Source organism: Bidens hawaiensis, unplaced genomic scaffold (assembly GCF_021521415.1).
Source record: "Bidens hawaiensis isolate Kalapana, Puna unplaced genomic scaffold, B.hawaiensis_p1.1 tig00016044_1, whole genome shotgun sequence".
NCBI lineage: Eukaryota > Viridiplantae > Streptophyta > Magnoliopsida > Asterales > Asteraceae > Bidens > Bidens hawaiensis.
Genome location: NW_027492456.1, coordinates 356545 through 428633, shown reverse-complemented (window position 1 = coordinate 428633; position 72089 = coordinate 356545). Strand labels below are relative to the sequence as shown.

The window sequence follows — 72089 nt, the reverse complement described above, 5'->3', positions numbered from 1 at the left end:
GTTTGATTGACATGTTTGGTGCCACTCGAGCTGTTCTCCAAGGAATAATTCAGGACTTATCTCATACTACTTTTTCTCAACGTGGAGATGTTGATACAGCGTGCGATTACTTGGAATCATTCAACTTTGTGTTTATTCTTCACTTGATGAAGGAAGTATTGGATGAAACTGAAACACGTTCTCAAGCATTATAAAAGAAATCCTAAGATATTCTTAATACCACGGAGTTAGTTTCTTCAACAAAGGCTAATCTAAATGAATTTAGAAACAATAGATGGGAGTCTTTTCTTACAAAAGTTACTTTTTTGTGACAGTTATCTCATCCAAATGCCAGATATGAAAGGTTCGTATACTTCTACTCGATATCGTACTTGTAAAACACTCTTCATGTTATATTTGAACAATATTACCGAGTAGATCTCTTTACATCCACATTGGACAAACAACTAGAAGATTTGAATAGTAGATTTGATGATAACGCGATGGAGTTGTTAACTCTTAGTTCTAGTTTAGTTTCAAAAGAGATTGGTGTTGATAAGATTTGTCTTCTTGTTAAGAAGTATTTTCCTAAAGAGTTCACGGAGCAGGAAATTACTCTTATACATTATCAATTGCAGAATTTTAATTTTGAAACGCCAAAGAATACCAATCTAATTAGTGGTGTTTCAAGTATTTATGATTTATGCAAAAGTCTTGTGGAAACTCAGAAACATGAGACGTATTATTTGGTTGATAGAGTGGTTCGGCTAATCTTGACACTTCTAGTTTCTACTGCAATAACAGAGAAGGGGTTTTCAGCAATGAAAATATTCAAGAATCGCCTTTGCAATAAGATGTCAGACGAGTATCTCATGAATAGCTTGGTGGTTTATATAGAAAAAGAAATAGCTTAAACATTTGATTTGGAATCCATAATTAAGGAATTCAAAAATCTTAAAGGTCGTCGAGCTGCTTTGTAATTCTTCTGTTGAATCAATTTCAACATATGATACCAATTCTACAAGTCCTAAATTAATCTACCACAAATAATGGGTTGTAATACATACTTGATGGAGATGATTCATTCCTTTGAGTGTTTGATGAAGATGATGCCATGATGATGATCAAGATTAAGAGTCTAATTGCCCTTCAATTAATATGGATGAATTATGGTGTTATAGAACTTTTGTTAGAGTGATCGTGAATGAACGATCGTATGATATGACAGTTAATTAGGGCAACGACTCAACAATCCTTTTAACCACCATATTTATATAGTAACCCCTTAAAGTATTAACTCCCATCAAATTAGATACCTTTATTATGGGGCTACACAAATTATTCCATATAAATGTTAAATGGTCAAAAGCCATATAAATATTTCTAACATTCTCCCACTTGGCTACTGTACCATTTTTACTAAACATTTATATATGCGTGTACTATATATACATGTAAAATAATACTAATTAGACAAATAATAAAATTAGGTAATTTCGTTAAACCTTCTTTTGATAACATCAAACCGATACAGTCAGTTGCATTGTCATTAATGCAAAGACCCCTATCAATTATGATAATGATATCATCTTCAAATTTATAGGTTAGGTGATAAAGAATACGTTTGTCTAAAATAAACATTATAGTGCACATATATTAAGAAATATAGACAAACTTTACATTTGAGTGAAATAAGAAGATAGTATCCTAAACGTGTTTACATTGTTTACATGACATTCATAAAAGGTCTCGCCTAAAGCCCATATTAAGTACATGATCATTAAATATTTTGGGTGGTAGACCATTAGTAAGTGGATCTGCTAACATGTCATGTGTGCTAATATATTCAACAATAACACTTTGATCTTCCACTCGCTCTCGCACAAACAAATACTTTGTGTCGAGATATAGTCCAGCACCACTTGAGCTATTACTGTTTGAAAAACTCACGGCTGCACTATTATCTCAATACATTCTTATAGGCCTCTGTATGGAAGTAACAATTTTGAGTCCCTTAATAAGATTTCTCAGAATCATCGCTTGGCACGTGGCATTATAACACGTAACATATTCTGCCATCATTGTCGATGTAGTGGGTTTATGACTCTTCCATGAAATGGGCCCACCTGATAGCATAAAAATGTATCCCGAAGTAGAATTTTTGTAATCCTTGCACTTCGCAAAATCAGAGTCAGTATAGCCTATGAGTTCAAGATCATCTGACCTTCTATAAGTTAACTTATACTCTTTTGTCCCTTGTAAATATCGCAACACCTTTTTAGTAGCTTTCCAGTGATCTCGGCCAGGATTTGTTTGATACCTGCCTAGCATGCCAGTTATATATGCGATATCGGGACACATACAAACTTGAGCATACATTAAGCTTCCTACAACTGAAGCATATGGTAGGAGTCTCATTTATTCGAGTTCTGCCTCTGATTTAGGGCACTGATAAGACCCAAAACTATCACCCTTAACTGCTGAACTGCAGGCACTACAGTGGGAGTGCAATGTTCCATATTAAATCTTTTAAGTATCCACTCAATGTATGCCTTTTGAGAAAGTCCTAATGTCCCAATACATCGATTTCGATGGATTTCTATACCAATCACATAGGAGGCTTCACCGAGATCTTTCATGTCAAAATTAGCAGATAATAATCTTTTGGATTCATGCAACATGTCTAAGTTATTACTTGCTAATAATATATGTCATCAACATACAACAAAAGTATTATGAATCTACTCCCACTCATCTTAATATAAACACACTGATCTACTTAGTTTTTAATGAAATGATGTCTTTTCATTACTTCATCAAATTTGATGTATCATTGTCGAGACGCTTGTTTTAACCCATAAATTGACTTATTTAATTTGCATACCAAATGTTCTTTGCCTTTAGGCTTAAAAACTTCAGGTTGTTTCATAAACACATCATCATGCAAATCTTCATTTAAGAATGCTGTTTTAACATCCATTTGATGTAATTCTAAGTCAAAATGTTCTACCAAGGCCATAACTATTCTTAGAGAGTCCTTTCGTGACACAGGAGAAAAAGTCTCCTGATAGTCAATTCCCTCTCTTTGAGTATATCCTTTTGCAACCAAACGTGCTTTATAACGTTCAATGTTTCCATTAGCGTCTAATTTAATTTTATAGACCCACTTACAACCTACAGGCTTAGCACCTTTTGGTAATTCAGTAAGTGTCCAAACATTATTTATTTTCATTGAATTCAACTCATCTTCCATGGCACTCAACCATTTAGCTAATTGGTCGCAATTCATGGCTTCTTTGAAAGTAGCTGGATCATTTATTTTACCCAACTCAAAGTCAGTCTCATGAAGGTAAGTCACAAAGTCATCATAAACTATGGGTCGCCTAGGTTGAGAAGACCTTCTTAATGGCAGTTCTTGAGTCTCTTGTTCATTTACCTCTTGAGATGTTAATGGATTTGATGTAGATGGATTCTCAGTATTAGTAACATTATTATTATGAGAAACCGGCAAATCATTAGGTGGTTCAAGTGGCTGAATAATGGGCACCGGTATATCATTGAATGGTGCCTCTTCAGTTTCCACTTAAAGATTTATTTGCCTACCACCTTCACTCCCACTCAAGTTTGTAAATCAAAAAATTCAGCATGTCTTGTCTCAACAATTCTGGTAGAATGAGAAGGACAATAAAATCGGTATCCTTTCGAACGTTCAGGATATCCAATAAAAGAGCAACTAACAGTTTTCATATCTAACTTATTGGAATGTGGATTATACAGTTTAGCTTCAGCTGGACATCCCCACACCTTAAAATAATTTAAATTATGTTTCCTTCCCGTCCAAAGTTCAAATGGAGTCTTGGGGACAGACTTAGAAGGAACCCGATTAAGTATGTGGACGGCTGTTTTTAATGCTTCAGTCCAAAGAAATAAAGGGAGATCACAATTAGCTAACATACTACGTACCATATCCATAAGAGTACGATTACACCTTTCAGCTACACCATTTTGTTTAGCAGTCCCGGGCATGGTATAGTGATTTATTATACCGTGATTTTTACAAAATTCATAAAAAGGCCCCGGGCTTTTTCCAACATCGGTGTGTCGGCCGTAGTATTCCCCACCCCTATCTGATCTTACAACCTTTATTTTCCTGTCTAGTTGATTCTCAACTTCAGCCTTAAAGGTTTTAAAAGTTTCTAAACTTTCAGATTTTTCTTGGATTAAATACAAGTACATATAACGCGAATAGTCATCAATAAAAGTAATAAACGACTTATGCCCTCCAATATCCGTAAGAAAAGGACCACAAATGTCGATATGGATATAATCAAGTAATCCTGTGCTTCTAGTGGAACCTTTCTTATTTTTCTTGGTCATTTTTCCTTTACTACATTTAACACATTTTTCTTCAAAATCAAAAAAGTCTAGTTTTGGTAGTACTTCATTTTTCGCAAGTCGATTCATTCTTTCTCGTGAAATATGGCCTAATCTTTGGTACCATAATTTAGATGAAGTCTCTGTAATTCTTTTCCTCTTTTTACATACGAAGTTTTCTTCTACATTATAAGACAATAGGGATTCTGAAAAATTATGATCTAAACGTAATTTATAAAGATCACCATCTTCTAATAGACCATAACCAACATTGTGAGAATTGAAAACTAATAATACATTTACTATTTCCTAATGTAAATACATATTCGTCACGATCTAGTTTAGGTACAGAAATTAAGTTTCTAGTAATAGTTGGTACATATAAAGTTTCAGGTAAATTTAAAATGAAGCCTCCTTCCAGAACTAAAGAAAGAGTCCCCACGCCTTCCACTTCAGAAACCAAGCCATTTCCCACTTTAACCGTCCGCTTGTTTCTTCCCAGCTTCCTTATTGTACGGAATCCTTGTAAAGAATTAGAAATGTGTACAGTGGAACCATAGTCAAACCACCATGTATTACAGGGAACATTAATATTAAATGATTCATGAATCATAAGATTTAGGGCAATATCTTTTTTTGCTAGCCATTCCATAAACTTTGGACAATCCCTTTGATAATGTCCTTTCTTGTGACAGAAACGACATTTAGGAGTGCCTTTAGCTATGCTAGTACTTGCTCTAGGGGTAGAGAATTTTTTAGGTTTTGACTTATTTCCCATTTCACCCTTGCCTTTGAATGTGCTCTTTTTCTTCTTGGAGTCAAAAGTGGTTAGGTGAGCAACATCATGTTTTTCTAGCTTTAAGCGTTCTTCTTCCTGAACGCACATGGAGAAGTCATAATGTTAAAAAGATCAAACTGAGTATTATAGTTAATCTTAAAAAGATCAAACTGAGGCGGGAGAGATGTCATAATGAAGTGAACTAAGAAACCTTTACTAATTTCCATGTCTAGAGTTTTCAATTGGTTAGCCATGTCATTCATCATCAATGATATGCTCACGCACACCACTAGTCCTGTTATACTTGGTAGTTAACATTCTAAGAATTAAGATATCAGCATTAGTTTTTGAGGTACATTTGAATTGATCCTCAACCAAGTCTAAGTATTCCTTAGCATTTTCCGAATCAGTGATGGCTCCTCTAATGGTAGGAGAGATTGAATTCTTTATTACCATAAGAGACATTCTGTTAGAACGCTCCAACCAATCATGAATTTTCTTTTGTTCTGCCGTCGAATTATCGGCAAGAGGAGGAGGAGCATCATGCCTTAAAGAATAATCAAGGTCCATAAATCCCAAGGCCAACTTAACTTGTTCTATCCAAGTACCAAAGTTATTTCTGTTCAAAGATTCTATTCCGTGCAAATAACCGGAACCTAATCGTAAAGTAGATGCTGATGCATGAAAAGAATAAATATTATGCTCAGTTATGACTATACGAAACATAATTAGGATACAAAATAAAACATATCAGATATAGAATAGTGACCTATTACTAACACCAAATAATAGGATAAAAAATCATGTTCAACTATTAACATCTCGTTGGTTCAGTTAACAATTGAACTTAAAATGTTATATTAAATCATATCTTAAACATATTTATTTCAAAACACCGTTGGGTAAGATGAAACAAAATGTTTATTTCCATCATTTAAATTGTTAAACCAATTCACGTTGGGTTCATGGAGTGATAATTTAAACAATGTATGTTAAGTGGCTTAATATTAGTGTCTATATTGACTTGAGTAATCTCTCGTTGGTTTGATTACTCAAATCAATTAAAGTGCATGTCATTTTAAATGAAAACAATATGTGTGAATAAAATCAATCATCATGAATCGTAATACAGTAGGCATGCATAAGATTTCGTTTCTATATTCCTTTTATGAATAGAGAAAGGACAATATTTCGTTAATTTGTATTCCATTTACTCATTAAATAATTTTAATGTACATTGGAAAACAAAAGGATTTGAAAATTTGTGAAAGTATAATCACAATACAGGTAACTTCTAAAACATTAAATACTCAATGCTTATTTATGACTAATTTGTCAACCTATATAATTCAGCAACAAATTTTAATGTCCATCAATATAATTAAAGTGGGCATAAGTTTCTAGAAACATATATCTGTGATATTTTTTTAAGCGGTATTAATTTCAACGTAAAGTGGTAATTTATTTACATTCAATTCTTATTTGTTTCTAGAAACAGAAACTGGGCATTAATTCAATGTAATGCAATCCAATTCTTATTTTACTTATTTATTTTTTTATTTTAGTTTTTTTAAGAATCTCAAAAGTATGGGTAGTTATTAATTTGTTTTGTTTGCATAAAACAAAACCATCGATTTGTTTATTTCCAGAAACCAAAATCATCTTTAACGTCGTATGATATAAAACCCAAATCATAAATTGATTTCCAGAAACTATTCGTATGATTGAGTAATTTAATTTGAAAATTAACACATGGCTCTGATACCACATTGAATCAATTTCAATATATGATACCAATTCTACAAGTCCCAAATTAATCTACCACAAATAATGAGTTGTAATACTTACTTGATAGAGATGATTCATTCCTTTGAGTGTTTGATGAAGATAATGCCATGATGATCAAGATTAAGAGTCTAATTGCCCTTCAATTAAGATGGATGAATTATGGTGTTACAGAACTTTTGTCAGAGTGATCGTGAATGAACGATCGTATGATATGACAGTTAATTAGGGCAACGACTCAACAATCCTTTTAACCACCATATTTACATAGTAACCCCTTAAAGTATTAACTCCCATCCCATCAAATTAGATACCTTTTATTATGGGGCTATACACATTTAGTCCCTATAAATGTTAAATGGTCAAAAACCATATAAATATTTCTAACATCTTATTCTAAGGTACTCACCTCTCCTCTCGGCTCTCGTATTATTATGATTATTTTAAGTCTAGTTTTTTTTAATTGTAAGAACAATCGTTTCTTAATGAATGAAAAAAAAAATTAGATATATAGATGTCATATTGTTTGATCCGACCCAAACCGAACCACCACCAAGACCCAAACCACCGACACGAATCGGATCGTCGACCCGAAAATTTTTGGGTCCGTGCCACTGCACGTTATTCCGACTACGTAACAGAATTTTCCATGCCTGTGAGGTTTTACCGACCATACGAGCTTCGAGTTTCATGAGTTTTGACGGCAACGATTAATCGGACTTGTTAGAGGAGTTTGATGTGAAGTGCATAAGCGCGTCTTCTGACATCTGTGGTTAATTTGAGATTAAAATTGACTTAATTCGAGTTCATACAATTTGATCCGGTGTTCATTTTGTTTCCATTTCGTGTTTCGGTGTTGCTTTTAGCTCATACGATTCATACTTTAGTTCATATTAGTGTCCGTGTTAGTTTCGTGTTTCGTTTCAAATTTGTGTTTGAACGTTCAGTGTTAATTTCTGGTTCAAAAGCATAGATTTGTTTCAACTATGTTAATACACATCAGAGTGTTTGTTTAAGTGTTCAAAGTTAGGTTTCACACTATTGAAATCTGAGTTTGGTTTCATACAGGAAGTTTAACACAAAGGGGCAATTTGGACATTTAAGAAAAATAAATATTAAATGAGTGAAAATTAAAGTTTGGCTCAGATTCGGATTAAACGCGCGGTTTTTGCGTTCAAACTTGTTGAAACAGGCCAAAACAAGCTGAACTTACTGAGTTTTATTGCTGAATTGCTGTCAAGACGCACTGTTTAAGTGCTGAATTGCTGCAAAACTGGTTAAAACACGCTGGAACGAGCAGTTTTAAGTGCTGAATCGTGTTTAAAAGTGCTAAAATACACTATATTTGTGCTGAAATTTGCTGTTTTTGCTGATAAACAAGCTGAAACAAACCAAAACTTGCTTAATTGCTGTAAAACTGGTTAAAACTATCAGTTTCATGCTGAAACGTGTTTAAAAGTGTTGTTTTACTGCTGAACCGGGCTGTTTTTTGTGCTGAAACGAACTGAAAAATGTTTAACTGCGATAATGAGATTGGTTCTCATGCGAAGACTCCGAAGTTTAATAGTCTCAACGATTTGCAAAGATGGAGTTTAAGATTTAGATCTCACTAATGTAGCCATATTCTTGTTCTAAGAATTTCTGCAAAATGTGAAAGAAGTGAATGATACAAATGTGGCTACAGATGTTAAAAGGATTGTTGAGGAGTCCAAAGCTGGACTTAGTTTTGTTAAGAATCTTTCTCCACCTTGTGTTAAACAAGTAAAAGATTTGGGCAGGGAGGATAAATTGCTTAAACCTAAGAAGAGTTTTACACCTGAAAAGCATGTGGTTTTTGAAGAGAGTGTAATTGTTGAAAAGAATGTTAAAAATCATGAAATGAAAAAGGACAACCACATACCAGCAGCGAATCACATTGTGAGTGAACTTGCTGATCCAAAAAGTCAAGTCGACAATTGTCTCATGTATAAGTAGAAAGCGTCTAATGTGTGGTATTCTGACAAAGAATATCCCATTGCACCTATTATACCTAATTCGATTACCGAAGCTTGTTATGTGGTTGATTCTTTGAGAAATGACAAAAGTGTTAAATTTGTGCAAAGTTTTAAAATCAAGAAAAAGAAAAAACGGGTTAAAGATAGGGAGTGATGAAATTAAGAGGTTTGAGAACCATTCAAATATTGACTTCGTTCTTCAAAAATGTTTTGAACCTTGTTCATGAACATGGTTCAACATCTCAAACCTCCGCGTCTAAGCTTGTAACAGAATCATCTTCGATGCGTGTTGTAATAAGAAAGTGTTTTTATTGTAATTCAAATGACATTTGATTGTTGATTGTCCGTATAGGAGACGACTCAAATTGCCTGATGCTTTTAACAATGTTTCATTAACTTTTGGGCAATTTGAAACGCTTTACCAAAAGGATAAACAAAAAAGAGCTTATGTTAATTTTTTTGTTAAAATCTCATTAAAGTCTCAAAGTTCTTATGATGCTAAATTTTTGAGAATGCAAGCTGATAAACCTTTACCAGCTTGGAAGCCAACGATATCATCCGCATGTACAGAGAAATTGACCCGACCTTATGGGAAGTGATGGTACATTGACTTAACGTATCTAGCACATGGATAAATTAGACTAAAAAATTGTCGTAAACTCAACTGCATGATGTGTATGATAGGCTAAGTGCTGAAAGGTATAAACATAAATGTTTGTCAAATCTAGTGGTACAACATCTTGATGCATAGTTATTATTTGTTTTTAAGTATCAAAAGTTTAATGATTGATGTATGTACATGCGTTCATTTTGCAAAGAAATTCAGCTTAATTTTTCTTTTATTTTGCAAAGAAATTCAGCCTAATTTTTCTTTAATTTTGCTTAAGTCTTGGATCCTCTCTGCGTGTAGAAATGCTGATATGAGGGTTAAGATGTAAGTATTCTGCTTTATTTTCTTGGTGTTTCGTATAAAGCCTTGCACTTTCGCCGTGCGATAATACGGGATTATCCGAATTGATTTTAAGGCCTTATACAACTTCAACTTGTTTTATCCTTTTGTTTTGTTAAAATGGAACCTTATCAGCATGTAGTAATACCGATCTTGTTGGAAAATTTTAACCTTTTACTTTATTTTTCTTTTGTTAATTTCGCATGGGTTACGGCTAATCATATTAAGAATGACAAAAATAATACATGTGAAATTCACTGTATGAGATATAAAAATTGTGTCAGATAGATAGATAGGTGGGGTTCACATAAGATTTGTGCTTAATTGAACCTTAAACATATTGTAAGGCTACCGAAAGATTTGTAAAGTTTAAAGTGGATAATTATATCTGCAATCATAATTGAATTATGTGCATAATAATGTCGAAATATAAGTGTAGCTTAAGACGTTACTAGTCAATATGATCTCATGTTGCGATCTTTCTCACCATAAATATAAATTATTTTATTACTTACATTTAATGCTTTAATTTTCTTTTTGTTATTTTGAGAAAAATTCAAAAATATTTTAGGTGTGTTTTGATATAGATTTTGAAAATCAAAAATATTTTGGGGTGTATTTTAGCATAAAGTTTGTAAAACCTAAAAAGACTTTCTTTCCAATTTATTTTGATCTTCTGACAAGTAATATACACTTTCAAATTGTTGTTCCTTATTACAAAAAGTGTTTTTCACCATTATACGTTTCTGTTCATATTATTTTGTGCTCAAATGCAAAATCAAGATAACTTTACGTTTATTGATGGAATGTGTTGATATGTAAGGCCCCGAGCCCGGGTGCCCTACTTTGGAATTGGATTTACTCATAAACACAGTTCTAAATATCAGAGTGAACTAAAATTTTTCGCGGAATATTAAAACTTCAAACAATATATTACGAAACATTAATTCTTGTCTTAAACATCCAAATTGTTTTAACATAAACATCATAAATAAAACATCATAGCAATCCCTCTTTATATGCCAGTTTCTTCAATTCATGTCATGTGTCTCCCTCAAGCCGGCTGCTTTAACCTATTTGTCTGCATGCATACTAAAAGTCAGCTACGCTGAGTGAATTTTAGTTAATCAGGCAACATACATTACATTCACATACTTACATATGCGTATTCGAAGATACGCATTGTATACTTAACCTGTTTACCTTCCTTTCATACATAAATACATACCTTCTTACTTTCATACATTTATTCTTTCATTCTTTCATACTTACTTGTTTTAGCTTACTTAATACATACATAATTATCTCTACGTTTTAAAGAGCCTTTCGCTTTATATCCTCTCAAATATTATAAGGGTTTGGTCCCTATCATCTCAGATATTTTAAGGGTATGGTCCCTATCATCTCAGATATTATAAGGTCTGGTCCCCTACCATCTCAGATATTATTATGGTTTTTTCCCTATCATCTCATATATTATTAAGGTTTGATCCCTACCATCTCAAATATTATCAGGGTCTGGTCCCTCCTTTTCATACACCATACAACCATACATACATTGCCATGCAACCCTACAACCATACATCCGTATATATATTTCTTATATAAATACATTATACAAATAATTAAATATTCATATACATATTCTTAACATTTCCATTTTCTTACGTCATTCACATAACATACACTTACTAACAAAAGTAAGTGTATTAACTTACCACATTGAGTATGCAAGCAGCCCCGAAAACATATCAGAGAAGAGGGGCTAGAACTCACTTGGATCCTGTTTCTCTCGGAGTTAACGGTCACACCTATTTTCAGCTGGGCACGGCTGACTGTTTAACAAATTACAAGCATCACATAACTACTCCTAAGCAAATATTATTTCTAGGTTAGCAAATCACCTAACGAACAAAGGTCCGGGGGCAGCGCCCCTGGTAGCGAGGTCCTAAAGGGGGCAAACCCTAGCAAGTCCAAAAGGTAGAGCCCATAGCTGGGATTAAGCTACCAGGTCAATTGGGAAAATTTTATTCTCCTTAATAAGTCTTTATTAAAAACTCATTAGAAAAATATAGAATCGAATCCCAAAAGAATCGAATCAAATCCCAACGAATCGAATTTCAAAACGAATCGAATCTCAAACGAATCAAATTGAATCGAATCGAATTTCCAAAACAAATCGAATAAAATCCCAAAAGAATCAAATCGAATTTCAAAACGAATCAAATCAAATTCCAAAATGAATCAAATCGAATCCCAAGCGAATCGAATTGAATCCCAAACTAATCGAATCGAATTCTCATGAATTCGATTCAAACTGGTTTTCGTGCCTTTCAGCTATAATCATTTTCTTTCATTCCTCCTAGGCCCGTTTTACCCATTTTACGAGTTGCGGCCTTAAAAACTTTCTCTACTCATTTTTACATGGTCCAAACGCCTCTGCTAATCCTTATTCATTCCAAACAACTTGTTATAATCAAGTTTATGTTTTTCCTACACCCTAATGTTTGATTCACTATCCTACCAAGTTTCATAGCAATCTGACCTCAAATACTCAACCTTTTATTCGAAAACGTACCTCTTGGGTTTAGCTATGTTCAGATCTGATTCAACCCGAATCAGGATGCGTTTTCTTGTTGGTTGATGAAGATTCGACATGAAATCTACCCTTTCTTCAGCTCGGATCTGGGTCGAAAATGATACGAGTGTTTTTGTGTGTTTTTAAGTGTGTATGGAGGCAAGGATTATGGAACTGAGGATTTTAGGGGGGGTTTAAGGGTGTTTAAATGCTCCCAAGCTCATGGACCTTAAAGCCCATCACCATCCCTTAATCCATCTTTTATTTTCCAAGCCCACACTCAACTTATTATTATTCAACATAATTAAATAATAACACGCAATTAATTAAATAATAGTCTTTTATTATATATTCATAAAAGTAGGATGTTACACTGCAAGTTATGACAAGAGCGATAATTATTCAATCCTTGTATCTTCTCAAGATGGTGAACTGAAGTTATGGCAGAGCGTTCGAGTTAAAGGGAAGTGAAGATGTTAATTGTGTGTACAAGTCTGATGCTGATAAATATTGGAACATACAGCTAATGACAAGGGGGGTTTGTTAAAGCATTTCTACATGTCTTTATCTGTATAAAGACACATGTGACGATCAAGTGAAAGACCAACTAAAAAGCGACAAAGACTAAAGATTAACGAACTCCGGCAATTGTTAAAGGAGAGTTTGTTAGTACATTAAATGTGGCAAGTGATGAGAGTTTAACCAGCTCAATATTTAGTCTTTGTATTAGGTCTTGTTATAATGTTTAGAGTCTAGAATGAACCTCATACGCTTAATTTGTTGGCGTATGAAGGTTCATATGGTTAATATAAGACTAGAGGTGTCCATACGCCTATTATACATGTCCATTCGCTATGATGTGAGTTTCATTCGCTAGATCAAATAAATGGGAGCATGGAACTTAGCGAATGGGAAACAGCTTATGGGAAGATGACGAATGGGCATGTACGAGTATAAATAGAAACTCATTTTAGTCATTTTAAGCCAAACATTTTACGAGACACCGCTTGTAACGTTACTCTGCCGAAATTTCTAATAGAGCTTCAACGAGTTATTATTTACATATCATCTTTATACTCGGTTGTTTTTCATTCATCGATTAGTACTGAAACGCACCGAACAAACACCGTGTGTTTTCGGTTTCGTAGATCAATATTGAGTTTATCTCGGTCCTTATCGGGAAAAACAAAACCAATAATCATTTTTGCTCGTTTAATGAACCGAACCTTTTTAAAATTTAAAATAAATTTCATTTAATATATATATATATATATGTGTGTGTGTGTGTGTATAGAGAGAGAGAGCAATGTTAGAATAAGAAGTCATTTTTTTCTAAGTTTAAGTAGTGATCTGTACCATTGGATTTAATAAAACATATAGGGGTAAAATTGTCCGGATGTTTTTTGTTATTTTTAGAAATTAAAATTAGTAGTTATTATAATTCCTATTTTCCCTCCCCATATCCTAATTTATCTCAATTTTATACATATATAACAAATTAAAAGAAAAACCTTCGGCCTAATCAAAATCAATGTCAGCAAATTTTCATCTCCCCATCTCTAATTGATTATGACCAATTAAGGGTTTTTCTCGCTCCAGGTTTCATCTCCCTGTCTCAACTGGTTCTTCTTTCTTCATCCACCATGGTGTCCATGTTTTTAATGTTGATATGCGAAAACTAGCTTCTCAAATAGATTCTCATTCTCTTCAATAGTTAATTTAATTAGTACATTGGATCGCCCGAGAACGGAGAGCATGTTGAAGAGGCTAAAATAGATGGGTCAAAGGAATTGACTGTGGCGGACGCTACGAAAATACTTAAGGTTTTGCAAATTGAAAACATGGAATTTGAAGTTAAATTGAATTTGTATGAGTATTCATTGTTTTATTTTTATATTTCATATTTTAATGTTTTGCTTTTTATATTTCATCTTTAAAATAAAAAAAAACATTCATAAAATACCACAAGTATTTGTTTTATTTTTATATAGGGTTTGTTTGTTATATGAAAATTGAATATGTGACTGAATATTCTTCACTAATAAGAAAGTTACGTTTGGAGGTATTTATTTATTTATTTATTTATTTATTTATTTATTTGTTGTCTCATTTTATTCATATTTGCAACACTTATAAAATGTTTGTGATGAAAAATAGATCTTGGATAAGGGTTAAAAGGGCAAAACTTTGGGATAAAGGGGAGTTTCCAACACCAAAACTAATAATAGTGTGGTTTTCTAGTAATTCAACCGGTGTGTTTTGTTAATGAAAGTGTGTTTCTGTTCTTGGTGTTCTTGGTGTTTGTGTTTTGAATTTGAATTAATATTTGGTGTTTTAAATTTTAATTATTATTTGATTTAAAACACACTGTAATATATATCTTGTTATTTTGTTGATATTGTGTTTTAAATTTGGATTAAAAAATGATTTATAGATTGATATGTTTCCATATATAATATAGCACACATGACGATTATGCCCATAGAGTGTTATATAACAAGTATAAAAATAAAATGCACCCTGAAAAAAACACTACAACGAATAAACCATTAGATCACACAATCTAACGCACCAGATCACTTCCTACACTTCTTAGACACACTTTACTTCTTATTATATATATATATATATATATAGGGAGAGGATCAAGAGAAAACTCACCTTTAGAGAGAAAACTAAAAAACTCCTAAATAATTATTTTTAATTTAAAATAAAAAAATATTTTCAAAATTTTGTTTTAGCCATTATTCTTATATTTTCTTATATTTCACTCGAAAAATATAAAAAAAATAAAAAAAACCGCTGTAATGCACATACGTATTACTGTGCGATACCGTTGTATTACACATGTGTATTACTATGTATTTTTGAGTTTAATAGTGTTTTATTGCATATATTAAATATTTGTGTATTGTATATGTGTAGTAGTGTTGTATTATATGAAAAAATAATAATAATAAAATAAAAGTCGATGTGGTGCACATGTACGTTAATGTTGTATTACACATACGTACTAATGTGTATTTGATGTGTGTATTAGTCTTATATTGCATATATACAATAGTGTGTATCAAATATGTGCAATAGTGTTGTATTCTATGCAATACAAACACTTTTGCATATATGCAATGCACACTATTACACATGCGCACTATACCGACGAGGTTACCGACAAGTTTTTTTTTTTTTTTTGGAACCAATAACAACATATAAAAATAATGGAAAAAAAAAACTTCAAAAAAAAAAAATTTTAAAGTTAAAAATAGTTTTTTAGAAGTTTTTAGGAGTTTTAAGTTTTCTCTTTAAGAAGAGTTTTCACTAAAACCCACCCCTATATATATAGAGAGAGAATGTATAGATTGAAGACTTAATTTAGTTGAAAAAACTTTGGAAACCCTATGAGTGGCCACAAATCATCCACCTCAACCTCCTACATATGATATAAATTGAATGATAAAGGGTATTTAAGTCTTTTTTGTTTTTACTATCTCTCTATATCTACTAAAATGTTAACTCTCTCTCTCTCTCTCTAACTTCTATCTAATTATGAAACATTTGCAGTATTAGTTATGTTAGACTATATACTAATATCCATATGGTTCTCATAATTTATCTATTCAATTAAATTAATCATTTAAAAATGCATGTATTAACCATATTAATCTTGCAATTTCGAGGAATATAAAATAACAACTTTATTTCTAACCAAGTAAACGTTAAAAAATTGCACATTATTAAAAAATTGGTAAACATTTAAAAACATGAATTTTACTTTTGAAAATATGTATATTTACTTAAAAATATTTTGTAACTATAAAGAAATATGAAAAGTTATTTAAAAATATGTTAAGCTATTTCTAAATATGTAAACTTAAATTAAAAAATTTGGTAAAATTAAAAACATAAAAACATTTTTTGAAAATATGTAAACTTACTTAAAAAAATTTCGTAACTATTAAAAGACATGTTTTGAAAATATGTAAACTTACTTAAAAAAAATTTCGTAACTATTAAAAGAAAAATAAAAACTTATTTAAAAACATGTAAAATTATTAAAAGATCATATTTTGTATTTTTACATATATTAAAAGATTGTTCATATATTTGAAAAGAGAGTTTGCATACGATATCTGTATATTTGAATAGTGTTTCTTTATATGATTATTTGAGAATTTAAAATAAAAGAAAAATGTAACCATATATAAAAGAAAGTCAGAAAGTACGAGGAAGTGTAGCAAGAGTTAGGGATGGCAAAAAAAACCAAACCCGATGGGGAAAACCGAAACCCGCCCCGAACGGGGCGGGTTCGGGGACACTTAATCGGGGACGGGTCCGGGTTCGGGGTTTCCCCGTTTAAGTTAATCGGGTTCGGGGCGGGTATGGTATAGCCTGTACCCGCCCGGTATACCCGGCCCGTATACCCGTTTAAAACCCGTTTAATTAAATATAATTTTTATATTTATATATAATATATTATTTATTATTTATTTTCCCAATAAGGCTGCCTAACCCATTTTCCCGTATACCCGTTTAAAACCAGTTTCCTACTTTCCCATTTGGCCATTTACCCTAACCCTAGAACAACCTCTCGCCCGCACGCCGCCGCGCATCTCTGATCTCACAGCCCGACTCGCCATTCTGCAGTCGCCGTTCCCCATTCTGCAGTCGCCGGACTCGCCATTCGGCGTGACAAGTGTTTGAATGGTTGAATGGGTGCGGTATGGACGTGTAAGAAGGATCAATCATGAAGTTAATTTCCGTTGTGATGGGAGAAATAAACATTTTTATGTATTAATAATGTCTTTTGTATGTGTAATGTGTTTGGATATTGAACTTTTTGTGTATTAATATTGTATTGTAATTTTGTATCATTTTCTTACAATCGGGTTTTAAACGGTGAACCCGACGGTTAAATGGGGATCCCCACGGGGAATTTAGCCCGTTTAAAAACCATTTATGCTAGACGGGTTCCCCGAATACCCGCGGTTTTCCCCGAATCCCCGATGGGGATTCCCCGTTTAGTCCCCGCGGGTTTTTAGACGGTTTTGGTAATGGGTTTTATAAACCGGGGCGGGTATGGGATTGGCATTCCCCGCCCCGAAACCGCCCCGTTGCCATCCCTAGCAAGAGTAAAGAGACACAAATTGTTAAATTACTTTATCCTTTTTGTCCTTTAAATGTATATAATAATACTTAAAAGTGGTTACTTTTGAATATCTAATCTTAGCCTTGGATTTAGTTGGATCAATGGTTGAGCTAGGGTTTCTTGGGTTTTCTTAACTAAAAAGGGTTTTTAATATAACCTAACTCTATATATATACATATATATATATAAGGGAAGTATATAATGAAAACCCACAAGAAAATGTTATATTTATATTTTTATGTTATATTTGAAAAAAAATTTGTTTTGCTATTTTTTAACATTTTTTTTACTAATTTTTATATATGTTTTCAGAATAGAGAAAATGTTATATTTATATTTATATTTATATTTATATTTTTTATTAACTTTAATTGTGGACCACAAGATTCAAACTTTAATTAAAAACATGTGGTTGAAAATGAGTTTCTAGAGTTTTCACAACTCAAGTGGGTTTTTATTTTAACCTAACCCTACATATTACACACATATATATATATAAACAAAACCTTTAAAAGCTCAGTGGTTGTTCCCCATCTCCTCTTAAGCCGCTATATTGTTTTATTTATAAATGGAGGCTTCTTATACATTTGACCCGAATTTATGGGTATGGGTCTCACCAAACCCAGTTAGCCCTTAAACGGGCTATAACATCTCATTAAATTAAAAATTAATCTCACCAAGTGTTTGATATGAAAATCCTATAAAATATGGATATACTAAAAATTAATATCCGATTTTTTTAAAAAATAGATATTATTTATAATTAATAAACAATTTTATACTAAAAAAATATATACTATATAATAAATAAAGGTTTCTTAATACACATGACATCACAAAAGATAGATTCTTACAAAAATTTCCCACATCTCTCTCTCTCTCTCTCTTATCAAACGCATTTATCTTTCTTATTAATAGTTTTATATTTAACTTTTTTTAATCTATATTTTCTCTTTTTAATAAGTATTTTTTAATTTAAAAAATTTAATACCAACATAAAAATATTGTTTAGGTTTATATAACTATATTGAATATTGAATTAGTTATTAATATTAAGCTTTTATAAGTAACAATTTTTCACGCTGATTTAGATAAAATAATTAATTTCAAATTTTAAAGAAAAAATTTTCACTCTATATTTGTTCTACAATAAAGATTAACAAAAGTTAAGGTCAATCACTATAGATGGTTGATTTGTTTTTGAGACAAAATGTTTTAACGCATAGTAAGTTATGTGTTTCATTATCTAAAGTTAAAATAAAAACAAAGTGAAACAAATAATTTTGATATGGAGGTTAAAATTATAAATATTGTATACAAAAAAATATTTAGAGATTTACGAATTTTCAATAACCTTATTTTCATATTGTGTTATGTGTGATTTATTTTACCATACTTTACATCTTTTGAACATATTTTTTGCATTTCACATTGTATTATTATTTAAATAAATTTATTTATTCTAACCTAGAACATGGGTTTCTTATTGCCGTATCTCATCTTCACACGAGTCATCCTAACAAAATTTTCTCACCTCTCTCATATTAAATATATATTTATTTTTCTTATTAATAGTTTTATATTTTATTCTTCCTTCTTTATAATCTATTATTTTTTCTTTTAATAGTTATATCCTAGTTTAAAATTTTAATAGCAGCATAAATATTTTATTTTGTTTTATATAAATTTATTGTATTAGTTATTAATATTAAACTTTTATAAGTAACGATATTTCACATTGATTTAGATAAAATAATTAATTTCAAATTTCAAAAAAAGAAATTTTTGCTTTATGTTTGTTTTTCAATGAAGATTAATAAAAGTTAAGGCCAATCGTTTTAGATGGTTTGTTTGTTTTTGAGACAATATTTTTTAACGCATGGTTAGTTATGTGTTCCATTACCTAGAGTTGAAACAAAAAAGATTGTGAAACTACTACTTTTAAGATGGAGGATAAAGTTACAAATAAAATTACAAATATTTTATACAAAGAAATATTTAGAGATTTATGAATTTAAAATTTTTTATTTCCATATTGTATATTGTGTATTATGTAATTTATTCTACCATATATTATATCTTTATATATGTTGAACATATGTTTTTTATATTTTACATTGTGTTATTATTTAAATAAATTTATTTATTCTAACCCGTGTAGAACACAAGTACCTAACCTAGTAAGTAATAAAAGAAAACCTCTAATGCCACATGACATCTCCTAATTAACACCTCTCTATCATATGTGGCACTACATAAGGCTTTCTAATCCCTCATTTTTCCACATGTGAACTTTATAAATACAAATAAATAATAAATACTTATAATAAATACAAACTAATAATTAATAAATACTAATAATAAATATGGAATAAAATAATATTGTTGCTACTAATATTATTTATATTATCATTATTACTATTATAAATAGCCTTTTAGTAATCAACAAAGACGTGTGAAAAGACAACAAAGTAGCTAAGAAAATAAGGATCAATCATCGGAATTTTATAAGTTTATGAGTGCAAAGGAGTATTTTGTTATAGTCATTTTTTTTACAATAGATTAGTTAAACTAAATCAAGGGTTTTGGACAATTTAGAGAAAAAATTGATTCCTGGTTATAATCTCAAGTATGGGGCAGTTTGGAACAATGTCTTTTTACTACAAAATATTGTTAATCGATTCATAATTTGATACAAGTCGAGGTGGTTTTTTAAAAGCATTTTTATTTAAAAAGAGTTAACGGGCCAAAGCGTGTTTCAACTATCAGGTCATGACTTTGGTGACAAATCTTTTGGGTCATGACTCTGGTAACAGATCAAAAGACAGATTTGGAAATTTAAAATTTGGTTTTAGTTTAGATTCGAAGTCAATATTTTTTGTCATGATATTTTTGATTTGATAGAGGTCAAATTTTTAAAAATAACATTTTCTGCATCTTGGTTTCTTTTAAACTACTAACGGGTCAAAGAAGAATCAATTCATGCAAAAGTTTGAAGAGGTACATATGTTAGTCTATTTAGGTTATGTGTTACCCCACAATAATATCTCATTGTATGTATAATTCATCTGAGTTGTTAAAATTTGTGACACACAAGAAAAAAAAAATGTAATAATGTCGTCGATTTAGAAAAGTTTGAAATGATTTATGGTTCAAATGTAATTTGGGGATATCCATGTTTATTGAACATTTCATATCTCTTGAGTTTTCTTATTACATAAATAATTTAAATTGTTAAACCCGTGGGTAGCTAAGCTAGTAAACTAATATAACAAGTTTGTTCTGCCAGAAGTATAGTCATTTTATATCACACATACAGGATACAGAATTATCACTATGCTCTAATTAGATCCAACAATACAGCACAAAGAACAATCTCATGATGTTTAAAAATTTTTAATATTAAATTCAAGAATACGAACAACACTAACATCAAGACCAAAATTCACGGTTCTTGATTGCGTACCCCCCTGTTTCCTGCTTTTGACTGTTCTGGTAATCAAGAGTCCACTTTTCATATGTACACTCTACAAAGTCATAGTAGCCACCATGGAGAGAAAGCAGACCTTTTGCCACCCGTTCTTCGACCCATGGGTATGTAAGCAAGTTTAACAGTGAATTATTTATTGACTCCTGCAAAATTGCAAGCCAAATGTCGAACTTAACTACATTCAAGTTCGAATGTTGATAAGTTCTTTTAGAAAACTTAAATCCAACCATACCTCTAATTGTAGCATTTAGTATCAAGTTTACTGTGGTGGTTATATTACTCTAAAAAAGGTGTGGAATGTGTATCGATTGACAGTCGGAATTCAGTTTGTTTGACTTCAAAAGTCAAACTTTCCACACGCAAGTTCAAACTTTGATGAGTTCTTTTAGCAAATTTTGATCCCATCATACTTCTAGACGTAATATCAAGTTTGATGAGCTTGCTATATTTTTTAAAAGTAAAAAATGCATGAATGCTATCGACTGGCAGTTGGAATTTAGTTTGTTTGACTTCAAAAGTCAAGCTTTCAACATTTAAGTTCAAATTTTGAGCATATCATACTTCTAGATGTATCGCTTAGTATAAGTTGAATGTTTGATGTGGTTATTAAATTGTTCTGAAAAGCTGCATGGATTGCGTATCGATTGACAGTTGGAATATAGTGTGTCCGACTTCAGAAGTCAAACTTTATATATTAAAGTTCAATTTTGATGAGTTCACTTAACAAAACTTAATCCCATCATGCTTATAACTGTAGCATTTACTGCCAAGTTTAATGTGCTTGTCAAATTCTTCTCAAAAACGCACGGAATGCATATTGATAGACAGTTGAAATTTTAGTTTGTTCGACTTCAAAAGTCAAATAGAGTTGAATATAGCATTGCATATTGTACAGGGAAATATAATCATAATTCATAAGCACCTTTTCGCAGTGTTTGCACTGATGGTCAAAGCTGAGGTTAGAAGCAATGGCCTTTGTGGTTGACTTTGCTGTTTTTCCAACTTTGACCCAATTCTTGATAAAGCTACTGAAAACACAAGATTTATGTTAGATTTAAGGTTTAATAAGCATTGAGAGCAACAAAATTATACAAAAGGCTGAAGAACTAGAAAATTAGAAAATATTATTTTAGTCAAACCTTGACTTTTCTTCATCATCCATGCTCATGAGGGCTCGGATGCCTCCACAACAGCTATGTCCGGTTACAAGTATATTCTGAACCTGAATTGATTTTTTAAGGATAATTAAAATAATAATAACATTTTCAAATTTCAACTACTGGCAAACAAAAATTTAGGTAATGGGCCTAAACGGGAAAAGTGCTGGTCAAAATGGATCATGTTGACCAGCAAACACTTGTTTGTCCATTCTTTTATTTTTTGTGAATTACTAATGTTTTAAATGTGATAACCAAAATCTATGTTATTACAACAATAAACTGAATTATAAAGCCATTTAGGCAAACTTAAACCTTTTGATCCATTTCATTCTTAACTAGGGGTGTAAACCAGCCAAGCCCGAGCTCGACTTGGCTCATTTTGAGCTTTATTTATTAAGCTCAAGCATGCCTTGTGAGTAGATTTTCAAGCTCGAGCTCGATCTCGGCTCGCTTACTTTTTATTATTAATTATACTTTTATAAATATTTTATATACTTTTTAAATTATAAATATTATATATAACATAACATGTATTATTCAATTAGTTTTATCATAATTTTATATGCAATATTTTATTTATTATATTTAACATACTAAATAAAAATTACAGAAATAATAGGGGCCTGTTCAGACTTGTGAGCCAGCTTGAGCCCTGTAAGTGAAGCTCGGGATCAGACTCGGGCTCTTTTATTAAACAAAACTCTTAACTCAGGATCGGGCCCAGGCTCGTTTATTGTATAGAATTAAAGGAATGCCAATATATGATTATTGGAAAAGTATGCTTACTTGAAGATCATTCACAGAGAATTCCAGCGCAGCATTTGTTTCACAAGGTCCATTCTGCATGTAAATTCAGAAAGAACCTTAGAAGGATAATCAAAAGTTAATATGCAATTAAGCTCCAAGCAATTAATTATGACATTTATGAAAAAAAAAATCAAAAAATGGGTTTAGATGTATAAAATACCTCAAAAGGTGGAACCAAATTAGCCACATTGCGAACAACAAACGCTTCACCAGGTTGAAATCCCAGAATATAGGATGGGCAAACTCGTGAATCTGCACACGAAATCACCAGGAACTGTTCTTACAGATGTCAGCAACCAAAACAGTTAAAACAAACCTCAATTACTAATCCGGAATATAAATTTATAAATAGTTAAATACCTTTGGGGCTTGTGCTTCAGCAAGTTCTTTATAGCACTCCAAATTTTCCCTGTTCAAAATTAACGTCTCCCATCAATCTGAAGCGAAAAGCAACTAGCTTTTAGATCAAAGATTAATACCACTTACAAGTATTTATGCTTTTTAAAACTTAGGAATCTGTTTCTCATCTCACTGAACGAATCATCGGGTTTGTTTATTAACTTTGGTGTGGTTTCTTTGGTTTCTTGAACCAGACCGACCCCTTCACGTGAGGCTTTTAATCTTAAAGGCAAATTGGTCCTGTAAATGTGTGAGGTGGATGGATTCTGTTAGAAATATACAATATTATTCGGAGTGATTGAAGGATAACATAAACCAAAATAAAGACATGCTTATCTCTGGGGCTCAATCCCGAAGGTTGTATTGATGTCTGTAATCTTAAAAATATGTCATTCCTATTAAAATCACCAAATAATCAAATTAGAAACTTTGTGATATACGAACCAAGCGTATAGTTTCTGTTTTAAACACAAACATTTTACCAATAATCTTCATTAGAGGTTCATATTTGGTGTAATTAATTATAAACAAATTAGTTTCATCTTAAACATACTTCATTTCAGAAACAATCAATAATGCAATCTGAAAGACATTATGACATATCACAATCAGAATTCAAGAAAAACAAACCATTAATAATATGTAGGGATGTAAACGAGCCAAGCCCGAGCTTGAATAGGCTTGAGCTTGTCTGGTTTAACTTACAGAGAGCTCGAGCATGGCTCGTTTCGAGCTCTATTTCTAAAGCTTTAGCTCGACTCGTGATTAGCTTTTCAAGCTTGAGCTTGGCTTTGACTCGTTCATTATTTATCAATTAGTTAATATAAATTTTAATCATTTTTATGTATATTTTTTAATTATAATTTTATATATAACACAATGTATGCTATTTAGTCATTTCTATTACAAATTTTATACATATTAATTATTATTATTAAATACATAAAGATCAAATATGTTAAAAAGTTATATAACTAAAAAGGCTGGTTTAGGCTCGGAGCCAGCTCGAGCTCGATTACTGAAGCTCGGGCCCGAGCTCGTTTAAGCTTGACTAGATTCAAGTCTTTTGCAAGTTGATCCCGATTAGCTCCCGAGCGGCTTGGCTCGTTTACACCCCCAATAATGCGCACCAACAAGTTTTCACAAGACTTACTTGGAAGAACTCAGAGATCCCAGCTGAGTCTGCTCAATTTCGGAAAACTTCAACTTAGAACCCAATATCTTTACCGGAAACCAAAACAAAAACAACAATAAGTCAGAAAACTTACACAGGCATTTCATCGAACACCTTCTGTGCACTCCACAAACACAAAGAAAATGAGCATAAAAGGATAGAGAAATTACAGATGATGTTGAACCAGATGATCTTGGAAACTGGGGAGTGTGAACAGGGGAAGATCCAAGGATTGACTGCACCATTTTCACAGAAATGAAAGGGTTATTGTTGATTGATTTATTGAATATAAGGAGTGGTGTTTATTGGTGTTTTAAGTGGCTGGATTGAGGTGATCCATGACGGGAATAATATTATTATTATGTGTGTGAAGTGGGTATGGTGGGTGGATCAAGAAGACTTGTTTGATTCCAAGAAAGACGGAGAAATCAAGGTTACCAAAATTAGGAAAAGATGTTTGTCAGATGAGATCAGGTTATAACTAACATGTACAGTTGGAAGTACTGTGTGTTCAACATGTGTGATAGAAATGGCTTGGAAGCCAATTATGATAAAACCGTTGGTTTGTGCACAACATTTTGTTACAAACAAGACTTAAACCGTCGAATTTACCTAAAAAAATTTCATCGGGGTACCGCTAGCACATTGTTGACTGCTCCTTTGATTAGTTTTAATTTATTGTGTTTTATTTGTGTTTTATAGATCAAGTGACAGAGATTTTAATTTTGCATTTTCAATAAAACTATAGTGTTTTGTCAAATTAAAAGAATGTTAACTGTTGCAACAATTTACATAGTTATAATTTATTTATAAATATATAAAGTGACAAATAAGTAATGCTTTAAAAACCGGAATATTACTCGTACCGGGTTTGGTTAAAAAAAATGGTACAACCGGTTGAACCGGGATCCCGGTTCACCTAGGTTAAATAATTTACCTTGTAATTCTATATAAATACAAATACAACTTAAAAAATAACCCAAAACTACATTAATAAACATCACACATGAATCAAACTTCACACATAAACAATGATCGAGTCAAATAGAAGGTTTTTACTTTGGATACGAACTTAATCAATTACAAAAGACGTGAACAAACCAATATTGGATTTGCATGATACAAAATTAGTTGACTAGAGTATATTCGTTTACTATATTTACTCGTTTCAGTTTTATCTGCTAGGTTAAAAGTCATTTTTAGAAAAACATGGGTCACAAAAAAAATATCAAAAATCTCTTGGGTTAAAAACCAGTTTAAAAAAAACGGTGGTATGATGTTGTAGCATACCGCCCAAAAAAACCGGGCTCTAAATACTGATTGCCTCATCAAAATCCAGTATAATCAGTTCAATAGGTTATATTATAATATACAAAAATAATGATAATATAATAAAATTAATAATCATAATATAATAATAACTTGATAATGTAATAATAAGTATAACATAATAGTAATAATAATAATAATTTCATTCCCAAAAGGTAACCAAACATGATAATAGAATGGTAATGAATAATGATCCTAATATAATAATAATTCTTCATTCATTCCATTACCTCCAACCATACACACCCTAAAGAACAAAATTTAATGATACATTTCATTCTCAAAGGGTAACCAAGCATGACAATGGAATGGTAGTGATACATTTCATTTCTTTGTCCATTTCATTCCTCCATTCTTTCCATTCTCCGGCTCATTCCATTACCTCATACCAAACAGACTATTCCTATATTTAGAAGAAATTTCATTCGTTATGGAATGCTTCATTCCATTACAACATGAAAACAAAACATGATTTTTTTTCATTCCCTTGGAATGACCCATATCATTCTGCTTTTCATTCCTTTATAACAAACGCTACATAAATTTGTTTTGTTGTATGTCAACACGTTTAAAGTGAAGAATATATATATATATATATATATTATATATATATATATATATATAATTTGATTACAACTCAATAATTTGTTCTCACCTACTAACATTTTAGGCCCGTTTAGATAATCTATAAATCACGTGTTAAAGTTTGCTTTAACTGACACTCGGTGTCGTCTCTAAGCATCGATTAAAACTTTGGGGCTCGAGACGAGCATAAAAAAAGTCTTTGAAATCGCGTGTTTAATTACTTGATAAATAATTTGACAATTTTACCAATTAGGTTGTATTTCCAAATGCTAATATGGACCAAATCAATAATAATAATAATAATAATAATAATAATAATAATAATAAAGTTATTAAAATAACTCATATAAAAAAAATACAAAAGAAAACTTTTTCTATAAAAAGAAAAACATCATTAGTGGGAATTGAACCCATGTCCTTTAATCCAATTGACAACCACTATTTTCACTACATTAAGACATTATTTTTATGCTTTTGTTTTGACATTATTTTTATGCTTTTGTTTTAAAACAAAGTTATATATAAAATGGATATATAATTTTTTTTACATGACTATAGGCCGGCCTTATGACACCAATAAATATTGTCATGTTAACTTAAATAAAAGATAAATCGCATGTCACATCATTAATTATACGAGGCTAAATGTAACTTAGAAGCACTTATCAAACATTATATAATCTTAATTTAAAGTATAGCTCATTTATGTAGAAACTATGTTTGATTTGATTGTCTAGCTTCTGCGGGCCCCACAAGACATGGTTATGGGACCGAAATGAAACGACACACGTCTCTCTTTCTCTCTGTTCTATCTGCCAAAGGATGGGTGGTTGAAAATTAGTAAATTACAAATTGGATCACATTTATTAAGACTCCGATCACTTTTCCGGCGAGTATGGATAAATTCCAACAATATATAGATTATAGATAGCATACATACAATAATAAATAATATGTTATTAGAACATTTAATCTGGTGAATAATTTGACTAAAATATATTAAAGTAGAAAAACACAAGTATGCTTACAACTGTAACCGATCGCAGAAATGGTTGCTTAGGTAGAAGAAGTACAGATCGTAGCACCACCTTCATTTGATCATCAAGAGTACTACTCTCAAAGCACGATGTACAACTACACGTCTCTCTCTCTCTCCTCAAATATTGGAGTCCTTGGTGCATCCAGTTTCAACGTCTCTTTATATAGTATAATTTTTTTTTTCTAAATTGGACACTTTATTTGATTTATTTATATATTTTTAATCTGGTCTTTCCTATTTTGTCAACAAATACAAAAATTATGTATAAATATTATATAATATCACGAAGGTATTTTTACGTTACTAATCGACCTCTCTATTGATATGATCTGATTTGGTGGTATACATACATGTGGGATATTGGACCGGACCATTTGGTATAGCACGAACAACATACACAAGTGGTTTAGTTGAAACACTATATAAATGAAACACTATATTTAGTAATAAATGAAACACTATATAAGATTTAAAAAGCAAACAGATACTATTGAACCTTGTTCATTTGGGTAGGCTTGTTAAGGCAAACCGAATCGATGGTTGGAGCATTTTTTCCAAGTATCTGTTTGCTTTTTAAATCTTATATAGTGTTTCATTTATTACTAAATCTAGCCTTCTACCTTCATTGTTAGCATTGCAAATCCAGATCAAAAGATAAGTACCTTTCAAAATGTTATCTGTTGTTTCCGTTATAACGAGTATGATTTTTGAAACCAGTGTCACAAGCGGACATGTAAAACAGTCGGTTTGATGGCATTCCTGGTTACGAAACATTATTAATGGTTTAGAATTTGATATATACAACATTTTGTGATTTTGTAGAAACGTATACTTAAGAAAACATAATAATGAGCGTATTAGAGCATCATAATATGTTGTTTCTTAGAGTTATAAAAAAGCAGTGAGGACTATGTGGAGGAGAGAGAAATGATTCCCTAACCTTTTATTTTTTATTTTTGTTAATAAAAACGAGTTATGTGTGATAAGGGAGGAGAATGAACTAGTTTTGGATAGATACTTACATGACTAGTACGTATTTTAGATTAAATGACGTGGATGCTGTGAGCTGTTTTTATATTAAAACTGAAGGTATAATAAAATTGATTAAAAAAAAACAATAACAAGTGAAGATAAGAAGTATATAAAGAATTAAAAGACAAGAAATATGAAATCATTGTGATAAGGGTTCCACCTCAAACGATAGTGTCTACACCTCTGATCTCCATCCTTTAGTAAATGTTCTCTCATTTTCTCCTATCTACGTGTCACTCTGAATTTCCTATAAATTAAACAGTTATAAACATAGATGTATAATTGTATAATTATGAATGACAAATGTAGAATAGCAAAATCAGAACTAAAATAGATTGTTGTCCAATATTCTTTAGCTGAACTGATGTTAGAAGAACTATAAATTTAGGATGAAGGCTACAACTTCTCAGGTTTGAATGTGATTTTAATCGGGTTTTGCCGTATTATGCCTTCGGACAGTGCGTTTTTACTGGAACAGGAGATGGTGAGCTTTGACTACTTAGCGTTGTCTGTGATCTCGGGCATATGGGTCGTTTTTTCCATTGAGTTACCCTAGATAGCTGGGTTTTACTCGTTTATCGTTAAAAAAATAAAATAGATATGCTTGTGGGTTTAGGTTTTAAATATCTTTCCAATATTTCAACACATTTGTAATTTGTTGTTTGTTTATGCTTCATTTGTTATTTTGATTTCGATTATAATCTCTTCATAAATTTTTAATTTAACTAATCTAATCTAATCTAACTAATATATTAAAACAAAACCATTTTATCTGCATGGCATTATTTTAGGGTGTCCACCTAGATGCCAACTAGATGCCATGTCACATATTACCTTTCTTATTAATATCAAATCACCCCTACATACTATATAAACCTTAACATTACAACCTCTTAAATTCATTTTTATCTCTCTCTCTCTCTCTCTCTCTCTCTCTCTTCGATATATTGGCCGTCAAGATGTATTCGTTTTCATTTTTTCCGTCCGTCTCTTCGATATATTAGCCATAGATAACATTCCGGTAAAGTATTTATTTTACGATAATGGTCAATTCTCATATATTATTCGTTACTTGCATTGTCATTTCATTTTCTTTTCGCTTTATTGTTTGTATTATTTTTAATTTTAATATGATTTTCCTATAAACTACATAGGTTCTATATTAAACTCCAAGATTCAATGGACATGTTGAAGTGTTTGAGATATACAAAAATATGATTGATTTATTTCGCTATCGAAATTATGCTCTTAATTATTCCTGTTACATCTATTGATAATTTTTACTAAATTGCTTTTTAATAATTCTGTATATTTAACATTATTGATCTTTAATAATTTAAGTTTCCGGCGGCCCAACTTGCTAGATTGGCTAATTGCATGGATGGAGTATTTGATTAAAAATAGGTTGATTGTGTTTGTTTTGATCATTACGAATGTATTTTAGTTAATAATTTATGATTATTTATTATTTTATCGAGGTTAGACAATTCATGTAAATTAATTCATTTGTATATGAATAATCTATATTTTTTTTTTGTGTTAGCATGAATATTATATTGAAAGTCTTGGAAATAATTTCGTTAAATAAAAAAAAACGAACAGTATATTATTTACTTAGTGAATTTCCAAAAAGATAGAAATTTTTTTTAATTTTGAATTCTAAAAAAGTATATTATACAATTGTTTATAGAAAGATTTGACTATGTTTAATGGCTAAGTATCAAAATAAACCGTTTTACATTTATTTGACCAATCTCAACAAACTTTCTATATTTTATATTTGACCAATTTTTAATTAGGCATAAATGTCAAAATTAATGTTAGTAACAAATTAACCGATTTGATTTTGATTTGACCAATTAAATATTTTGTTTACTCTCCATAATTTTAACACTCTCCATAATACTCTTCATACTTTTATATTTGACCAATTAAAGGTTTTAATGCTCTCCATAATTTTAAACCTATTTCAAAGTCTTTCCATAATATTTTGAAAATTTCAAATTAAACAATTTGATTTTAATTATTGTAATTATTTCTAAATTAATTAGTCAAATTAGTAGAATTAATTAGTAAACTTAGAACCGATTTAATTTTAATATTTGTGATTTGTCATTAACTTTTACAATTATCTCTATATTATTTAGTAAAATTATTAGAACACAAGTTTATTGTTCTGATATTTTTTTTATTCATAAAATTGAACTATAACCTTCAATTTAATATATCTAAGTATCTAACTAAAAAGTTAAATTTTTTTAATAAGAAAACGTAAATTTATATATTTCGGTTTTTTTTATAAACCCTTAATTTATGCTCAATAATTATAGCATATTTAAACTCATTTCAAATTCGAAAGTTGACCAATCTTTCAACAAACTCTTAAAGGTTTTAATACTCTCCATAATTTTAAACTCATTTCAAAATCTTTCCATATTTTTTTGAAGTTTTCAAATTAAACGATTTGATTTTAATTTTTGCAATTATTTCTAAATTAATTAGTCCAATTAGTAAAATTAATATTTATATATAAATACGAATTTTGCATTTCATTAAATTTATATATATATATATAATATATATATATATATATATATTACGTTTTAAATATATTCCACTCGTATGTAACACGAGTATTATCCTAGTATAACATTATAGTTGATTTGTAGATTCCGTGATTTCCATTTGTATATTTATATGTGAGATTTTTAAGCAATGCCGTAAGTAAATTTTATTTATTACTCGTACTTTTAAAAGATAGGTATGACATCATTCTGTTCTAAAATCTGATTGAACCTATCCAACAAGTGAACCAGGTTCGATGTCGGGATCAATTATGAGAACATTGCATTATAGTGTAATTAAATTTAATTAAGACCAAAAGGAAATAAGAATAAATATTGATATGAGTGTTGCGGGTGTGAAGTAAAGTGTCAGAAACTAAACTTCATCTATTTTGTTTTACCCCAAAATCCGCAATACATGAACAATCTTGAGAAACAAAGAACAGATAACAGACGAAGTTTATTACAACACCAATTTAGATCATCACTATGATGATCTAAATTATTAAAACTCACAAGAACTTACAATACGAACAAAAAACCTAAAGATCCAGATCTGTAATTGAGAGGATTGAAGGAAAAAATCTGCAACTAACAAGTCCCTTTTTTCCACTTCAGTTTTATGGACACCAGCAATATTATTGTTCAACCGGGCTGGGTCGTACTTGGGCTTCTAAATTTCATTAAGCATCAGCAGACTCCAAAAATAGCTCGGGCCCAATCAGCAACATCTCATTTAAACATAAACGCAATATTAGTCACGACTATTACTCAACTAATAAAACTAATAATATTGAAATGGGTATAACAAACCAAACCTTTTTTTAACAACACCCCCCCCCCCCCCTCCTCAATTCAATATTTAAAACAATCAACAAATCCTAAGCTAACACATATATCAGAATGTTGATTAGGAAACAAACCTTTTGTGAATATATGCGCAAGTTGGGAGTTGGACTTTGTTTTGACAATTTTAATAGTACCAGCAACTACTCTTTCTCTTAGAAATAACAGATCCACCTCAAAATTATGTTTTGTGCGATTAGCCACATTAGAAATTGCAGCTGAATTATCACAATGCAAATGTAATGGTAATGTAACATCCACTTTCAACTCTTATAACAACTTCAACAACCAAGTCATTTCACAACTAGTGTCACGCATTGCCCAATATTCAGCCTTAGTTGAAGATCGAGAAACCGTGCTTTATTTCTTACTTCTCCAATAAACCAAAGACTTTTCCCACAAAAACACAAAACCTAGTTACTGATCTCCAGGTGACCAAGCATTTTGCCCGTTCAGAATCGGAATAGCCAACAATATTTAAATTTTCACCTTTACTTATCAAAACACCTTTTCCTGAGCATTTCTTTAAACACCTCAGCAGTCTCAAAGCGAGTCCCAAATGTGCATTTGTGGGACTATGCATAAACTGACTGAGATATTGTATAGAATATGAAATGTCAGGCCTAGTGTGAGACAAATAAATTAATTTGGCAATCAATTTTGAAACTTTGAAACATTTTGAAAAGGATATTTATTCTTCTTGTCCAAAGCAGATAGTACATAATTTTGTTCAATAGGAGCATTCGCTTATTTACACTGAGCCCATTATCTATTTTTAGAACTTCAATAACTTAAAAAATATTTCAGCAACCCTAAATTACTCATAAAAAATTTAGAACTTAAAAGATGTTTGGCACTATCAATTTCCCCCTGATTATTCCATTTATAACAATGTCATCAGCATGCACTAGTAACACAATCATAACATTATTAATAGATTTTATAAACAAGGAATAATCACTATTACTTTGCACAAAGCCTAAACTTAATAAAACGCCAACAAGTTTTTCATTTCACATTCTTGAGGCTTGTTTTAAGCCATACAAAGATTTTTTTTAACCTACACACTTTTGTTTCTTTTTCAGAAAAATAGCCTTCAGGCAAAGACGCGTATACTTTCTCATGGAGTTCTCTAGAGGAAAGCATTATCTTTGTCATCCTTAAAATATATAAATAGGAAAAAAAATTCAATGTTTAGATTACATCGAACCAGAAGGCAAGCGAGCAACAAGTTGCGCCACTACCCTTTTTAGAATATCAAGCTGAAATAAAGGCCAATCATTTTGAACAGCAAGGCAAATAACACATCCTACAGTAATCATTTTAACCACAGGGGAGAAAGTTTCATCAAAATCAATTCCGTCCCTCTGGTTAAACCTTTTAGCAACTAACCTAGCCTTATATTTTTCTATTTCTTATGCTGACTCATATTCAATTTTATACACCCATTTACAACCTATTGGTTTCCTACCACTAGGTAAGTCAACAAGATCCCATGTTTGATTTCTATTTAAAGCACACATTTCTTCATTCATTGCAACTACCCAATTATTATCAGTTCTCAAAGTTCACACACAAAAATAGCTTAATTGCGAGGTGAACTGTTACTAGATTCGCATTATTTCTGATTACAAGATGTAAATAACAAAAAAAAAAAAAAAATACAACTGAACACAAAAACATTGCATCCCATGAAGGCTATCATATAAGTGGGATTTCTTTGTTACAGAAGACCGAACATCGGATCTTGACAAAGAGGTAAGACTCACTATTAACGTGGGGGAAGATGTGGGATTTCGGATGTCGGACAGAATTGATTTGGTTAGAGATGTGGTTGTTGTTGATTAGGTGACAAATGTAGACCAATGAATTTCCTGTCTTATAATATTAGAGGGGTTGGGGATGCCAATAAATGGGAGCAGGTAATTAGGGGTATAAAAATGGAACATAAAATCGGTTTCATTGCGATACAAGAAACACATATGGTGGAGTCTAGTAATATACAAGTGGATAAGATGTGGGATAACTCTAGGTATGAATGTCATATTCAGAATGCCCATGGTAGATCGGGTGGTTTAATGAGCATATGGGATCCAAATATTTTTACCATGAAAGATGTTATTTGCAAGAGAAACTTCATTCTCATTAAAGGGGAAATTAAAAAAGCCCATGATTGTCTTAGGTGATTTTAACTGTATAAGAAACCCGTGTGAACGAAAGAACTCTACCTTCTGTGTGCCAAGCGCGGACGATTTTAATGAATTTATTGTGAGGGCGGGTTTGTCAGAATACATAATGGGGGGTAGTAAATATACATATCAGTCGGATGTTCGAAATAAGTGTAGTAAAATTGATAGGGTGCCAGTGGGTCACGAATTCATGAATATGTGGCCGGCAGCGATTCTAACGGCCCTTACTAAAAAATATTCAGATCATCGCCCACTAATTCTTACTTGTGTTAATCTTCACTTTGGTCCGAAACTGTTTCCATATTTTAACTCTTGGCTTAGAAAGGTGGTGGTTAAAGAAGCCATAGAGGGTGTGAATATAGATGCATGCTTGGCAAAAATATCAAAAAATGGAGATGGAAGAAGAACGTGGTATTCTGAATTCATTACACCACAGAGTAAACATGCTACATATTCGGACTGAATCATTTGATCTCACAGAAAATGAACTTCAAGAGAGAACCTCATGTAAGGCTACGATTAAGGAATTGGAGAGGTGTAATTTGTTAGATCTTAAACAAAGGGCAAGGATAAATTGGGCGGTTGAAGGAGACGAAAATTCAGCTTTCTTTCATGGTATCATAAGCAGTCATATAATAGAATCAACGGTCTACTGTTTAATGATTGCTGGATTTCAGAACCCGTGAAATTGATGGCAAATATTAACCACTTTTTTATTAAGAAATTCTCTGAACCGGCAGATCTTTTTAATCAAAGTTTGTCTAAATTATCCATAGGTGAAGCAGATAGTCTTATTATAGCCACGAAGAAATTAAATGTGCAATTTCGGATTGTGGCGGGTAGGGGTGTTCACGGTTCGGTTCGAAACCGTGAAACCGTCCAAACCGGTCATCGGTTCGGTTTAACGGTTAGTTTTTTTCTTCAAGTTTCGGTCGATCGGTTTCAATAATTTCAAACCGGAGTGAACGGTTGGTTTACGGTTTATATCAAAAACCAACCGTACAAAACCGGACCGAACCGTATAATATAATTATATATTTTTTTAAAATGTTTTATGTTATATATATATATATAATATCAATATTTATGTTAAATATGAACTGATAGTGCAAATGAATATATAATAGGCATATTAAACTATTAACTAAATACTAACTGAAAAATAGTTGAGCTCAAATTCCAAATGTAGTAGCAAGTTGCAATGAATCGGTCTTTAAAGTTTATTCATTAAAGTATTAAACCTTAAATCAAGATATACTTTATGATCTCAGGCTCAGAATCTCAAGTCACTTATTTCGATGTATTTTCATATTTTTTGACAGATTGTGTTTAAATATGATCATGGACGAATTGTATTTATATATGTTAAACATTTTCAAATTATTCGCGACTCAACCCGTGAAACCAAACCGTAATGAAAGGTTTGGTTCGGTTTGGTTTAAGAGTTCAACGGTTTGGTTTTGGTTTACAAGAATCAAAAACCGTTAACAACGGTTCGGTTCACGATTTGACCAAAAAACCACGAAAACCGGACCGTGAACACCCCTAGTGGCGGGGAGAAGGCACTAGGCCCAGATGGGTTTATATATGCTATTCCCGTGAAATTAAACCAGAGTTTTATCAAACACAATAGTAATTCATTTCAAGTAAACCCAATGAATTTTAAACAATAATAGTTTAAAAGCACACATCTAAGTTTTGAAAATGTTTAGAGGAACTCACCTTACAAGATGTTCATCCAAGATTCTTTTATTACGTTTCACGTTCCCCTTGTAAACCTAAGAATTAAATCATAGTTTCTTCTTGTTTTAGAATTAAATATTTACTCGTGATATCTTATTAATATGAACTAAACTTATTTTTGTTTTAGGATATTAAAACATTTATGTAAAAAAGACATAAAGTTCTAGTTTAACAAACCGTATTAAAAAGTGCCTTATAAAGAAAAATAGGAAATTTGTCATACATGACAAATTGACTAGTTTGGTTTAAAATTTTAAATAGGGTAATAAAAGAATATTCAGATGTTTTTCTGTCTGAAACCAATTAGTCTGAAGTCTAAATGAATCACATGATAGAACAAATAATGTTTAGATTACATCGAAACAGAAGACAAGCATGCAACAAGCTGCACCGCTACCCCTTTCTGAACGTATGAAAAATTCTACCAACATAGTTTAACGTATGAAAAATTCAAACATGTCGACTGTTTTTATTTTATTATTATATAAATATGAAAACGCCAACAGGTTTCATATTTTTAGTATCTTGAATAATTATAATCCTTTGAAATTATTAAAACTACAAGATTTAAAATATCCATGAAAATACATCTGAAGCTTTTTACCTTAAATTTTGGGAGCACTTCTGATAGAAAATAATTACTCTAACTTTTCTCACTTGAATTATTATTTATTTGTAATTCTTTTATTTGATCACAGTTGTTATTTATAAGCGAAGGGTATGAAGTAGAATGCCATACTTGAAGATACGTGGCTTAAGTTGACCGTACTAATTTGCCTGATAGTAGCCTACTTTATTAAGTTTCTTATTTATCTTCTTTCATTCTTATTTGGCAATGAAGGAATATACTTCATATTTGTCTTCTTTATTAATAAACTAGTAGAACTACCCGCGTGTTGCGGCGGGGCACGACGAGCATTTGATCGGGCTTGATTAGACTCATGGGCCGTGTAAATTAACAAATGGTTAATATAGTTGAATAAGAAACGAAAGGATTTTGATTGAGTTTGATAGGACGATTTAACTTTGATGTTTTAAAACGGGTGAGTTGGATCGGGTGTCGCAACTGATGTTAGATTCAATTTGGTTGTGTATTATCAGCCAACCCATTCTTGAGCACAACGGGCATTTGGTCGGGCTTTATTACACTCATGCATGGACCATGTAAAAGAACAAATGATTAATATAGTTGAATAAGAAACAAAACTATTCTAATTGGAATTTAATCTGATGAGTTAACTTTGAATAAGGCATAACTCTATGATATTTTAAAACGGATGAGTTGGATTAAGTAAGCCTACGCTTGGCGACGAGTATTTAAAATGTCTTGATAATCAATTTGTAAGTAGAACATACATGTAATACGTCGGTTAGAAACCAAAAAAATGAATAGGATATTCGGGATTGCTATCAGTCAAGACTTTACCCGTGCATCCACTAAGATTTTACAATCCTTTACAAAGCAAAAACATCTTATATTGTGTTTTCTTTACAAATAAAATCTATTTAGTTGACTGTAAAACGTAAGTGTGTACATTGGTTTAGTTTTAGCTTCACCACATATGGATTATGTTATCTGGGTCACGAAAACCCAGACCCATCCGTTCCAAACCCAGTCCGCATTATAGTAAATAAAAAGCAAAACGCAAAAAAAAAAAAAGAAATTAAAAACAAATTAATTATTTCGAATACCCTATGTGTTCTGATGATGACAAAACTACATAGATACGTTGTGGCAACACTTTGCGAGATGATGCAAACTTCCAACTTTCTTCGCTTTTTCAATAAATGATGTATTGAATTACCAAGATGGTTTGGCCCCGTAACCAAAGAAAAATGAAACTTATACAAGCAATTTTTGGGTCACGCAGTCACAATTTGGTGTGTTCAGAAAGATAGAAATGACGACCTTTAACACAAGCTCGAATCAAATTGTGGAAAACATAGAAATAGAAAGTTCTCTTTGGGTGGTTTTAAGATCGAAGAATACACGCGTGGAACGGGATAGTTGGTGTAACTTTGAAGTTAGCATGTAAGTTTTTTTCCTCGTTTGTTTGGTTCTAGCTTTTTGGCTAGTCCGTTTTTGTTAATATAATGCGGCCCTTAAAAAAAAGAATACCCCGACGTTTCATAAATATTTTTTTTTTTATCAAATTTAATAGATGGATATTAATCTGCATGAAATTTTCAAATAGATAAATATAACATAAACATAAAAATGTTTCCTCATAACGAAGCAGTTGTAGTACTAATTCAGAGTTGAAGCAAAAAATAAAAATATTATTTATCTTGAGAAAGATAAAGAAATTCTCTATATACTATTTGACTATAACGTACAGTTGACTTATATAGTTTAAGATGAAATTATCCAACAATCTTTAAGTAAAGTTATTCTCTTAACTGTCAAAATATCAAAGTATACATCTTTATAATAGATGAGCACAATCTAGTTGACCAAATTTTTGAGCTGCCAACATTTATTATTGCCACCCTTCACTAGACCTGGACTACCTAAAGGAAAAAAAAAACATTATTTAGGTAATCTTATTAAAAAGAATTGGTGCAGGCACACTTTGCATCACAAATTATTGTCACCCTTATGTCCAACCATATTTAGTCGGTATGAAGTTGACAATTTCATTATACATGTACACGAATTAAGTATATGAAAAAAAAAACAAAGATCTCTGAATGGCGAAAAATGTAATTTTAATAAGACGTTAATCATGCCTAACTAAAAAAAATGTGTAATATGACTAATAGTATCTTATCATAAAGAAATAAACATAAAACAAAAAAATGGTATAAGTTTATCTCTAGGTTACTTATAACCATTGATACAACATGCATAAATACATAACTTTTACAACATTGATACTTAAAAAACCACAATAATTATGTTGTATAAATCACTTGACTAAACTTTCTTCTTAATGAATTGTGTTTTATTCTTTGCACACCTGGCATAATTTGAAAAGCCAGCGTTTAATGCTCGAATAAACGCGTTGACCTTGACTTCCACTTTCTGTTCTTATGTGTTCGGTGTATAACCATTCGATCCACTTGTTAAGACATCTTCATTAAACCAAAAGTTCTACAACTGAGCAACAAAAATATTAGTAACTTCCATGAAAAAAAATCACGAACTATACTTATGGATCAATATATGGGATATACAACTTATGCTTACAGATCCTAGCATTAGAAAAACAAACCGAGGAGTGCCTGTAAACAAGTAAAATCAAATTAAATTTGGTTAAACTAGCAATAGACTAAAATCAGAATAATAAGCAGTAATTGTGTAAATTTTAGAATGCAAATGAAATTGAACCTGTAATGATCAGTTTTAAACGAACTGGACTACAAAAATTTGGGGAAACGCCAGAATTGAACACATCCTTGCGTTGACGATAGAGAGAGAAAATTGTAGTTGGAGTCCCACACAAATCAAAGGTTCCTCAACCCTAATCGAAAATAGGAATTAGAATAGGAGCAAATCTGAATTGTTTTTTAACGGGTCTTGTAGGTCTGCCAGCTCATGTTAGGCAAAATTTGTTTTTTAATCTTATAAATAGATTTTATAAATGTTGAATTAAGTGTTCTTACAAAAACTACAATGTTGAATAAAATATAATTTATGAATAAATATTGTATTAAGTGTGATTATAGATTTAGTTACATTATGACCTGTTTGACTCTTAAATGTCAAAATCAAACAAAATTTTAATTTAGTGTATTTTGACAATTTGACTTTGAGAGGTCAAAAATGACCCAGATTTATTGAATTTTGACAGTTTTGACTTTTCAAAGTCAAAGATGAAAGATTTTTATTGCAATTTGACATAGAAGTGCAGGGGCAATTTCATGTGTAAATCAACCAAACACGTAATTGAGCTAAGATCTATATTCACACCAAATGATGGAATCATGGAAAATAATCTCATGAAAATATGACTATTCTCTAAAAGGCAAAAACATAAAATCATGATAAAATTCCTACAAATTCAGGTTCATAAATGGATGCTATATTAGTATATTACAGGGCATATAGCTATATCCGAATTAAAAAAAGTTCAATTTGTTTCGGGTTTGACCTCGCTATAGAAGAATAGGCTATTAACTAAATATGAAATGGTATATAACACTTCATGATGGTTAGTAATAAACATGCACCACCGTCATAAATTCACGCACTTAGATGCATACTGTGCTCGTGCAACTATGCAAGTACATGAACACTTAATCCAGTTATCAACACATCATCCCGAGTCAAACATGCTAACATTAGCTACTGTATAAAAAAGTCAATGAAGTGAAAGCCAAATGAATAAAAAAAACATAAACCACAGATGCACAAACGGGTATCAGGAACCCAACCTAAAGCAAACGAAACCTGAACCAAACTTATACCAGAAACATTTTTATCGGAACCAAATTGATACCCTTTTAAAATGACCCGAACAAAAGTGATACCATTATAAAATGGCCCGTTTTGACTTGAACCAAAAATCAACTTTTAACTTTAGTGACCTAGCTTAAGGTCATCCAATACCAAATCCAATTACATGAGGCTAAATGTCACACAAATCTACTAAGCGTCAACTAATAATAATCAAAACCAATAAAAACATAATTAGCCTCATCTCAATATATCATAACAATAACACACAACATGTTAACTTCAATTTCAAATGAATTCTTTAACAATAACACCAGGCAACCCTAATTACAGCAAATCTCTTAACAACATAATAATAACAACAACAACAACAACAACAAGCCCATGAATGTATGGTAAAAATATGCAAATCATTGCAAACTGAATCAACATTTTTACGAAAAAATCATAGATATTATCCAGCTATTCATCAAACCTGAATTGAATGTTTTAGTTTCCATATGGTTTCTTGTTTCTCAAATATATACGAACTCTAATGTGTAATCTAAGGTACCTGCTGGTGGATTTAAGTTGCTCCCTGATCTGCTTGAACTTAAGATTCCTCATGTTCTCAAAGCTAAAAGCAAATATATGGAATCATATTGCTCGACGGCCTCCCAAATGGAGTTCACAATGTTCTCTTTATGCTCCCTCCTTTTATTTTTTGTCACACAAATTCTCAAAATATAATTCGATCACACGCAATAAGAACTTAGAAACTTCATATGCTAGTTTCGTTCCATTAATCAAATGCCACACAATTTATCTTCAGCAACTAAATTTAAAAAAAAAACAAGTCTTTTATGGATTTTTTTAGTCATTGTTCTCTGTATGCTCCCGATACCAATGAATCCACCACATTAATCACCATCTATTTATTATAAATAAAATTACCTTTTACAGTATAAAAACTAAATACTTTATGTTTCTATGATCTTACTTGGAGTGACACAATTTAATTAGTTAACACAGCTTAATCAAGAAACAAAGCATTAAACAAATAACTTACTGAATAAATGAAAGGTAAACGAATCATTATGCCAAGATGGTGTGAGTGTCAACAAGAACTTTATTACAAGTTTTTGCATCTGAGAACGAAACAAAAGTAAACCCACACGGGCTACCGGTCATTTGATCTTTAGTAACGTGAATGTATGCAAAAAATATGCAAATTACTACAGATTGCTATTGCAAAATGTAGACAGTTTCAGATGCGTATTGTAAAATGTGTTGCAAAAACAAATATACCTTCAGATAACTTATTTATATTGTACCGTTAAATTGTTAATTTCATCATTGTTTCCTAACCAAACCCATCTTCATTGTCCAATAATCCTCCTCGTTTCATTTTTGACCCCTTGTTGACTGCGTATCTATACCATGTATGCAATGTCAATAAAAATAAGCATATATGATCACGTATGTTCCCATATGCACCGTAAGTAATACATATATGCATTATTAAGACAATCTAATTTTACCCCACATGAGTACAAGTTACCAATTCAAAAATAAGAAAAAACTAGGCGATAAGTAAAAATTAGGCAATATATTAATTAATCTGTAAATTCAACCACTTAAGACTAAAGACACGTGCAAACCAAAATGATGAAAACATAATTACCGTAAAGAAAAATATAATCTCTCATGTTTCACTTTTGATTTTAACATAACCATCAAAATTTCCAGATACGCTACACATATGCAGCATAAATACCACATGTATGCACTCTAACTGAAAATATGTAGATTATTAGGTTTAACACCACATATATACAGTATGACGAAAAAGATGTAGTAATATGCACGTGGATACATTAACATTGGTAGGTTCAAACATACTACACATATGCAATACAACTAAACATATACAATTACATTAACATCAATATTTTCAATGCTACATATATGCAACATAACCTAAACATGCAATAAAATACATCGTTACATACTGCATAAATCTAATGCATCAGCATTGCTTATACGCAATGCATCAACACTGCATATATATGTAGTACAACATCACTGCATATATGTAATGCATCACAATTGCATATACATACAATACTTAAGAATACACATATGTGATACTACTTACTTACATATATGCACCACTACTGTATTGAAATTACGTTCGAGTTACCACTTTGCATGAAGTGCTTTTGTTCTTGAAAGTCGTGATGCATCTAAAGCTATACACACTCGACACCATGTAATCAACAATATAAGCCATCACCTCGTTCATGTCAAAAGCCATTATGCAAAAGTGATTACACCACGACATTATACTCTCTTTAAGTCTATCTTATTTTCAAACCCATTTAGCACGATAGATGTGGCTAACAAATTGCATACAATACCATTTGATATAAACGTGCGTGCTCAGAACATTTCTATTTTTGTTATAATTACCTTAATTAACATCATCGTTATCTACTGTCATTCCCTGTTTCATGCCCGGTTTCCTTTCTTGCATGTTGTTTCAATAAAACATTTATATTATTGTTATGTTTGTTCACATACACATTATGTGTATTACGTGTGTATTGCACATATGTAGTGCATCACTACTGCATATGTGCAATACACCATATTCTCATGTAAGTGTAATACATCACTGATGCATATGTGTAATAAGTTTATAATGCATATGTGTAACACATTTGTAATAGACATATGCAGTGCATCAATAATGTAAGCAATACACATGTAATGCATATATGTAATACGCCATACTTGTATATGCATGTAATACATCAATAATTCTTATAAGCCTAAATGATGACATAATTTATGCCTAATCGACGCTTACTATGTGCCTAATCGACAATATTGTTCTTTGATTAACATTATATACATAAATCGTTCAGAATCAGCACAATATATGCCTAATTAACATTATATACACAAATCGTTCAGAATTAGCACAGTATATGCCTAATCGACGCTTATTATGTGACTAATCGACAATATTATTCTTCGATTAACCAGAAAAGGCAAAAACAGAAACGCTTGAATGCGATTTCAGTTTAATACGTCTAATTGATGTTGACAATGTGTGAAATTAACTAACATTATTGCTTACCTGATAGTGTTCTTCGTTTTTTCCGCTTGAATCCATAATCAATTTGTTGAAATAGATGATCGATTGGAAGAATGTTAAAAACCCTAGGGTGTTGCTCTGCACAATGAGTGAACCATGAGAGAAGAAAGATTGATTGTATTTTGTGAATCTTCCAAATCTACCCTCTTCATTAAAAACCCACCTTTTTTTCTTTTTGTCCTTTCTTTTTTATTTTTAGCCATTGATAAAGTAAAATCAATGGTTTTAGTGGAGTTCTCTAGTTCTCTCTTTAAAATGAGTTCTTTCTTGATTCCATCTCTCTCTCTCTTTCTATATATATATATATAGGCTAAGTATAAAATGAAAACTCACTTGAGTTGTGAAAACTCTAGAAACCCATTCTCAACCACATGTTTTTAATTAATTTTTAAATCTTGTGGTCCACAATTAAAGTGAATAAAAAATGTAAATATAAATATAACGTTTTCTCTCTTCTGAAAACATATATAAAAATTAGTAAAAAATGTTAAAAAATAGCAAAACATTTTTTTTGATGTTTCGATGTTTTGTATTAAATGTTACAACATATATTACATGTAACAAAAAAAAACGATGTTACATAGGGTTTTCGCGGGTTTTCACAACTCAAGTGGGTTTTCATTTTAACCTTACCATATATATATATAGCTTTTATCCCGCGTGTTACGCGGGTTGCTTTAGTGTTTTTTTTATTACTATAAATATATATTGTTCTTGTATGATGTGTTAAAGTATCACTTGTAGTCAAACTTACAGTTTTTTTTATTATTTACACAAATTCGTCGTGTAGTACATGTTACATCAATTATAAAATATATAGTTAAGAATATAGCGAAAATACAATAAATACAATTATCATATATTGTTAACAGTATGGCAATTTACATTAACATTACAGAAGATAACAAAATACAACACACTATAGAAATAGTGTAATGCCAAATCTATATTCTTCATGATACAATGTTTATAATTGTCTACCTAATGCCAAATACATATTCTACCAATAAAATGCTCAAGTAAAATGCTATCCATCCTCATATTAAATTGTATACGCACACCAAAAAGTTGAACTTACCAAAATCATCAACTTTGTAAAAAAATTACTTCTACTAAGAGTCAATATCGGCTAAAAATATCATGTTGAGCATCACCATGACTAAAAAAGTCAACCTTGACAAAAAATTCATTTCGACGGTTTTTAGGTCATACATGAGCCAAACCGTTAGTAATGATTTTTGTTGAATGTAAACCAAAAACTGAGCGGTTGAAAAAAAAGTTGGTATATTAATGATAAAAAATAAATTCTTTAAAAAAGACATATTTCACAGACTAACCTGTTTTGGCCTGTTAATATAAGAATTGTACTTGATGAATTAAACAAAAAGATGATGAACAAACCTTCCCAGGTATATCGGCCTTCCGAGGAAGATTCTAAACAAAAAAAAGTATATGTAGCGGGTTGTAGTGGATTATGAACTGCAACCAACAGAGGTTCAATAATCTTGTCTGACCAAATCAAATGTTCATAATTTAAAGTTGATGCAGTTTTCCTTGATAATAAGGAAACAATAAATCAAGTTACAATTTATAAGTTTAAAACTAACAAAGTAGAAATGAATATGATACCTATAGCATAAAGTACTGAGAAAACTTAAAACTTCAATTGTTGACTTGTTCATGAAATCGAGTGTGTGTCAAGATTATAGATATGTAGGGGTCCAACAGCTTTTAAATAATTATAAAAAAAAGTCTTTTAACAACTATTATTAGGCCCATTATGCTATCTCCAAATAGCAAAACAAAATTTGACTCAATGTTGACTTTTGATGGTCAAATTTTGACAAAACTATGTTAAAATTGATAACTTGAACCCAAATTCAACTACCTTACGTCTCGAGAAGCCTGAATTTTAAATACACTTTGGGAAACTTTCAACTGGTTTGGCCAATTTAACAATTTCCTTTCAACTACCTTTTCTATTTAACCTGTTTGACCCGTTAAAGTTAAAACATGAGTCGAACCCACTAATTCATAGAGTATGCAAATGGATTATGAAAATAAATGCATTGTTACATTAAGGATATGGCAACAAATAAATCAAGATTTTATAGGATTATAGGAAGAAAACACTTTTAGCGTTTTTCAAATTCACTTATGCGTTATTGTGAAGCCCAACAAACTCGAAACTGAAACACTCGAGTCCAACAGTCTCTATACGTAACTGTATCACCAGTGGTGTTGTATACATGATGGCATCACATTTCGTTTCAATCAACCTATCATCATGATGATATAGTACTTTTTTTTTAAGTTTTAGAAGAGTACCTGTCTATGTATTTCTTGGTGTTTTCTGAGAAACAAACAACTCATCAACTCAACGACCTGTCCACATGTTAGCAGAACAAAACAAAAGCCAATCATATAAACTAAAATCATCAAAAAAGAACTTTAGTTGAAAACAACAAAAAAAATTTATATGCTATGCCCATCATTAAAATTGGCTTTAAAGATTTTTAGTTACCATTATTATATTTTTTTAAAGTTAGATTGTAGTCTAACTAAAACAGCTTACCTTATAATATCGGGAAGGCACTTGTGAATCTTCTGAAGGTGAATGTGACATTCATTGCGGCATTCAAGTCTGTTATCATGTTTAAGCAGACATAAGTTGGTGTTTAAGAAATATAAAACATTAAAGAACGCCGAAGATCCACACTTAAGGTCCCTAACAATCTAATTGATTTATCTAAACCATGAACAGTTAATTAGAAAAAAAAACCCTAATTACCAAAACTTGAAAGCTAAATAAAACTTACTACTGATGGCAGAAAAGAAGAAATTTGAATATTAACGGCGCTCAACCGGAGTCTTTGAAATCTAGCGGCTTGTACAATCGATCAAGCATGGCTACACAATAATGCAGTATAAGAAGATGAATAAATCATTGCCATATCTCTTATCACTCAGATTGTACTACATAAATTCTAATAAGATGTGAATCTCTAACATGTCAACTACGCGCATTGAAGCAGTTACTACGGGAACTAATTTCACAATTGTACTACTCAGCCCAAATTTATCAGTTAGTTGAATTCAACTCATACCTAAATGACCAAATCTAAAATTGGTTGAGAAAGAAAAATGAATTTATTGGTGTTTTTTTTCCAACCCATAACCTTAATGCAGCCTACAATATCCTAAATCCAACTACAAAATCAAAACCAATGTTTGACATCGTAAATACCAGATTCATCCCAAAGGGTTTGAAACAATAGTTATATGTATAACACCATCTTTATTTATCCAACCGGAAACCGTTCCGGCTGAAACCCCTACTAATCAGAACAAAAATAACACCTTATTGAGATAACCCATAATGACCTGAAGTTGAATGCCTTGTGAAATACTGAAGCAGATGAAGCAAGTAGGTGGATATAAAAAGGAAAAAACACCAATACAAAGAGGATAATTTCAGGTATAAAAGCTCAAAAACCGAATCCATGGTGGCAAAATCGAAACTTTGTAGCATAATTTAACTACCCTAAACTTTAACAGTCAATTAGGTCACCACTTATAGAACTCAATCAATTCAACATGTGCATATGAAACCCTAACTTTGTGGCAGAATTAACAACCCTAAACCAAGTATATTTTTGATAAATATATAAAACTATATCACATATCCATACGTATGAATCGAGATCTGGTTTCGTATGTATTAATCGCACTTGAATTTAGGTAGGATTTTTACATACTATCGGAGCTAATACATGAAATTGGATCGAGTAAAGAGAGGAATGAATCAGATGTTTGCCTTTGACGAAGATTGATGAAATACAGAGAGCAAGATCGATCTATGAGATGGAGAGAGGAGATGCTTGCTTGATGTTGTAAGTTGAAGGATGGAGAGGGGGAATAGGAAGATGCATATGAGAACGGAGGATTATGGTTTCACAAATGGTATTTGAAATGATATGACCCGTGAGGCTAGCCGGGTGGGTCAAACAACTATCCATTTAGAAATCAAGCAATATTGTGGCTCTAGAAGGGCTGGGTAGCGACACGTAGGATTTTATGGTAGACAATTATCTATCTCATGTGCATTTTAATATTAACATGAGAATGTAGGAAATAATACCAATTTATAAATAAATGAAAACGTAAGAAACAATATCAATCTACATAAACAATGATTTATAATAACAAAGAAAAAAACTTAAAAATTACAACAAAAGAATCAAAATCAAGAACTAAACAATAACAGCATATACCAACAACTACTTATAACAGCAAAAGAAAAAATCTAATAATAACAACAAAATATAAATCAGCAAATACTTATAACGTCTCATAATAAAAAATTAGCAAATACGAACAAAAAATAACAGCAAACACTTATAAAAATAAACTTAATAATAACAGCAAATTGGTTCTCACTGTTCTCATGTTAAAAATAAAATGCATTTGATCATGTTTCTATCTATAATATATATAAACCAAAACCCTAAAATCCTATGTGTCACGATGAGGTCGCTCCCCCCTTTTATGGAAGCCACCAGATTGCTTAATTTTTAAATTGAGGCCTCTTATTTATTTAATTCAAATTCATGGGTATAGGTCTTACCAAAACCAGATAGCTCTTAAACGGATTATAACATCTTATTAAATTAAAAATTAATCTTACCAATTATTTGATGTGAAAATCCTATAAAATAGGGATATACTAAAATTTAATATCCAATTTAAAAAGAAAAAGATATTATTTATAATTAATAAATGATTTTATAGTAAAAAACATAAGCGGGTCATGGGTCACAAAATCCAGATAGCTTTTAAACGGGTTATAACATATCATTTATTTATGAAACTCTTTCATCATCAAACCCTAAGTATATTATTAACTTTCTTACAATAAAGAAAATTAAAATGTCAAAAATAAATATTAAAAAACTACCATTCTCTCAAGCCATCAGATTGCTTTATTTGTAAATGAAGGCTTCTTACGCATTTGACCCGAATTCATGGGTAAAGGTCTCACCAAACCTAGATAGCTCTTCAACGGGTTATAACATCTCATTATATTAAAAATTAATCCTATAAAATATTTGATATGAAAATCCTATAAAACAAGGATATACTAAAAATTAATATTCTATTTTATTTGAAAAAAAGATATTATTTATAATTAATAAATAATTTTATAATAAAGAAAATAAACGGGTACCAAACCCAGATAGCTTTTAAACCAGATTATAACATATTATCTATTTGTGAAACCATTTTATCATCAAACCTCAAGTATATTAATTATTAACTTTCTTACAATAAATAAAATTAAAATCCAAATAGACATATATAAATATTGAAAACGAAAATGTAAAACATCCCCCGTAATACGTGGGATAAAATCTAGTATATATATATATATATATATAATATAAACGAAAGCCTTTAAAAGCTCTCTTGTTGCTCCCTAAATTCTCTCAAGCCACCAGATTGCTTTATTTGTAAATAGAGGCTTCTTATGCATTTGACCCGAATTCACAGGTATGGGTCTCACCAAACCCAAATAGCTCTTAAATGGGTTATAACATCTCATTAAATTAAAAATTAATCTTAGCAAATATTTGATGTGAAAATCCTATAAATAGGGATATACTAAAAATTAATATTTGATTTTTTAAAAAAAAAGATATTATTTATAATTAAGAAACAATTTTATAGTAAAAACAAATAAGTGGGCCATGGGTCACCAAATCTAGATAGCTTTTAAATGGGTTATAACATATCATTTATTTGTGAAACCCTTTCATAATCAAACCCTAATGGGGTGTTTGGGATTCCTTATTTTTTCCTTCTTGTAACTTATTAACTTTTATAAGTTAAAAAGGTGTTGGGTAATGTGACTTTTTTAAGTTTTTAAAGAAGGAAAAATGAGGTTTTAATAAGTTTGGTTGGAGTAACTTATCAAAAACAACTTATATAAGTCAAAAGAAGGTGCAAATAATGAATCCCAAACATGGTCTAAGTATATTATAACTTTCTTAAAATTAAAAAATTTAAAATCCTAAAAATAGATATTAAAAAATAAAAAATGTAAAACAACCACTGTAATACGGGGGATAAAACCTAGTATATATATATTAAAGCAAAACAATGTATCCATATGTCTACTTTCTAGACCATCTACCTATGCTGCCACCTAATACAATTTCTATTTATATAATTGTCATATATTTAATAACTAGCTTTTAAACCCGTGTATTACACGGGTTTTGTCAAATGATAAAGATAAATAAGGTCCGTAATTTTAGTTGTGATTCTCAAAATACTTATGAAATAATTTAATGTAGACTTAATGAAAAAAACAAACGGAGTTAATGAAAAGCATTAAAATAGCATGATTTTATAAACGTCGGGTGTTGATTTTCAAGAAATTTAAAAAGGGTACTAAAGTTACGTAGTTGGTCAAACCTCATGTATGAAAATGACACTTAATTCAATAATGAATAAAATCTACACTATGTTATAACCCATTTGACAAAATGGTTTTGACCCATAACCCATGAATAGCTAGAATGAATGAGATGGGAGATTAGGAATTAGAAGAAATATGAGCTTGACACCTAAGCTTCTACATTTTTTTATTAGTGTTTTAAGATTAAGATGAGATTAGTATTTTTTTAGAATCATAATCAATTACCACAATTAATTATTTAAAACCATTTTGTGCTCACTTCTTAGTATTGATCATTTAAATGTAACTTTAAATGTTGCATTAAATGAAATTTTTAGATATTTATTAATTATAAAATTTTATCTATCATTATTTATATCTTATGAATCCATAAGTTATGTTATTACATAAATTATTAAATTTAATTTTTTTGTTGTATTTTTTTAATCACCCGTGTATTACACGGGCTATATTCTAGTAATGCAATATAGATATAGATATTTTCCTATTTCTTAATTAAGTTTACTCCATGTATTAAAGATAATAAAATACCCACATAGTCTTGTAAGCGAGTCACCTCGTAGGACATATCCTATTATAATGTTTGACTTTGTAAACTTAATTTAGTCACTTCTTTACAAGTATGTTGCGATAAAAAAATATGAGTATTATATCAAACTAGGTTAATTTCAGGAATTATCTCAAGCATAAGTGGAAGGAGATGACCATTAAAGATATTTTTGTTCACCTTCATATTGAAGAAGAGAAGATACCAAAATTGCACTAAAAAAGTTTGTTGGTCCTGGAACAGCAAAGGCCAATGTTGTTGAACATGGCCAATCTTCAAAGGGAAATAAGAACGGTGGAAAGGGTGGAAAGAAGAATCATGGAAAAGGCTCCAACCTTGGTCCTAAGGGGGGAGTTAGGAAGAAGAATTTCCAATGAATTTGTTACAATTGTGGAAAGCAAGGCCATTGGGCCAATGAGTGCAAGCTTCTAAAGAAAGAAACTGCTCGACAAGTGAACATGGTTCTTGAGGTTGATAACTTTGTTTCTATGGTCACGAACCTCTCAGTTTTGGTCAATGAAGTTAACTTGGTTGGGCAAAATAACAAGTATTGGTGGGTCGATACGGGGGCTACCGTCATATGTGCTTTGACAAAACTCTCTTTAGCACTTTCAAGGAGGTGACTAATGGAGAAAAGGTTTTTATGGGAAACTCCATCAAGGCAGAAGTTAAAGGTGAGGGGAATGTGGTTTGAATATGACTTCTGAAAAGGAACTCACTTTGTCTAACGTGTTGTATGTTCCAGAAATTCGTAAGAACCTTGTGTCGGGATGGTAATTGAACAAGTTTGGTTTCAAAATGATGGCCGAGTCGGATAAGGTCGTGTTGACAAAAAATGATTTGTATATTGGTAAGGGCTATGCCCTCAATGATATGTTCAAGTTGAATGTAATTTTTGTTAATGGAATCGATGGAAATGCTACTAGTTCTGCTTACTTGCTTGAGCCTTCTAATGTTGGGCATGGTAGATTATGTCATGACAACTTTAATTCCATTCGAAGTTTGATTAAACTTAATTGCATACCAGCATTCGATATCGACTCAAATAATAAATGTGAAACTTGTGTCGAAATAAAACAAACGAGATCGTCATTTAAAAAGATTGATCGAATCACCCAACCCTTCGAGATGATCCACACTGATGTATGTAATCTAAAAGCAATTCCTACTCGTGGTGGGAACAAGTACTTCATCATGTTCATTGATGACAACACAAGGTATTGCTATGTGTACTTACTTAAGAATAAGGATGAGGCTATTGATAAGTTTATCTTATTAAAGCCGATGTTGAGAATCAACTAAATCGGAAAATCAAAATCATAAGGAGCAACTGAGGAGGTGAATATGTTTCACCTTTGGTTGATATTTGTGTAAAAGATGGAATCATACATGAATGCACGCTTCCTTCTTCCCTAAATCAAATGACATAGTGGAACGCAAAAACCGCACTTTGAAAGAAATGATGAATGCCATGATGATAAGTTATGGGATAAGCCAAGACATGTTGGGGGAAACAATCTTATCCGCAAATTATGTCTTAAGCATGATACCCAATAAGAAGAAAAATGTAACGCCATACTAATTATGGACGGGAAATAAACCATCATATAAATACTTGTTAGTGTGGGGGTGCCTAGCCAAGGTAGTGGCGACACCACCGAAACGCCTACTAAAAGGGCCCAAAACAGTGGATTGTATATTTATAGGATACACCTGTCCTAGTGGTGCACTTCGTTTTCTTGTGCATGATTCTAAGAATACTAGAATATACAATGGCACCATAATAGAATCAAAGATGCATCATGGTTTAAACATGTATGCTTAGGTAAAGAAGAACCGAGTTATTCTAGACAGGTTAAGGAAATTGTTCCAGAGGATGAGGGCGTAGGAGATGAACCTTAAGAACATTCTGAGACAGAAGAAGTTGAAATCAGAAAGAGTAAACGGCAAAGGACTGAAAATTCCTTCGATCCTGACTTTTTTACCTACATGGTAGAAGATGAACCTCAAATGTGCCAATAAGCAGTGAATTCCTCAGAAGGATCTCGGTGGAGGTAGGCCATCAAAGGTGATATTGATTTTATCTTAAAAAATAATATTTGGGAACTAGTGGATCTTCCTCAAGGATGTAAACCACTAGGATATCGATGGATCCTCAAGAAGAAGATGAAATAAGATGGCACCATCGATAAGTACAAGGCCAGGTTGGTGATCAAAGGATGTAAACAACAAGAATGTTTAGATTACCTTGATACATATTCGTCAGTTATGTGAATAACCTCCATCAGGTTAGTGCTTGTCATTGCCGCCATTAGAAATTTGGAAGTTCACCAAATGGATATGATAACAACTTTATTGAATGAAAATAGAGGAAAAGGTTTACATGGAACAACCAAAAGGTTTCACAACTATTGGGCAAGAAAAAAAAGTGTGTAAACTTGTAAAATCCTTGTATGAATTGAAACAATCTCCAAAACAATGACACCAAAAATTTGATAATGCCATGCTTGATGCAGGGTTCAAATAAATGAATGTGACAAGTGTGTATATATGAAGGACACATCAGATGGATATGTCATTCTGTGTCTATATGTAGATGATATGCTCATTCCTGGAAGTGATGACAAAATCATAACATCCACTAAAAACATGCTAAAAGCAAGATTTGACATGAAAGACATGTGTTTTGCGGATGTGATTCGGGGAGTTAAAATCATATGAACCCAAAGTGGACTTGTTTTAATTCAATCCCACCACGTGGAAAAAAATTCTTGAGAAGTATAATGCAAATGACTCTAATGTAGCTAGAACTCCCATTGACACCGTCAACATCTACCTAAGAACAAAGGTGAAACTGTTAACCAGTTGGAATACTCAAGAATTATCGGCAACTTGATGTATCTTATGAGTTCTACTATACTAGAATTAGCATATGCTGTGAGAAAGCTAAGTAGATACTCGAGCAACCCAAGTTCAATTCATTGGAACTGTGTGACTAGGTTGCTTCGGTACTTAAGATACACTCGGGAAAACGGGTTGCATTATAACATATATCCAGGAGTTACCAAAGGACACTGTGATGTAAATTGGATATCCGACAAGAATGATTCAACAGCAACAAGTGGGTTGTATTCACACTTGGAGGTGCAGTTATATCATGAAAATCGTTAAAGCAAACGGTTATAGCTAGATCCACAATATGTATGATGTTAATTGATGAACTAGAACCCAGAGATGTCGTACATATGTTACGGTTTGAGTTTTGTTGACAATAGTTTGCTGACAGATTAATACTCGTTTATTGATTGGTCTGTAACTCAATGATAATTGATTGTTTTTTATTGATCCTTGTCAAAACGTTATATGAACGTTTACGAGCCAGGAATCTAGTCGCAAATTGATATGTTAAAGGTCGTGTTCAATACGTTAAAGATCAATACATTATGATGGATGGTGAATATATTAGGTGAGGAGAGAATCCGGCATGGTAACGGTATATAAACATAAATATGGCACAGATCTCTATGTAAACTAACTATGGAAGGCCTATTTATAGGCAGGTCTCATTCGTTACACTGTAGTAACGAATGAGCCTTCTCATTCGTTAACATTCCTAACGAATAAGTCTTTCCATAGCCCCATTCGCTAAACACACTTAGCGAATAGGTATACTTTAACGATTGAGCCGCCATTCGTTACACTGTAGTAACGAATGGGCTCTTACATTAATGAGTATGCCTAGTCTTTAACGAATGAGGCCTCATTCGCTAAACATGCTTAGCGAATGAGCCTTTATACATTAAGTATAAAGACTAAACCACCCATATCCTATTCGAACAGCTGCGGACATCAAATCTGTGCACTTACAGACTCCCCCTTTTCCGTAGCTGTCAAATGCTTTCCAATACTTTAGCATCCAATACTTTAGCGTCGAATACTTTAGTCTTCAATACTTTATCCTCTAATACATTAACGTCGAATACGTTAACGACGAATACGTTAGTGTTGAATACGTTAAAGTTGAATACTTTAACCATGAATACTTTATATGCATATCATCAGCCGTACAACCAACCTCCCCCTTGGCTGATGATTCTCGGGCTTGTGCTATCAGACAAAATATATCTCTTTGTAAGCAAACCAACAACTTGTAGCTACTCGTATCAGATCTCCCCCTCAAATACGCATCTCTAGGTGATCATTCCGATCATTCAACTGACATATGATATGGTTTGATCTTTGAGTAGTTAGCATCAAGTCATCGGCTATCTGTCACACTGGTAACGCAAAAATATCTTTACGTTTAACCTCGTTACACATCTTCATGAACAACCCGATCATTCCACATCTTCCACATCGGTCTTCACTCTCTCGATAACGTATATCCCAAATCATCACTCTTTGAAGCTCTTCGGCAACTAATACGCTTGGATGCACTACTGCTTTGGGCATATGATTCAGAGTTCCAACCTTTGTTAATCAATCATGAACAATCGCATTCTTCAATCAGATGACAACACTCGTATATTCCTCAAAAAGATCAACCCATTCAAGAATTGTCCCCCCTCAACAGAAGCAATCCGTCGGATACTCGTTGCCAACATAGTCAGGATCAAAGTCCCTTAGAAAGAAGTAATTGGACAGACACTCGTATCCTACATAGTCAGGTTTCAATCTCGAATAAATCAATCCATGATCGAAGAACAAACACAGTCTTGAACTCGGTCAAACACAGCTTTGCAATCACGTATTACCATCTGAATTGCAGTAATTTTTCAAGAAATCATTGCAAACGTAGGAAGATATCAAACGAATAAACTCTTTGAAATTTTTATCTCCCCCATTTCTTGACAAATTCGGCAAGGTCTTGAACAATTTTTCGAAAATCTTCAATAAAATTCTCGTTAACTTAATCGGTTACTCCCCCTCGGCCCCTCGATATGCGTGAAAAGTCGGCAAGAAAATATATCACCAAAATTTGCTAGAAGAGTATCCCGCATATTTAAAATATCCACGAAAAATTTCGTTTAAGAAAATTTTCCGAAAATACTCTTCTTTTTTATCCTCATACGTTACTTGTCCTCATTCGCTACAACAGTAGCACATTTGTCCAACTTCCATTCACATTCGTTAACCCAATAACGAATGGCGTTCATTCGTATGAACAGTGACGAATAGGATCTCATTCGTTGTTCACTCATTCGCTATGAAACTGACGAATGTTATATAAAAAATAACGAATGAGCGTGGATAACGAATGAGCCTATGACGAATAAGCACGTAGCGAATAGCCCACATTCGTTAAATTCCAATGAATAACTCATTCGTTAATCCTCAGTAACGAATGAGTTTGAATTAACGAATGGGTTGTTAATCGCCAGAAAATTCCGTTATATTCATCGGAAAAACGGGTTTCTCGCCGGAGAACACAAATCTTCAACCTCTAACAATGGCAGATTAATCAAATCTTCATCAAATCACCACCAAATTATACTATTAAGCTAGGATTTGTATCAGGAACTTGATTCAATATCCAATTTTATCAATAATACATTAAATCGTGGTCAATTTAGATCTGCCATTGAAAGCTTCAACCAAGGTCATCAATGGCGGATCAATCAATTCACCATAATTAAACACCAAATTCATAACGAAGCTTCGGATTTGATCCAGAAACATGAATATAACATCAATTTCATGATTCATCCATGAAATCATCCGAAATCAGATCAAATAATAACCGAAACACGACGAACACGAACCGAACCGTATCATGAGCAACCTCCAGCTCTGATACCAATTGTAAAAACGTTATATGAACGTTTACGAGCCGGGAATCTAGTCGCAAATCAATACGTTAAAGGTCGTTTTCAATACGTTAAAGATCAATACATTATGATGGATGATGAATACATTAGGTTAGGAGAGAATCCGGCATGGTAACGGTACATAAACATAAATATAACACATATCTCTATGCAAACTCACTATGGAAGGCCTATTTATAGGCAGGTCTCATTCGTTACACTGTAGTAACGAATGAGCCTTCTCATTCGTTAACATTCCTAACGAATAAGTCTTTCCATAGCCCCATTCGCTAAACACACTTAGCGAATAGGTATACTTTAACGATTAAGCTGCCATTCGTTACACTGTAGTAACGATGGGCTCTTACATTAACGAATATGCCTAGTCTTTAACGAATGAGGCCTCATTCGCTAAACATGCTTAGCGAATGAGCCTTTATACATTAAGTATAAAGACTAAACTACTCCTATCCTATTCGAACAGCTGTGGACACCAAATCCGTGCACTTACAATCCTTGATTCCATGATATTCTACTTTGGGTCTAGTTCCAGAAAGTTATTTAATGTTATGAATTAGGAATCTAACCCAATCGGCCTTTGTTGATTTGGATTAGTATTGTGGCTTAACCAAGCCAATATTTTTGTTGCACAATCTGATGAACTAGTGAACCTATCTGTGTTCCACTCTTTAGATAAAGCGGGTGAAGAGGCAGAATGGCTACGCCATTTTGTTGAGGATATACCAAGATGGCCAAAGCCGGCTCAACCATTGTACACATTTTGATACCAAATCGGAAACTAGAAGAGCTCAAAGCACAATGTATAATGATAAGAATAGACATATCAGACTTAGACATAGTACGGTACGACAACTAATCTTTATAGGAATTGTCACTATTGACTACTTGAAGTCAAAGGATAATATCACGGATGCACTATCAAAAGGCCTAAGTAGAGAGTTAGTTCAAAAGTCGTACATGGGAATGGGACCGAACCTTGAAAATTCATATGAAGGAAAGCTAACTCAACAGACTGGAGATCCCAAGAATCGAGTTCAACAGGAAACCTAATTGTTTGACTTAGTGAGGCCACTGTGGGGGAGGATAACCCTACATATTTAAAAGGAAGTTTATTACAAGTCTTGGTAAAATTCCTAGTCCATTCCTAAAAGTGACAAGTGTGAGGCTAAGCCTATGGCTTTTAATGATTCAACTAAGGTAACCATACATGGTGAATCACCTCTGTGAGAGAGAAGTGGCGTCGCTTCGAAGGGTATTCTTGGGGCACAGTACTTAATGGCTCTCGCAGAACCAGGCTCATTTTCATGACCGTAACGAACATAACTATGAAGACTTGACTTTGTCAGAGAGAGTTTTATGTGAAGTGTATCGTCGTCTGTACAAACGGCAGACGAGTTCAAAGACATCGCCATCTACTCAGAGCTAGTGGTCTAAGTGCGCTTCATGAGCAAAGGTTCAAAGGGTAACACCTACCTATTGTATGCAAAACTCAACTACTAAAATCTAATTGGAATAATATTGTTTCGACCTCCATTCATGTGGAGGATTGTTGGATGTTTTGGGTATAAGTGTTAATGATAATCTTAAATGTAAACGTGGTAAATGCTTATCCCACATTGGTGTGGGAACATTTTACTACCTAATTGAAGCTTTATGATATGGTTTACCTCCAGTCCTACCCGTGTGGGTGGGTGAGGGGGGGGGGGTGCCAAATTGGGTTTCTAGACTGGAATTTTTTCGAACTCGTGCGTCTCCACACGTCCCATGGATACAAATGTAGCTCTGAAAAACCAGGCCCACGTGAGGCAATTTTGCACTCGTTTTTGAGACTATTAACTAATGCATTTCATAACTGTTGGATTAGCAATGATTAATCATTATTATAATTATTAATGATCATTATTTTTCTATTTAAACTGCACTAGTGGCCATTATTTAGTATTATTGTGTACTAATGGTCATTATTCAGTATCACTAATGGTCATTATTCAGTTATCGGTTTTATGGCTATAAAACCATATCAGATGCATCATTTCAAAACACACAAAAACAATATCACTCTCAATCTCTCTACCACAACATTGATCCATTTTCATTCCAGGCATGTGATCAAGTCCGACAGTACGCTGCTGCTGCTTAGAACCAGCGTACCTTAGGAACAGACCGCGAATCTATTTAAGGGAATTGTGTCAAATACAAGCCCGGTTCACTGTTATCATTTCTTGCTCTATTTTTTACTGTTTTAGATAATCATTCGGTTTTCTAACACATAGTCATATTGTTACACAAGCAAAATCTTATACAAGAAAGGGTTAATTGATATTCATCTATTATTCTTGTTGATCATGTTTTTATCCACCAAAACATCGCACACTAATAGTTGGATTCCATAGTCCAATTCATTGCTTGTTTGTCTACCACTTCATTGTAATCGTTTTAAGTTTAATGAGAAATCTTTATATTGGTTATACTTGGGCTGTTCACGAGCCGAGCCCGAGTCGAGCCAGAGTGGTTTCGAGCTCGGGCTCAAAATTAAACGAGGCAACTTAGCTAGGCTCTAGCTTGATTTTGAAGTTAAACGAGCTTAAGATCGAGCCAACGAGCCGAGCCAGGGGCGATTTTGGCTTGGTTACAAAAATGATCCAAATCAGCTCAGGATATTTCAAATCAACTTTTTATAGCTAGTTTTATTCGAGCTTTTATCGAGCGAGCCACTAGCCCGAGCTTCGAGCCTCAAGCTTTTTGAACAGCCCTGGGTTATACGAACAAATCGTTTTTGAGGTTATTCCGTACATACCACGTATTACAGATTGTATTATTTGAGCGAAAAAAATATATGTAAATATACTAGGTTATTTTGATTTAAATCATAATCAAAGGGTGTCTAGATAATAGTGTTACATTTGTGTCTCTAGCAGCATTGTCATAAGAGCCTGTTAATCGTCATTATTACACATTTACATACCCACTTATTATAGTGGATTAATCGCTAATTTTCCTATGGAATTTCTATTGCAAATACTTTTGTAGTAGTGAATACAAAGAAAACTATACCTTATATATATATATATATATATATATATATATATATATATATATATATATATATATATATATAACCTGTGTAATACACGGGTGGTTAAAAAATTGCAACAAAAGTTAAATTTAATAATATATATAATAACATACCTTATAGATTCATAAGATACAAATAATGATAAATAAAATTTTGTAATTCATAAATATCTAAAAACCTAATTTAATACAACATTTAGAGTGATATTTGTAACTTTGTTAGTAATTCTAAAATTGATAATAGTATTAGTTGGTATTCTAGTTGGCTACTTTAGCTGAATGACATGTGAAAGAATGGTTTTGTTTTAATAGTATAGGTAGATATATATATATTCTTCGTGATAGATAAATTATTAGTCGCAACATCTTATTTATAAATAAAGATCCCCTCCAAAATACATTTTTAACTATTTTTTCCTTGGATCGGATTAAAAAACAACGATGATATATGGGATTTAGTTATATCTGGACGACCATGACCATCTCCTTCACTGTACATGAATTGTGCCATCCTAGGTATGTTTGTTGCATAGTTAATGAACTCCCAGCGAAAATTGAGAATTAGCATGTTCCCGTTCTTTGTTAAGTTTCTTCCATGTCTCCCTGATCAATTCTTTGATGTGACTTCTAGCTTCTTCTTCAGTAGCACACTCTCATGCATGTAACACTGAATTGATTTTGAAGTATCCCCTCTTGCTAATTCATCCTTAAAGGAATAACAAAATGTGTAAGTTTGTTTGTTTCCATATTATTTTAAAAAAACATCAAATTTGAATAAAATATGGTACACAAAATTTGAATGATGAGCATTTTGCGCAATCACGTTGGAATCATCATTTTCATAATTTAGGTAAAAAAAAACATCATTATCATAAAACTTGTTCATCCGTTAAAAACCACTTACACCCACTTGATTTCTCATAATTTTGTATATTTAATTAAATAATAATTTTTTATGTTTTGAATATATTTTTAATTTTCTCTTTAATTCACTCACAAAAAATACATGATATATATATAGGGTTAGGTTAAAATAAAAACCCACTTGAGTTATGAAAACTCTAAAAACACATTCTCAATCACATGTTTTTAATTAAAGTTTGAATCATGTGGTCCATAATTAAAGTTAATAAAAAATGTAAACATAAATATAACTTTTTCTCTCTCCTAAAAACATAAAAAAAAATTACTAAAAAAATGTTAAAAAATAGCAAAACAATTTTTTTTATGTTTCGATGTTTTGTATTAAATGTTACAACATATATTACGTGTGAAAAAAAAAAACGATGTTACATAAGGTTTTCACAACTCAAATGGGTTTTCATTCTATACTTCCCTATATATATATATATATATAAGTGGCTTATTGTACAATAATGGTTTGTCGTATATGATGTACGTGACCTTCCAGAGTGTGAGATTACAAAACGGGCGGCGGTGATTTCGTAAACAACCAAAAACTAGTTCATAATCAAATTCATCGATTACAAATCAATTCTGATCCAAAATCTGAGCTCCTCGCTCTTTCTCATCCAATTTCTAAACCTTAATCAGAGCTTAAAGTATGAAATCTCAAAAGTCAAAAACCAAAGTCAAAACAGAACGCCGTTGAACAAAAAGAACCTTTAAATTGATCAAAATTGATGTTTTAATCAATCGAATTGATGTGTAGGAGGCTTTAGAATCATCAATCGATTATGAAAATGCAGAATAATACACTCAATTGAGCTCCAATTAGGGTTTAAAATATTATATATAAACGTTCTGAACAAAAATGAAGACATTGTGTACATTTAAATGTTCTGACAAAAACAAACACACTTTAAACGTTTAGGAGAAAATTATAAGTAACTTAGAACAAATGAACAAAATAATTACACACTTAAAACATTCATAACAAAAGTCTAAAAAATTCAAAACAGAAAACAAAGAAGTTTAAAACAAAACTTAAGACATTCAGAAGAAAAATATGAGAAATTCAGAACAAAAAAACTAAAAAGTTCAAAACAAAACTTAAAACGTTCTGAACAAAAATCAAAGAAATTCAGAATAAAAACTAAGAAGTTCAGAACAAAATTTAAAATATTCATAACAAAATTCTAAGAAATTCAGAACAAGAAGTTCAGGAAAAAAAAAGCTTAAGAAATTCAGAATAAAAAACTTTAAACACTCAGCACAAACCTTCAACCGTTCACAAGATCATATATGAAATTAAGCTTTTTATAACATGAAATTAGACACTAAAATCATCAATTGACCATCGATTTGATCATCGTTTTCATCATATGAAAAAATATCGAACGAACTTAGACTTTTATCAGTTGAAATCAATTTTCAATTTTGTAATTCAATTGAAGTGTCTGCAATGGAGTCAGTGACGATGGTTGAATGGTCGTAACAATTAATTGAAAGGAAACGAATTGAAAGAATTTACAATATTTCCAACACGTGTTTTTTGAAATTGATGGTGTATGAAGCCGCGCAAGTAATGTACGATAAGAGATTATTATATTGAATCTTTTACACACACACACACACACACACACACATATATATATATATATATATATGTGTGTGTGTGTGTGTGTGTGGTAGGGTTAATGTAAAAAACTAGTAGTTGAGATTAGTAGTTTCTTAAAACTATATAGTATCCTATTTACATGGTGTAGTTTCTTATCTAGCCAGTGTGTTTTAATTTAAAACCTTCTTACAATTTTCATAAAACAATTGTTTTTTATTTGAACACTCTTTTGTGTGCGTGTGTGTGTGTATATATATGTGTGTGTGTGTGTGTGTGTCTACAAAAAATCTTATTTGTCACTCACTGATTGCTCCCCACTCCCTCTCAAGTCACTATATTGCTTTATTTGTGATCTGAGGCTACTCTTCCATTTGACCCAAATTAACGAGTGTGGGTCTCACCAAACCTGGATATTCCCTAAATGGGTTATAGCGTCTCATTTGTTTGTGAAACTATTTCATAATCAAACATTAATTTTCGTGGGTTATGGGTCTCATCAAACCCAAAAACGGGTCATAACATCTGATTTATTTGTGAAATAACTCTTTAATAATCAAACAATAACTTTCGCGGGTCGTGGGTCTCATCAAACCTGGATAGCCCTTAAATGGGTTATAACATCTAATTTATTAGTGAAACTCTTTCATCATCAAACCCTAATTTAGTTTTTCTCCTCAACATATTTTCTGTTGCGATCTATCCTCTCCGTCACCGATTAACTTCCCATTACCACTGAAACCTCTCATTTCATGCATCAACCACCATCGTCACCTACATCACCCCCCCCCCCCTTTTAATATGACAAATATTTATGTTCATGTTTGTTCAGGTAGAAAAATCAAAATGTTCGTGTTCGTTTATGTTCATTCGTTGAAAATCTAAAAAACCTACGCATCTCAATTGAAAGAGCCCAAACGTTAAAAAACATATAATTAATGTAACAAACTAATATATACGTATTAAATCTGTGTTAAAATATAAATAAATCATTACAAAATTTAAAATACCAAAATTATTAAAAACAAAAATCTAAATAAACCCTTATAACACAGGAGGCTCAAACTATTACACACACACACACACAAACACACACCCAAAACTAAACATTTTTTCCTAAGAAGCCGTGGAATAGATATGGACTCTTGGATCTAAGATCTAGTGATGGAAATTAATAATTCCTAAAAACTTCATCGAGTCATATTTACATCTTATAGTTATATATATATATATAGGGTAAGGTTAAAATGAAAACACACTTGAGTTGTGAAAACCCGCGAAAACCCTATGTAACATCGTTTTTTTTTGCATGTAATATATATTGTAACATTTAATACAAAACATCGAAACATCAAAAAAAAAATGTTTTGCTATTTTTTAACATTTTTTTACTAATTTTTATATATGTTTTCAGGAGAGAGAAAAAGTTATATTTATATTTACATTTTTTATTCACTTTAATTGTGGACCACAAGATTTAAACATTAATTAAAAACATGTGGTTGAGAATGAGTTTCTAGAGTTTTCATAACTCAAGTGGGTTTCCATTTTATACTTAGCATATATATATATATATATATATATATATATATATATATATATATATATATATATATATATATGATATGCTTTATTTTAAAGCATTCCTGCATGCTCTTTTTAGGAAAATAGAATTTATTATTTTAATCCTTTCACACACACACACACACACACACACACACACACATATATATGGGTGGATCAAAAGAGAACCTCTATTAAAAAGAGAACTTAAGAACTAATAAAGATATATTTTTAATAGTTTTTAAAAATATATTTTGTAATTTTTTATTTCATGTTTCTTATATGTTGTTATTCTTCACCAGAAAAAAAAATAAAAAATATAGAAAACAGTCGATGTGGTGCACATACGTAATAATGTGTATTGCACATAATACAACACTATTGCGCATACAATACTTACTATTGTAACTATGAAAATACAACAAAATTTGCAAATATGCAATACATACTATTGCATATATGTAATACAACACTATTGTACATTGACTTCTTTTTATTTTTGCAATAAAACACTGTTGCATGTATAAAATACACACTATTGCATATTTGCAATACAACATTATTTCACATATGCAATAAACATTATTACACATATGTAATACAACACTATTGTATATGTCCACTAATTGACTTTTTTTATTTTTATTTATTTTAATTTTTTTATAATAAAGAATAACAACATATAAGAATGGCGAAAGAAAAAAAATTGAAAATATTTTTTTATAAAATAATTTAAAATATTTAATTATTAGTTTTCAACGTATCTCTCTAGACAGGAGTTCTTTCTTGATTATCTACATCGACGTTTTATTTTTGCATATAGTACAACTGTTTTGCAATTATACAATACACACTATTGCATATATGCAACACACACTACTATACAAATACAATACAATATTTTTGCATATATGCACTACATCGAATTTTGTTTTTTAACGTTTTTTGGAATAATAACAACATTTAAGATGGATAAAAGAAAAAAAAAATTGAAAATGTAATTTTTAAAAAAGTTAAAAATATTTCTGTAGTTTTTCTATAGTTCTCAATAATAAGGAGCTATATATATATATATTAACCCATATATATATAGGTCAAGTTATTTTAAAAGGGGGGACGAAATGAGAACGATGAGAAGGATTCATAGAAAAAAACCCTAAAAAATTATAAAAAACTCCTGAATAAAAAAAACAAAAAAAAGTAAAACACAATTTTTAAGAACCACTTTGAGTTTTAGAACTCAAAATAACTCAGCGTAACAATTTTTTACATATATGTAATATGTAGGTTACATGTACGTAAAAAAATTACAGTAATTTTTTACACACCGAATCGACTTTTTACATAGGTGTATCTGTTGTTTAGACTAGTGTAACTCATCACACATCTTAATTCTCTCTCCTAATTCATTTATTAATCAGATTTATCTCAACCATATATTCTATACACCTTTAAATGATTGTGTGGTCCATATATATTTACTTCTTAAAATTCTTACAACTTATCAAGTTCTCAAAATATCCTTCCCGTATATATATATATATATATATATATAGGGAGAGGATCAATAGAAAACTCATACTCAAAGTGAAAACTTAAAAACTCCTAAAGAATTATTTTTAATTAAAAATAAAAAAAATATTTTCAAATTTTCGTTTTTGTCATTATTCTTATATTTTTGTTACCCTTCACCCGAAAAAAAAAACGTTGTAATGCACAAACATATTATTGTGCAATGCTGTTGTATTACACATGTGTATTACTATATATTTTTATGTTCAATAGTGTTTAATTACGTATATTTAATATTTGTGTGTTGTATTATATGTGCAGTAGTGTTGTATTATATGCAAAATAGTAATAATAATAATAATAAATATAAAAAATAAAAGTCGATTTAGTGCACATGTGCATTAATGTTGTATTATACATACGTACTAATGTGTATTTGATGTGTGTATTAGTCTTATATTGTATATATACAATATTGTGTATCAAATATGTTTATTAGTGTTGTACTCTATGCAATACAACACTCTTGCATATATGCCATGCGCACTATTACACATGTGTACTACACCGACAAGGTTTTTTTCTTTTTCTTTTCTTTTCTTTTTTTTTGGTAACAATATTAACATATAAGAATAATGGAAAAAAAAAGAAACTACAATTTTTTTTTAAAAAAGTTAAAAATAATTCTTTATGAGTTTTTAATTTTTCTCTTTAATAGGAGTTTTCATTTGATCCCACCCATATATACATATATATATATATATATGTATATATATATGTGTGTGTGTGTGTGTGTATACACATACTAGGCTTTATACCTCGTATTACGAGGGTTGTTTTCATTTTTCATTTATAATATTTATATATTTTTTTGAATGTTAATTTTATTTATTGTAAGGAAGTTAATAATATGATAAAATGGCATCACAAATAATTGAGATGTTATATAACCCGGTTTAAAAGCTATCTGGGTTTCGTGAGACTCATGACCCGCTTATTTTTTTTTTACTATAACATTGTTTCATAATATAAATAATATCTTTTTTAAAAAAAAGACAGAATTATAGAAATTAACCTCTATCTTTATCCCAAATTTCACTCTTGGTCCTTTATCTTCAAAATTGATTTGTTTTATCTTTTACGTTTAGAAATTCAACAGTGTTTGTCCTTTGCCCTTAACCCAGCTAGTTTTTCCGTTAAGTCAGGTCACATGCCTAGCACACGAGGGCACATATAATATATATATTATATATAAATAATGAGTAGAAATACACACACACACTCTCTCTGTCCCTCCTATTTACCACCAGCCAACATCGCCTGTTACCACCGCCAAGCCCTACTGGTTCACCACCACACCTACCAACCTCCTCATCCCCAAATTTAAACCTTACCGTCACAGCTTGAACACCTGCCGCAGCAACCACCCTCAACAATGATGACACTTAGATGCGGCTCTTTTCTTTACTGGAATGACCCTAACATGTAACATCCCGAAATTTCCAAAATGATATTAATTATATTACTTAATAATAGAGGGAAAGTTGACTCGGGTTCGGGAAATAAATAATAGAGTAGGAGTTGGTATGAGTCGGGCTAGTGTTAGATTATTTGAGATGGGTTAAATGAGAATGGGCCTTAGGTCCATGGGCTTTAAGGGATATAAATATCCCCTAAACCACCATAAAACCCTAAACCTCATCTCTTTCCATTCTAATCTCTACACATTCAAAAACACACACCATAAACGAGCAGGATCCGAGAGAGAGTAAACGTTAGTTGGTGCTAGATCGTCGTGACGAACCAAAGCAACAAGACCAGCTCGTGTTCGTAAGTTCGACTCGTTCAAGGTACGTTTATGGTTAGAAATCGTTCGTATAGGTTCGGTTTGATTTGAGAAATGGTAGATCTGAGTTTGTATGGTAAAAACGAATCCAACAAAGCTAAACTTACTGAAAATGGTTATGATTTGATGGGTTAATCGATTGATATAAAGGACCCGTAACCTATATGCCTAAATCGCACCCTCTAAACATCGATGTTAGGTCGATTTGATAGTTGGGGTTTGTAGGCGCTGGTCAGACGATTCAATGGGTACCTAAATCGAGTTATTTGGTTAAGGAACGAAGGATTTAAGAGCGAACAGAACCTGCAGACGACAACTTCGCCTGCAAGCTAAGTTCGCCTGATGAACTTCGCCTGCAAGCTAAGTTCGCCTGATGAACTTCGCCTAAAGCTAAGTTCGCCTAAGGTTTAACTTCGCCTAAAGCTAAGTTCGCCTATGGTTTAACTTCGCCTAAAGCTAAGTTCGCCTAAGGTTTAACTTCGCCTAAAGCTAAGTTCGCTTAAGGTTTAACTTCGCCTAAAGTTAAGTTCGCTTAGAAACTAAATTAAAAATCTAATGAAAAATGTGTTAAGACAGTTAATGGAAATAAAATTTTTCCAAGCTGACATGGCAGCTCGACCCCAGCCAGGGGCTCTGCCCCTTGGACCCTGCTAGGGGCTGCCGCCCCTAGACCCCGCTGCCAGGGGCGCTGCCCCCGGACCCCCGTTCGTTGTGGGTAGTAGTTAAGACTGGAAAGATGATATGAGTAGTGATAGTTGTTTGATACGTGTACTTGTTATACAGTCAGCCGTGCACAGCTGAAGAAAGGGATTACGATTAACGGTGAACGTAACCGTGTTCAGGTGAGTTTCTAGCCCCATTCCTTGTTATGTTTTCGGGGCTGTGTGCATACTCGATGTGTTGTTAATACATTTATCCTAAGTGATAAGTGTATGTCATATGTGATATGTGTGATAGATATGAATGATTGTTTGTCGGTACGCGAATGATCTTCGGATATTGCGCGTACTGTCAGGTTAAAAATAAAGGTACGAATATTATATATCGAAGATGTATGAATATTTCAAATGAATACTTGTCGGGGCGTGAACGATCTTCAGATATTGCACGTAACGACAAGGGGTATGGTTGTTAAATGAATGAGTTAAAGAATGCCTAGAGTGTTCTTATGTTATAATGTAAGTATGTGTATATAGGTACACGAATGGCATGTGAGTTCTACGTACGACATAGTAAGTTAGGATGGCAAATCCCTCTAGCTTCTGTCGGACATAGACTCGGCTGGTAATGGCGTAGTTAAGGACTGCGAGCCTTATACGTGAAGTAGATGATATATGTAAACGTAGATAAGGACTGCGAACCTTATACGTAATGTAGATAGGCGTCAGCATAGGAAAGGACTGTGAACCTTATACGTGCTGTATTTGTAGCATAGGGGAGGACTGCGAACCTCGTACGTGCTATGAATTAGGTTGCAACATAGGGAAGGACTGCGAACCTTGTACGTGTTGTGGATGTATTTCAGCATAGGAAAGGACTGTGAACCTTATACGTGCTGATTTTGTAGCATAGGGGAGGACTGCGAACCTCGTACGTGCTATGAATTAGGTTGCAACATAGGGAAGGACTGTGAACCTTGTACGTGTTGTGGATGTACTATGGTATAGGGAAGGACCGCGATCCTTGTACGTACCATAAATGGTGAACATAGGTAAGGACTGCGAACCTTGTACGTGTTCACGACCTTGAGTACAGGTATAGACGGTGAACTATAAACGTACTCTCGGTAGACTGAGGTTAGTGATTGTAGATATGTATGTATGTATGGTAGCAAGTATGTATGTAGAACAGAAGGGTAACTAGTGAAGTATGGATATGTATCTACAGATATGTATGTATGTGTATGTATTGTATGGCGTTCGATTAACTAGAACTCACTCAGCGTAGCTGACTTTTAGTATGCACGCAGGTGAGCTGATTATAGAGTTAGCATGAGGATGACACACGGCATGGATTGAACAGCTGGCATCTGAAGAAAGAAGTAAAGATGTTTTAAATATAAAGTTTTGTGTTATGGTATCAAAGAAAAGATTTAATGTTTTGTAACAAATGATTGATGTTTTATATTCCGCGAAAAGTTTTAATAAACTCTGATTTGAAGGACTGTGTTTATGAGTAAATCCGACGTTAAAGTAGGGCTACCGGGTTCGGGGCCTTACATAACATTTGATCAACCCCCATCGCCGGATGGCTTCGCCGCCATTGCCGGCTGCCTTCTTCGTCGGAACCCTAGCAGGTGGCTAAAATAAGAGATGTGAACCCCATCGCCAGATTTGAACTCCACAGTCTGTAAGTTAAATCGAGGAATTTGATGGGGAAAAACGATGGAGATGAGAAGGGTAGGTTTTGGGGTTGAATAAGAGAGAAAGAGATCAACAACAATCATAGATGGCAGGTCACTTACGAGAAGAAACAGTGAAAAAAAAATCCGGCCAGTTGGATGAGGTGCATCACCTATTTATCTGAAATTGGATGAGGTGGATTTGGGGACCAGTAATGGTTGTACTCGGGTGGCGGTGGTGTGGTGTAGAGGTGAGAGAGAGAGAATAAGGATTATATGTATTCTTTGTCGGAGAAGACGGTGGCGGTGGTGGCTGTCGAAGAGCTTGGTGATGGCTGCCGGAAAGCTTGGTGGCTATGGAGGAAGAAGAAGAAGTGGGAGAGAGAAAGAATGTAAATGTATATTAAGTATATTTTTTATTGTTTTTGTTTATTTATTAAAATATTATTTTAATTTAATAGGTAAAATGACTAATGTGACCTCATGTGCTAGGCATTGACCTGACTTAACGAGAAAAACTAACTGGGTTAGGGCTAAAGTACAAACACTGTTGGATATCTAAACATAAAGGATAAAACAGATTCATTTTGAAGATAAAGGACCACGAGTGAAATTTGAGGCAAAGATAAAGGACAATTTCCATAATTCCGTCTTAAAAAATGGATATTAATTTTTAGTGTATGCCTATTTTATAGGATTTTCATATGAAATAGTTGGTGAGATTAAAACATAATTAGATGTTATAACTCGTTTAAGGGTTGTCTGGGTTTGGTGACCCATTGCCGTAAATTCGAATCAAATGCATGGAAGCCTCCATTTCCAAATAAAACAATATGGTGGATTGAGAGAATGTAGGAAGCATCCAGAGATATTTTAAACTTTTCGTTTATATATATTTAAGGGGTAAGGATCCTAAGAGAACCTTTTGCAAATTGAGAACTTTGAGAACCATTTTGGGCCACTAAAAAAACCTATAAAAATAACTAAAAATTATAAAACAAAAAAAAAAAACAAAAAATTTAAAAATTAAAAACCCAAATTCTTATATTTCATTACGGTTTCATAAAAAATAAAATTAATTCGTATTATATATATACACATGTGTATAATTTTAGTTAATCTCTAGTTACGTAATGTGTACATATGTACATTATCATTTACCTTAAATTATACATATATGTATAAACAAAACATGTGTTTACATATATGTAATTATTATACATATATGTATAATTTAGCTAAACCGAGAATTTTTTTATGAAACCGCGATGATAAATAAGAATTTTGGTTTTTTTACTTTTTTATTTTTGTGTTTTTTGTGTTTTATGATTTTTTTATTTTTGGGTTTTTTTGTGGTCCAAAATAGTTCTCATGATTCTCAATTTCTAAAAAGTTTTTACATGATCCTGATCCTATATATATATATATATATATATATATATATATATATATATATATATATATAGGGTTAGGTTAAAATAAAAACTCACTTGAGTTGTGAAAACTCTAGAAACCCATTCTCAACCACATATTTATAATTAAAGATTAAATCTTGTGTTCCATCATTAAAGTTATTAAAAAATGTTAACATAAATATAACTTTTTCTCTCTCCTAAAAACATATAAAACAATTAGTAAAAAAATTTTAAAAAATAGCAAAACAATTTTTTTTAATGTTTCGATATTTTGTATTAAATGTTACAACATATGTCACATGTAACCAAAAAAAAAACTATGTTACATAGGGTTTTCGCGGGTTTTCACAACTCAAGTAGGCTTTCATTCTATACTTTGCCTATATATATGTGTGTATGTGTAAATGCTCTTATATACCCATAATATACCAATTGTTTTGCCAACTATATTAGGGCATACCGTGGATGTCCCCAAGTCATCAGCCAGTCGAAAGATTAATGATGAGTAGTAAACTATTTTCTCAAGTACCGGCATGCATTGCATGATTTCAGTACTTGAACCAGCTGATGTTAAAAAGTTAACATGCATGAGTATTGTTGGACCCGATATTGATACATAAGCATTATCCAAGTATTCTTGTAGTGTTGGTATATATCCATTGTTGTACCACCGTGCTTCGACTAGGTATGCCTTGCATAAACCCGCCCACTGCAAAATTTCCATTCCAAAAATATAAGATCTTGATTTGTGTCAACATAACAATTTTATAGTCGAAGATTGAAATGATTTAGTTACTCCTTTCTTAAGGTACGGAAGGCTGTGGAACCCTATGTCTGTCAATGTGTTATATGCAATCTCATTAATCGTGTTTTGGAACCCTATGAAACATATCTTCATATAATCTGGGAGTTCATCCATTGCATTGGTATCCCATCTAGTAATTAATTTTTTTGATCAGTTCTCATAAATTTGGTTCACGTAGTAGTTGTTAACATCATGAAATATATTAAGTGAAGAAAGTATAGTATACCTATTAATGACCTTAGTAAATTGTTCAAGTTCATCCAAAGTACCATACACATCATAGATATCATCGATAGCGGTAATCATGGAATTAACCTTTGTTAGTGTTCTCCTTCCAAGGCTATGCCGAGGTAGATGACCAAAACCAGTAGACCATAGGAAATGTTCCACCAACCGGTCTCTACTAAAGCTGAGCTTTTTATCCCATTTTGTATTTCTCCACCCCCTATTATAATTAGTGCATTATAATTAGATTAGAATAATCAAAAGCATTCAAAGATTTTATCGACCTATTAATTTTAATCAATCCTTAAAATAGGAACTGAAATAATACGGTACATATGTGTAACTAAGCACTCTGGTCACACGAGGTAGAAATGATACCTTGATGCGTGTTTCAAATCATCAATATGAGTAGCCTGAACTTATCAAAATCCAATTTTGCAAGCTCGAGCAAA

The 72089-nt window shown here is 31.8% G+C and overlaps 3 protein-coding genes and 1 pseudogene across 4 annotated transcripts in view; 2 read left to right on the top strand and 2 right to left on the bottom strand.

Moving 5' to 3' along the window:
• Positions 1-194, top strand: part of LOC143550504 (uncharacterized) — an 800-nt gene extending 606 nt beyond the window's left edge. The window contains exon 3 of the mRNA XM_077041138.1: positions 1-194. This exon is cut by the window's left edge and continues 254 nt beyond it. Coding sequence (XP_076897253.1) covers positions 1-194 — 194 coding nt within the window.
• A 288-nt stretch (positions 195-482) lies between these two features.
• On the top strand, positions 483-893 carry LOC143550503 (uncharacterized). The gene has a single exon (XM_077041137.1). The coding sequence runs from the start codon at positions 483-485 to the stop codon at positions 891-893; it is 411 nt and encodes a 136-aa protein (XP_076897252.1).
• Positions 894-21015: 20122 nt separating this feature from the next.
• Positions 21016-27715, bottom strand: LOC143550509 (beta carbonic anhydrase 5, chloroplastic-like). 2 transcript variants are annotated; one of them, XM_077041142.1, is made up of 11 exons: positions 27556-27715; positions 24784-24849; positions 24593-24660; positions 23776-23834; positions 23527-23689; positions 23401-23449; positions 23201-23314; positions 23020-23073; positions 22213-22295; positions 21996-22101; positions 21016-21216 (listed from the first exon to the last, which is right to left on the bottom strand). In XM_077041142.1, exons 1-11 carry the CDS (start codon positions 27706-27708, stop codon positions 21016-21018), a joined length of 1116 nt encoding a protein of 371 aa, XP_076897257.1. In that variant the 5' UTR covers positions 27709-27715. The 2 variants fall into 2 exon arrangements, with proteins under 2 accessions (XP_076897257.1, XP_076897258.1); XM_077041143.1 differs by lacking the exon at positions 23776-23834 and having other exon boundaries at positions 23527-23679; positions 27556-27714.
• Positions 27716-59815: 32100 nt separating this feature from the next.
• LOC143550502 (R-linalool synthase QH1, chloroplastic-like) overlaps positions 59816-72089 on the bottom strand; it is a 13719-nt pseudogene continuing 1445 nt past the window's right edge.

Coding starts and splice junctions, on each gene's coding strand:
- LOC143550503 (XM_077041137.1), top strand. CDS start 483: ATGGAGTTGTTAACTCTTAGTTCTAGTTTAGTTTCAAAAGAGATTGGT.
- LOC143550509 (XM_077041142.1), bottom strand. CDS start 27,708: ATGCACCAAGGACTCCAATATTTGAGGAGAGAGAGAGAGACGTGTAGT. Junction 24,850..27,555: donor TTCTGCGATCGGTTACAGTT/GTAAGCATACTT, acceptor AAAATGGTGCAG/TCAATCCTTGGATCTTCCCC. Junction 24,661..24,783: donor CATCTGGTTCAACATCATCT/GTAATTTCTCTA, acceptor TTTCCGGTAAAG/ATATTGGGTTCTAAGTTGAA.